This window comes from Cydia amplana, chromosome 7 (assembly GCF_948474715.1).
Source record: "Cydia amplana chromosome 7, ilCydAmpl1.1, whole genome shotgun sequence".
NCBI classification, from domain to species: domain Eukaryota; kingdom Metazoa; phylum Arthropoda; class Insecta; order Lepidoptera; family Tortricidae; genus Cydia; species Cydia amplana.
In genome coordinates, this window is record NC_086075.1 from 387,573 (window position 1) to 459,661 (window position 72,089).

A 72,089-nucleotide genomic window follows, 5' to 3' on the forward strand; every position below is an offset into this window, starting at 1 on the left:
GCAACCCAACTGCAACTAGTAATGGAACTGCACACCGACATTGCAGTTGGCGTGCAGTTCCCATACAAATTGCAGTCTGTCTGTATCAGCTCTTAGTGAAATCACACTTAGCTTTCTAAGAAAAGTGTTTCTTGCATTGGGGAAGACACTTCAAATAATAAAATAAAACAGAACTTTTGCACTGAATTGTCAATATATATAATTTTAATATTCATAAATTCAATATACATTATAATATCAAGTAAAATGAATTACTATAATTTATATAGGTAATATTTTAACACATGTTAATCTATGGGTAAGTTTAACAATCTAGAGTACTTATTATTAACAAATGATCAGCAACCGGCCCGAGCTCTCGCTCCCATACATCCATACAATACAACAAACACAATATGGCAATAGGAATTCACATTGGCTTATCATTACCACTAAACCTATCGTGGACTCACAAAGGAAGAAATACTTTTGTCGCAATAATGATTGCACAAGTAACTAAACATTGCCACAGTACATATGCCATTCCATGTAAAAATAAAATTTCACTTACAATATGTATAAAATTATTTTAAGTCTTAAATATTTTTGGCACAAAACTAAAACTAACTATAAAAACTAAATGTGATGGGATGCTATATGGTACAAGTCCGCATCGAACTAACACATAACTAATCTTTGGTTTCCCTAGCCCACCAGGTGATTTGGAAATCACTTATCCAACGTCAAATTATAATTACATAAAACTAAACTAGAATTAGGCATGATAAAATATGAAATGTTTCAAACGGGCTTCATTCAATTTAACACATTTTGAAGTAGGTACATTGAAAATCAATTAAAACAGGTATATTTTGCTCGAAAAATTCCCAAACTGTAATTGATCTTTGATTATATCATAATTACACTGATAAAATGATAGAAATGTCTTAATCGACATTGTCTGAATTTAAAATACTGCTTTTAATAACAATGTTGTGGCTCCAATGGTTCATGAATTTTGATGGTGTTCAAATACTGTGGTAATTTCTAATGTAGGTAAATACTAAACTTACTAAATGATAAAGTAACTATATACTGTTCGTTATTCATTATTGTAATTCGTTGCTTTGAAACCTTTCAGAAAAATTGATTCTACTTACTATATTAGAACATATAGAAATAATTATTAGGTATTTAAATATCTCTAATTTTAATGTTTTTTGCTTAGGAACTTTCTGTTCTATTATACTGCTGTAGGGTGATCATTTTTAGAATTCGGTTCTTAAAGCACTTAATAAGTGAAATAAAACTTAGTTAAGTACATTTCAAAATGGCGGTTTTTGTTTAATTGTAAATCTCATTAATAGCTACATTAAATTATTATCCAAATATATTTTATCGCAGTATTAAGTGAAATAAAACGGCGCTACGGAGGTAGTGAAGACAGAATCTTGAATTAGTTTACTGAGTAAAATCGTTGTGAAACCTTATCGGATTTTAAGAACTATAGGTAGAGTTTAATTATACATAATATATTTAATCCTATTGGGTTTAATAATCGAAATCGTTTATTATTGTCACCATATTGATTGTGTCAGATGCGGCAGGAGAAGCCACAAACGGACTTTAGAGAGCAAGCGAGCATATGTACAGATAACTCTTACAATATTTACAACACGAATTATTTACACATTACCTACATGCTAATCTTTGGACTAATCGAAAGAGTTTTTTAAACACAGCAGAGATCCCATAGGAGTATTATGGAATGCTTAAGACTTATTTAAGATTGAATCTATCTAAAGTATTACGAGAACCTTAAACTATTATTTATAAAATTTATTTTCGTAACAGGATAGGCTTTTGGCCTATTAGACGCCCAGGCCTTAGTGCCTTCGTCGGCTGTCGGTCAACGGTCTTCGCGACACGTAGGTACTCTGTTGTACGTATATTGTTCAATTATATACATGGTAGTGGTAGATACGAGGAAAATTATTAATATCAGTGTTATAACTCTAGAATATTGTCATCACATGGGCAGCGCGGCGTGGGCCGCGGGCCTGCGTTCGCGTCGCGATCCTACAAATAAACTTTAAACAGAACATCTAGCTTATTACATATTTATATATGGCAATAATAATAAATATAAAGAAGAACAACATTACATTTATCGAGTATTATGCTACAGGTACCGGCCTTTGGTATTTGGCACATAAAACTATAGGTATACTTTTAAAGAGATAAAATGTTAACGCGATAAAATTTTTGGCATTAGCATGGCACATTCCTTTGGTATATTTGGCACTATACAATATAAATAGGGGATTCGTACTCTACCGTATAAAAATATGACGTTGAGCAATATTAATTAACTTCGAAACGAAAATACCGGGCGACGAATACTTGAGTATTATGAGTATTATGCAGTATGGCAGCACGCTCTGAGGTAAATTAAGTAAGCAGCGTGGTTGAGACTCGCGAGACCTAGTCCCGGTAGGGTTTGCAGATGGCGAAGCGGTGGTTCATGTGCTGGGAGTAGGAGCCGGAGTGCGAGAACTTCTTGAGGCACTTGCAGCACTGGAACGGCTTCTCGCCGGTGTGCAGCCGCTTGTGCTCCGTCAGGTGGTGCTTGTGTTTGAAGGCTTTCGGGCACTCCACGCACTTGTACGGCCGCTGACCTGCGCAACAGACAAACATTGATTATTTACAAATGCTGAAGAGCTAATATTGTCTTCGGCTACCGGGATAGTTACTCATGAAATAAAACTATGAAAACGTTGAACGATGTTGTTGGCTGAAGAGCTAGTTCTGAATTCCGTCTACAAATGTTTTATATAGGTAGCTACCTAATTTGAAATAGTGGTGTAATAATTTTATATTATTACTCACATAATAGGAGAAACAGTAAATGATTCGAATAGTTAAAGAGCCTCACCTGAGTGTTCGTACTTGTGCCGCGCTAGCGAGCTCTGTTTAACGAAGGTCTTGTCGCACTGGTCGCATACGAACTGGCCCTCGCCCTCCTTATACTCCATCTTCAGCTTATTCTTCTTAAGTACCGGCCCTTCGTCGTCATAGTCGTTATGGGCAAGCATCTCCTCTCCCCACAGCGGTCGCTCGTACGACGGACTTAGCCCAGGCGCGCGCCCGTCCATATGCATATTAAGGATAGGAGACCGGGTATTCGCTATATCGTTGTATTGTAACAGCTTGTCCATCGGTATTGTAGGGTTCAGTTTCTGAGCTAAAGGCCGTTTCTGGGCTCCTAACTCCCCCGGCGACGGCGACAGGCGGAAGTCTGTGAAGGACGATGAAGAACAATTGGAATGTGGGTACGTGTTCAAGTAGTTGTTGCGGTGGGGCGTCGTGCTGCGCGAGGATTTCTGGCTCAGGTTGACCGCTTCCTCGGAGTCGGAATGTGTGACGGAAATGCTGCAGGGCGACGGCGATGGACTCGAAGTCACTGACGCGCTCTTTTTGGTCGACAGGTCTAAAGGCTGATCGTACACTGCTACGGTCTGTGTCATTCTTCGAACTCTCGCCCTGTTATTTTGGAACCAGACTTGCACTACTCTATTATGAAGACCGATTTCCTGAGCGATCTTTTTGAATTCCTCGCGTTTTGGTTGAGGGTTAATAGCATAGTGCTGTTTCAGAATCGCCTGCTGCTCGTCGGTTAAGTTGGTTCGAACTCTGATTTTCCGGACGTCATCATTAGTGGAGTTTTTCTCGTCGCGGCCTTCTCTCGTGAAATCTTCGTCCTCGCTGGCACTGACTCCGCTTTGGATGGATGCCCGCATCTCGGCTTCTAGTCTATTGAGCGCTACCGTTTCTTCAACCTGTGCCGCCAAGCCCTCGTGCTTTCTAAATGTTAATAAATTTCCACAATACGCCTTCTCGTGGTCTAATAAATCGCTTTTATTTCTGAAAATAGCGTTGCATTTTAAGCATTTGTGTAAATCGTCGGGCTCGTCTTTGATGATGACGTGCGGGGTCGGCGGCGACTCTATGCTCGGGCAGACGCTTCCCGACATAGGAGACATCTTTTCCATATTAGCTCTGAAGAAATGTTTAGTTACTGATGCGCTAACGGATTCTAATATCGTGTTGAAAGGTTGGTTGTTGTCGGCTTCAAGGCCATTATTGTTTAAGGGGACGGTATCTAAGTTACGAGTGGGTGGTCTCAGATCACATTCTCGTTCCTCACGTTCTTTTTTAATAGCGACTGCCTCTTCATCTTCTATGTCCATAACTAGTTCAGCGCTTCCCTCTGAGCGCTTATCGTCTTCTTCAGTCACTTCTTCGATCATGTCCTCAGGATCCGTTGGATGGGGGCTCCGTTTTGGGCTCATAGGGTTTTCTATTTTACTTTGGTAGTATTGCGATGAAGCGAGTTGCTCAAGTAACTGGGTAAGTGGCGCTGGGAAACTGTATGGGGCGATGCCATTCGCTGGGCTCATGGGCATACCGGGAGGTATGTAGAATGGCATTCTGCCGAGCGGCGAGCGATGGAAGCCGTTGTCTTGTGACATGTTGGCAAAGAACGCTGCCTCGTTGTATTTGGGAAGGATTGGAAGGAAGGAGCTTCCATTAGGGGCGATGTTATTGTTTAATTGGCTAGCCATTGCGTTGGCGCGCTTGCGTGAAGGGCTTCGGTCAGGGTTAAGTGCGGGGTTATTAGGTTTTATGCGGCCCATCTTGAGGTTCATAACCAAACACTTCTTGGAAGTCATATGCGAAGAGTAAGAGCCGGAATGCGAGAATTTCTTTCCGCAGTTTGCACATTCAAATGGCTTCTCTCCGGAATGTATGCGGAGGTGCTCTTTCAAATGGTGCTTAAACTTAAAGGCTTTGTCGCAGTCGTTGCATTTGAACTTGCGAAGGTTCGCGCTCTCATCGTGGCTTATCATATGCCGCTGCAGTCGGTATACATTTGCAAAGCTTTTGTGGCAAATCTTGCAGGCCTGTTGACAATACGAGCTTAGTTAGTTTTACAGTAGCATGGTCTAAATTATTTCAAAACAATACAGTCTTTTTTACAGTATAGTCAACTCTCTGTCATCATTGATACTAGGTTAAGTTGTACTAAGATACATATATATTTGAGAGTAACTAGAAGCGAAAAGTTAGTTTATAGGCAATCATATGTTTTGTAGTCGCTAAAATGGACTGCGAAAGACTGCAATATTGAATCTTACATAGCGACTCATAAGAGGCAGTATATACAATGCACTAACATATTTGACAGTATCCACCTGAGTGTTGGGCGAGTGCAGCGTCTCGTGGCGCTCGAGCTGCTCTCTGGTGGGGTAGGCGCCGCGGCACTGGCTGCAGGAGAACGGCCCGCCCGGGCCCAGCGGGGAGCCGCGGTCCTCCTCCTCGTCCGGCGGCTTGCTCTCGCCCGACAGAGGGCGGACTGTAACAAGCGAGATATATATTTAGCATGTATTTCGATTTGAGTTCAGAGAGTCACAAACGCAGTTGCCGCTACTTATTGGAATTTACGCTCTTATTTTCAAACTACACGCTGCTGTATTAACCTAATTATATTAATTCAATAATTTGGTTCTCACTAGGTTTAAGTTTTCGGTCATTAGGTACATGTCACGAAAGCTAGTGACCAGTAAGTTACAGTCGCGTGGAAGTTCCAAAAGGTTCAAAAGTGACAAACCTTCAAATTCCGTGACTGTACATAGGATTAAATTGCTTTAATTAAATAAAAAGCTCTCGTAAAGAATAGTCAAGACAATGGGAGCGATAATCCAATGTCATTGACGCCATATTTGCCGTTAAATTATCGTTAATTACACTGCAAACACGACAGCGGCTGTGCGGCACGATCCCCGTGTAGTACGCATCATAAAAGCCCAATTGGAAACAATACAATCGCGTTGTCGACGATTAAAATTATCGCGGACACCTTTACGGCGGCGTTGTAAAAACAAACACGGCAACAATTCAATTTGGAGTCGGTTATATCGGTAATACGGCCCATTTTCCCGCGTAATAACGTTTTTAAAAGCACCGCTGGCGGGCGCGCGTCGTAAATCAAATATAATAAAGAGCAAAACAACGTTCGGACGTATTAATTAGATCGAGCGTCGCTGTATGCTGCGAGTTACGGTGCAAGCTGGTGGGTAACCATTGCTTTCCATACATAGCCACTGCTCAGGTGAACCAGAATAACTACAAGTTCCATCCATACCAACTACGCGTAATCAAAAAGCGTATTTTACACTAGTTCCGAGCTTTGACCTCTGCTTTTGGAATAACGTAACTGCACGCAAGCTGGCCGTAATCCGCGATCGGACACCGGTATTGAATTTTAGAAAATACGGCCTCGTAAACCGACCGTTCCCCTTTACGGGCGAGGTGATAGTGAATACCTAAATAAAGCTTCGCTAAACATAAATGATAGCGCAATATCCACTGTACATTTGGCTTATTGAATGAACGGTTACTCTTTAACACATGACATGATGTCCGGAATAGTTATGCTGTTTGTAAACTATTCCTAAATTACTAAATTTAAATTGGAAATATGCCTATTATTACAATGAAATTTGCGTTAAACCAGGAAATATAACGATATAAAGTACAAAACTATTTACTAGGTATATCTACTTCTATTCACCTTGTATCATTTGAAAACCTTAATCATAACCTAACTTATTTATTAGGTACCTATACTCCTCTACTTCACTACTACAATACTTAAATTTAAATTGTTGTCCGCATGAGTTTTAAACAGTTACGTACATTTGTAAGAATTTCCGTTTTTCTTTACATTTTCCTCTACTAAAATACAGGTTGGCCCCAGTGAACGGAGTTTGCCTAAATTAGGAGGGTAACGTCGACAAAAAAAAATCTTACACGTCTTTCCATGATTGATTATAATTTATGTAAAACTATAATCTTTCAAGTAAATCTAAAATTTTCTCCATTAGAACACTCCTCTTGCAAACGGTTTGTTAAAATTATCAACAATATGCGAAAATTTGTATAATTGATATTAGTTATAAACGTTAAGTTTAAAATTACTAAACTTTTACACTAATTACAATTACTTAACTGTCTATTTATAAAAGCATGAATTACATCGCAAGATAATTCAGAAACTCTTCGTTGCTCAAACGAAGAGTTTCCGAATTATCTTAGGGGAGGAATAGTTCCGCTACTCGCCAACAGATGGCGCTGACAGTCCCGCCGTGCGTAGCTCTACGGCTGAAATAAAATTCAAACAATATTCGAAGAAGTCGTGTTATTTGCTAATAAAATCAACTCGATTAACAATACATGCTTTGTTTTTAGTTAACTATAAATACGTTTGTAATAAACAATAAATCCGTAAATACGAATGCAGATTATTGAAAGACTTAGGTATTTTTTGAACATTTATTTTATTTCTATAAGTAGGTAGGTACATACCTACTACTAAATGAAATGCGAAAAAAGGTGTCCTTAACTCTACAATGTGTCTGTACCTAATATGTAGTATGAAATCAAATGAGTCAAATTTTTATTTAAAAAAAAACTCAATTAAAACCGTTTACGTTAATAATACCTACTTATAGTATTTATACGATTTATTAAAAGCAAACTTTTGCTTTATTAACGTTGTATGCCAAAGCCAACTGCATAACAGAATTGCTTATAAAACACCGGGCCAATTTTTCCATTCGGCGCCCGCTATAAATCGCATTAGAATTCACATAAAACATGTCAACATGTAGGTAGAACGGATAAAACACCTACGTCGAGTAATCTGCGCACGGGCAAGTGCGTCCGTTAACCGCTGATAAAAAACCTTACGCACACTACGAAGTCTCGCTTCCTATTGCCTGTTAGAGTAAATAACAATTATCACACGCACACAAGCGCGCAGATAAGAGCCCGATTGTTGCACACACGGACGTTGATTGGTCGCACCTGTGTCAGTGAAAAAACTCCGCCCGCCAGACACCATGTTGTAACGTCTCGGGAATTGTAATTGCGCGCTGAGAGAACTATCGAATTGTTTGGACGCGCGCTATTTGTTCAATTGTAGTGCGCTTCTGTTTTATGATCTGCGGTCGGCTTTGTTGTTCTAACCGTAGTATTTTTACACCGAAAGGACGTCCGTGTTAGTAACATTATAGCACATGTTTCGTGCCTTTGTTTTCTCTATAGCCAGCAACTTGTAATTTTGCGGATATAGTTCTGCGCCTGTTTTCTTTTTTGACTCGAAAACGGCTATCATTGGAGATTCAATAACTTTTTTTATTGTTCCTATCTTTTGTAAGTTTTGGCATTGTACATTTTTATTTTGGATTTATGTCTTTATGACTATTTACCTACTTACTCTTATTTAATTGTAATGACAATCCTTATTGGAGCTACAATTTGATTTAATCATTGGCATTGTTAACAATATCTATTACGATTATTATTTTAATTTCAATCAATCAATGAGTTTATTTTATTAATAGTTAGTAGTATAGTTTTTTTTATTTTGATAATCATGATATACCTATATTAGTATATTCTTGACATAAATGCAAACGCATTATGTAACTGTCTATCATGAAAGAACTGATGATGATGAATAGAATAGGTAGAATAGATTTTTTTTATATTAATTTGTACATCGTAAGATTCGATGAACTAGTTTCTACACGAATATTTGGCGCTAATAATGGACAAAGTATGGTTATGATTTCTTGTAGGTAGGTACCTAAAAGTAATTAGGTAGGTGAGTATAACATCCAAAGTGCTTATCTGAAATGTACAGGAAATGCACGGGTTATTTACCTAGTAATGAGGCAGGACGTGTACTTCTACCTACGCCGGGAAATGCCATTGATAACGGTGCCAAAGTCTAAATAACGTACTTACTGCACAATGCCACTGAAATCGTCACAATTAACATAGGCACATTTGGTGAATAATTGTGATGTTTTTGAATAGATATCTATTAATAATTCTAGTATTTAGTTCTTATAACAACACACACTATAATAGTAAATAGGTACACCTTAAAATAATTATGTTTTTAATAATATGAATTTGTAATGTACTTATTGAAGTAGGTACTTATTGTAAATAACGTTTTTGACTCTACCTGGGTATTTATTTTATTATTTATAATATATTGGATGCAAATAGATAAAGCACGTAACGCAAGTATTTTTGTCGTATGTATTTAGGACGCCTGTCTCCAGTGATTAAACATTTAATTATATTTCATGATTGCAAATAGATACCTACTAGAATGTGGTTGTGATATCTGTTACAAAATCACCAAAACCTCTTTTTTTACCTATTTCTCAATAAGTTCCGCTACATAGTTTTAGTTCTAAACTGCACGCATAACATTCTTCGTCTTTTATATCCATAAAACAATTAAGAAATATTTATTATTTTGAAGAAAAACCTCAATTATGAAGATCCTATAAATTCCTTGTATAAATAGATAAATAAAAAGCATTGGTTTCTCACTGTTTACAAAACTGACAGAATAGTGAATGAAGGTAATGGAAAGAAAGTTCATTCAATAAAATGTGAAAAAATACCATAGAATTAAAACAATGTACACAAATGGAAATTAAAGTTGGTACGTTATTTGACCTACAGGAATTAATCTACACAGTTATTTTAAAATGAAAGCATTCCTCTAAAATAAAAGGACAATATCCATCACCAATAACAGTTGGGTAGATACTATCTTCCCTATATTATTTCCAGCATCCGTTACCTATTGGATTCATCCATCAATGAGTCACACGCGTGATCGGTAACGCTGTTTGGCGAGCGATTACCGCGTTTGCTTGTCAACGTTAATTTTGTTTGTGCTTTAAACTCCATAAATAGGCGATTAGCGAAGCACCTATTGACGAAGCTTACATTTACACTGATAACAACACCATTTCTAATGACTTGTTTTTCTGGTAGCTTAAGACATTCACTTTATGCACTGATACTATTAGTTAATGAGTTGGGTGATGTGATAAATTTGATAAAACTTTTAGCTATAAAATCAAAACCACTTTTCATAAAAATAACGTTCAAACGTAACTGATTTTAGGAACGTGGAAATATGTAAGATTTAGGTTAACGTTTAACAGGTTCTATTATCGGTAACCATTTCATATCATTCAAACGTTATAACATGCGCGAACATTTGCACAATTTATGCATGAAGCAAATATTTTGTTCTACATGAATGAACACTTTTTTTCATGTATAATCGCATGTCCAGCGGTCGGTAATGTTATTAAGCGCACAGCCCGGAAGCGGTCGCTCCACGGAAAACGATAAAACGAACTTGCACTAATTTATTCATACGTTCCACGAACTTTCTCATCTCAACGCACTGTACTGTATTAACCGGCCCTATTATTTCTATATCCACTCCAGACAGGCGGCACTCAAAGAAGAAGAAATAAAAAGTAAGAGAAAAAGCAAAATGAATTAAAACAACATAATCATTTACGTTTTAAGACGGTGAAAGCGAGCGGGTTCCCCTCGACAAACGAAACTTTCTTTCAAGTCTGTGTGTACCTGTTCCCGATTCTCAAGTGGATGAATTATATCCCGAGGGACCGAGGGGAGATTACCGAACACGAAGGTTACTTCTAATGAAGATGTGCTCGAGTTTTATTTTTAATGCGGCTGAGGTGATATCATTCTCACCTGATTTTCTAATGGGGGAACTTTGCTGTAAAATTTTTACTTTTTTTTTTAATTTACGCTCGCTTCAACTTGACAAAACACAAGTTATTAAAGAACAATTTTATACTTAAATTTTATTCCATTTTGGGGATTAACACAGTATTTATGATTGTAGACTGCGCACAATTGAATATTTATAATAGAGCAATCGGTCGCGAGTTGCACAATAAAAGAATAACAAGAATAGAACATTGGGTAAAGTCAATAAACAGATAGAAAATGCAAATAAAAACAAAAAGAAAGGAAGCTTACTTAAGGCCGCGAGCCGCCTGGCGGAGGTGGTGGATGTCGGGACTTGCTTACTCCTCATGTCCGCAAGCCAACCGGCCGCCAAGCATTCGTACAAACCGCCAACTCCCATAAGAGGGCTCTGCACTTTCATGGAGCGACACCTCTGTTCACACACTACCCGCGATACGCACTTCGCGTGGACACTGCGTTATCTATCTACTACACGGAGATATCACAGCCTCCGCTGACGTCAGCGGGGTCGAGTCTTGGTTCTGCGGCACCGGCGCGCTACTCACATCGGCAGGCGCCCCACACGTTGGCCAGGCTCCACAGGCGGTACGAGTAGCTGTCACCATAGCACCCGAACATGCTCTCATCGGTTCTCGCGACCATGGCCCGCGCGCGCGGACTGACGTGCGAGCGGCGGCGCGGCGCGCGGCGGAATGAAGCGGCCCGCCTTCGCCCCGCCCTGCCTCCGCGCGTCCCGCGCCGCCCCTTCCCCCCACCTATACTTAATTAGTAGAGCTAGCAAGGCACCGTGCACCGTGCGAGCTATCACCGGACTCGATAATGAGAATGACACACACCGATTATATTATAACACCTCTGCACTCTCCTTTTTTTAAACCGCTAATATACCGCCTATACAATTGTTTATTTACATACCGCTCGACGCTCCACCTTCCCATTGATGCTCTACCTGTCTCTATCTGCCAAAGTATCGCAACTCATACGAGACGAAGACGTGGCTCATTAATTTGGCACCTTTCATTTGTCGTACTCGTCTCTAATGATTATGACAAGTAATTTTAACGCTTTATAAATACAATACAACGTTAAGTAGCGCTTTTATCACTGAGTAATTAAAATTATGATACGACAAAAAAATATTTACACTTAATCAATGAGAATAGTGTTGATGTTTCAATGAAATTACTATCTGGTCGGACGTCGTACCTTCCGTGCGAGGCCGATAAGCGGCCGCGCGTGCAGGGGCGAGCGGAGCAGCCGTTGCACTTTTAGTTCGGCTTTCGGTCACTAGATGGCGCTGGGAGTCTCGCGGCGCGTTAAACGCGGACGGATCTGCGGTCATCGTTATGTAGCCAATGGGACTACGAATGGTTCTGATTTGTTATTGCTACGACTAGGTGTTATAAACGTTTCGCTAATCTTGTTTGCGCAATTATAATTATGTTGTTGGTACATAGTGCAAATTGATTCAGTATTTAATTTATGCTATCGCAGAGACATAATGGAATGTGCCATTTCGTAGGTACGATAAATAAGATTAAATCTACGTCAACGTTAGATAAATTAACGTAATGAAGCTTATGATATGATGTAATATATATGTACTTAAGTGAAGTAACTTACCTAGTGCATCATATATGCTGTAGGCCGAGTATCTATACTGCTCGTTTGCCGTATAACAATAATACGACATCATTTTGTTTGACACACTTATATTCACTAATTTATAATGAACAAAACCTTTTTTAGTTATTTTAATGATAACACCTAAAAAATATTTTTAATATAGTTAATTTCCTTGTATTTATTAATTATAAATAAAGCCTACTTATGTTTTCCGGTATAATGCAACGCGCGAAGCAGGCGACCGTTTCGCGCGATGGTTTGCCTTGAACTGTGAATATGTCAATGGGGACTTGGTTTTCTAATTTTCATCAACCTGAATAGGCATTTTGCCGCGTATTATGCATGACTCAATGTTTACTTACCTACCTAACTATTAGTATATGAATATTTTAGCATTAGTTATCTTTAGTAAGGGAACTTTCAGTAGTATAAATTAACGTTGATAAAAGCTCGTCTGAAAAAAAAAAAGATAGTTTCACTCTTTTTAATATTGACAACACTTTTTATTACATAAACGAAATCATGAAAATGCAGAACATTAGATAAATATGATAGTATGTATTACATTTTGTGAATAATAATATTTTAATATGTATTGTTGTTTAGATGTTGCTATTAATCAATATTGATATAGTTATTATTTCCTTAATTGTAATAGCGAATAAATAAATAAATATTATGCATAATATGAATAATACCTATGTAGGTAGGTACATGTTTTATTTTTATTTTAGACTATTCTATATTTGAACGAATCTTTAAAATTCTATGCTAGGTATAGGTAACCTATCAAGCCGAGGACAGGTTGATGAAGTGTTAGTTCTATTTTAAAGTTGACTGTATAGTTCTGTGATAGCTGTGGATTGGTTGAATATTATTTTGTGCCGAATTGTTAATAATTAAGCATAAAAAAATTGAAGTAAGTTCTGCAAAAACATTAAAACGACGGAACTCATTGTAAATCTCAAGACAAAAGCTATCGAGTGGCGGTAAAGCTATACTACCCTCATAAACTCTACCTCCAACTTAAACAACCATCACATCCTAATTTAAGCTCTATGGCTTTATATTTTAGATAGTTTTTTTTATTGCAGTTTCAGTGTCGGTTGTAAATTGTGTAACCTTTAGAAACAATAGCACCTTGTGCCACGTGTGTTACACGTGCGCGGGACCACCTCGACATTGTAGACGCATTGTCACTCCCGCCTTTGTCTTAGTTGATATACTACGTCTATTTATAATTTATAAAAGTCGACGGTTGATGAAGCTAGGTAGAAACAGATGTGGACTGGCTATTATGAATTTCGTGGGATCGAGGTATGCAAGTTATTTATGTCGTTATGGTAAATTGCGCTTGGACTTGAACAAGTATTGATTTAAATGAAGCATTGTTATGGTCCGAGACTTGTAATGTTATAAGCTCTACTATTAAGATATTCAATGTAGGGAGGCATGTAACTTAACTTTTTTACATAAAAGTACATTTTATAGTGTCGTCTTTAACATTAGGTACTAATTGATCTACCTATCGTACAATTGTTTTATGAAGAACCTATTCTAATTTACTATCAAGATTGTGAGATAACCAACCTTACGATAGTTAGGTACGGCGTAGGATAAAAATAGTACATAGTTTTGACTAATTATATACTCAATGTATAATTATAATCAAGTAACTACCTCTAATAGGTATCAGTTAGGTAGTACACGTTGATATAGTATTTTTTATGTATTTTTAATATGCTCAAGTATCTAATGAAATTTATCAACCTAATGTAGATCTAGGTAGGTATATTATTTACTATTTACAACTAGACGAGAGCCAATGACGCAGGTAGTTATTATAATTCATACACACATAAGGAAAGAAACAAACATATGTACGTATTATTTCAGCTTGTTTATCAAATGAGACAAACTGGTAAAATACTTGTTAGACCTCCCGACCTCTGACACCCAAACCGCGTCATTGCACGTCAACATGCTGTTGACTGTTGATTGCAGCACTCTTAGATCGTAATGAGCAGATAACCTAGCCTAGTCGGTAGTGACCCTGTCTACGAAGCAGGAGTTCCTGGGTTCGAATCCCGGTAAGGATATTTAACTTAATATGTTATTTAAGTATTTATCTTTATCTATCTATTATACCTACAGTTATTGGTATCTACTCATTGCTAGAAAAAAAATGCTCACGGTTTTTCTCACTAAACTGCGCACGTAACAATTTGAAATTTACGAAAAACTAGCGTAGAACTGAAAAAAACGTACGCAATTTTTTTTTCTAGGCATGAGAAGATAGCAAATTATTCAACCTATCTGCCATTTTAATTTGGTAAACGATGTACCAAACACCCTGTGTATATATCGTCGTCTATTTAGGGTGTCATTCTGAATCCCTAACAACGTTTGTCCTAAAGACCACTTGCCCTAACTGGTTTGTCCTAATGGGCACATGCCATAATGATCAATTGTCATAACGATTATTTTCCATAATGTAAGGTTCTGAAAAATGGTTAGGTTTCAGAACTTGCTGCCACAAAAGTGGGTTAGGTTACGGTTCAACTGTGACCCTCGCAAAAAAGAAAATATGCATAATAACATTAGGATAAGTATACAATATTAAGATAACCAAAATTAGGGTTTTTAGTGTTAGGACAACTGATCATTATGACCAACAATATTAGGGAATGCATCGATAGGGGAAAAGACTTTAGGGATTTAGATATAGATCCGTCTATTTAGTACCCACAACACAAGCCTTATTGAGATTACTGTGGGTCTAGGTCGATTTGTGTGTATGTATATTTATTTATTTATTTGGTCTTACGACGCGACGGAGCCACGCTGTTATGGGAGCCACGCTGTTATGTCGTCGCCTAAATAGTCTCTTTTATTTTGTAGTTTCACTGCTTGATGTAAATATATTTTAGAGAGAATCACATAGTAGAATACAACAAATTTAAATAATAACTGACGGAATTAAAATATGCCTTGGTTTTTACTGTAATGTTGTGAAATAAAACTATGTATCGCGTATGAATTAAAATATAGGTATCCCGAAGTTTTGAGACTCTTGCAGCGCTCGTGGAGATGTATTTTGAATTAATTTTACGCGATTACTTTACACTGTTTTATTTTGCAATTTTATTATAGTTTTAATAAAGTTCTGTCCAGATAATTGTGAACACTTCACCCGCTTAGTATATCTGTATCTAATTGTACCTCCTCAACGTTCCCACGCCGTCGTAAACAAACGCCACATCTGGCGTCTGTAAAATTACAGGTAACATTGGTTTATGATCTGTTGATCACTGACAATTACTTTAAAACAAAATAGAAATATGACAAAATAGTCATTTATCTCAGGAAATGCAATATCCCCTCGTCACTTTTTGTCACGGAATCGTATCAACTTCGACGTTATTTTGCTGATAATAATGTTATTGATATACAACATATATAATTTTTGTTTTCAAAGGGGTGCGTTCGGAATAGTAAAATATAATATCAAATTGTTTTCAATATCTTATTGACACGCACGCACTCATTTGCGAGCTAGCGTGTTGCACAGGTAATTAAAACTGAATTCGTGTCATGTTTTTAATGTTTTTCATCTCCCAATTCGGACGCCTGAAAGTCGCACTGTTATTTATTTACGCTGAAACTTAATAACCTCCATGTTATTTGAAATAAAAATATATTAAAATAGTATTCCACTCACTATACTTGTTCAGTTAACCCGTATTCCTTATAACGTCGTTTTTAAAATTGCCGATCTCGTTTCGTACTCAATGCAATCAAGCAAGGTCATTATGTCGAACTTATCGATAACGTTGCGATACCGTTTTCGTGCCCGCATGCCGCCATCACCTATTATTAGGTCTATTGTTGGTCCAACGGATTTTTGCTGTGGGAGTTTTAATGTGTGGGGTCATGTGTTACCGGTGGGCTGTGACCAGATTTATGAAAAAGGGAAGGTATTAATAATATTTTACAAACGTATGTGAATAATGACAATCTTTATGAGTACCGGCAGTTAAACAGCGACTTCTATGAGTAGGTACCCAAGAGATTCCCGAGTTTAAACTACTTTAAACTCTGTCCTTAAACGTTTTTATTATTAGAAGGTACTAATAAATAATAATCTTCAAAATGACCTACGAAATAAAGACTAATTTTCCTCCAAATTTTAGTCGCTTTCATGAAAACGAGTGTTGCAATGCAATCCTTGGCGATTGGACCCTGGACTTCATTAATTGGTCTGGTATATTGGTCGGTTTTATTATAATTAATTTTAACATTAGGTACTTGTATCGTTGTGCGCATTGATTCACCTTGGAGGTGATTGTCCTCCGTCAATGCCGAGCAATATGCGCTTATCAGCATACGCTTGTAGTACCGCCGATACATGATATCAAATATATTTATTTAATAATCTTAAAGTATATATGTTTTAAATTATCAGTAAATACATTTTATCACAGCGCTTACATGTTTACACATCTGTAGTTAAGGCAATTAAAATAAAACCTGTCATTCAGGCTTATCGGAAAGGGCACGTTTATCCATTCAAACCCTATCGAGCATTGGAACAAAAAAGTGAAGTAATCAGCTTACAGCCCTCAGAGGTTATCGGTGGCTCGCCGTCCCGGTGTGGGACTGTGGGGTCTGTGGGACGCTGGCAACTGCCGTGTATTCCCGATGTTTCGACTTTTAGGACGGCAAATGTAAGGCGACCTCGAGATGAACCAGCTATGCATCATTGGAGTGGTCATTTATTGTGGTTCTCCTGAGCCTTTACTCGTACGTTCTCGGAGATTGGAATAACATCTTTGGACAAAAAATTGAAATCACATTAAAATGAACTGGGAGCAATTATCTATTTTAAACGTTATTTATGAGTTGCTTATCTGGTGATGGTACGTAACCTTGTCAACTGTTTATTTTTTAGAATTATAGGTAAAATTGATAATACCTAGTTGCGTTAACACCAAGCGTGAATTATGACCGCTTCCCATCATGTATCAAGCGGATCGTCTAATACGCGTGACATTTAACACATTATATATTTCCTAGTAATCTGTCATTGAACATGGTTTACAGTTGTACCTATCAATCACACATATTGTATAAATATCATAAATATGTAAATTACTTATAAAATAATTATGAAAATAAGAGAACCGGAATTAACGATTCAACATGCATGAACTCTTTTTTAAATATATACCTACATTAAAATCTAATTACACATTTCAAGAACTACTAACCTAAAAAATCTAAATAACTACTATTCGACCTATTGTGCTAACAACTCATGTTAACCTACATAGCGTTATCATACCGTTACCTACATTATAAAAATAATAAAAAAGTTACTTAGCAGCGGCAGCACCTAATCATCCAGCAAGTTTTGTTTGGAGAGGAGATTGCTTTAGATTCACAACTAGGTATACCTTAATATGTAATTCTTAGAATGGAGAAGATATAAGGTATCAATGACGTTTTATATTTATTATTTGTCGTAGCAAATGTCATTTGGTTTGTTTAACAATTTGTCAATAACTGTTTACGTAATCCACAAAAGTTAATCCATTTTGTGTACAGGCAAAACATGATAACTAACGCATCCCATTTTATGGTCGGCCAATATTTTACATTTTCCGAATTTAAAATATCAATTTTACCAATTTAAGGCAATAATAACATCCCAAAATTTCATGTGTAGAACTAAATTAGTAAAAAAGCGTTTCTAAATTCCCATATTTGAGGGTCAAAGTTTCAACTCGTGTTTTCTCGAAACTATGTTTCAGTCAGTTATCATGTTTTAGAAGTATACCGACGATATTTTCATACATTAATGACATTAATGATGACATTGTCATACTTTGTCATTGCAAATGGCATGCGGAGTTTGCTTGGTCCGACTCTAAACCGTTATGTGTTCTATGAAAAGACGTACAAACAAACACATGTTGTGACTGTTGTGAGCTCGCTATCTCTATCGTCCTTTCCTGCCGGCCAATCGCGGAAACACCGACATCCTGGAATTTATTGGACAGGACATGATTGTTACACGGTGAATTATTTATGTTACTTATTATAACACGCATACAAAGTCTGCGACAGATGGAGAAGTTTACCTAACTCAATGGTGCATTGTTGTGAAAAATCTCACGTCTCCAGACGAAGATGCGCGCTGCGATCCGCGACCATGTGGCTCGCAGACCCGTCACGTTCGGGACCTGACAACAGACGCTAATTGTTCTAACTATTGCCTGCTTTGTCCTAAACAATCACCAGTGTAACCTTAGCATCTCACCACCACCTTATAGGTAATGGAATAAAGGCCAAATTAGAATCACCAGGTGAGGCTCAAAGTTAGTCCAGAACAAGCGGGTGCCAGATGGTCTACAGGATGCTTTGTGTTTTGTTATAAGTGTCAAAGTAATAGCTATTATACTTGACTTGTGCTGCGATAATGAGAGGAAACGGACCTAAATGCTTTGTTTGTGCTGATAAGAAAAAACAAGAGACAAAAAATAATGGGCTTTGGTTAAAATCTTGGTGTCGTTTTAATAGTATTATGGGATTTGTGATTAGATATCTGTCAAAACGCAATCTTATCCTATTTGGACCCTCATTCAGTTTAAAGCAAACTGTAACTTTTTTTTTGTATTTTGGAAGGCAAATTGTAATTTGCCCAAATATAATCATATAAGTAAAGAAATGGCATCGATTCTTCAATGTTAGTTTGATATGTTTTATTTGACCGTGTGTATTGCGTGCGTAATTAATGAATAACTTTTTAGATATACATATTTTATATTTGCCTGGTTTGGCATCAGAAATTTAACACCCTAATGTATCTAAGTATCGTGTTCGTGTGTCATGGTTTTGGTTTATTGTTCTACTCGTATAATATTCAAATGGTGGTTATCGACGTATTTAACCACGCAAATACTTTTTTAATTTAATTAATCTGCTGGACTAGTAGGTGAGTTATCATATAAAACAGAAAAAAAACTTTCTATTTAAAACGTCATCGTTCTAATGTTTGGCAATTTCCAAGTAGAGTCGGTAAAGTAAGTAATAGTGTTGTAATTCATTAAAAAGTTATTTGCGTCGCATTAATAATACATAAGGGCGAATTTTAATACAATGCATCTCCTTTGTTCTAAGTACATATAAAAAGTAAGTATTTTTGTTGGATTAATTAATTATACCTAAGTCCCTCGCGATGACGCAGCGCTTACATTGCAGCACTGGGCATAACTGTAGTAGCTGAACTATACCAGCAATAAAACTGACTTTTATTATACCTTATCTCTTTGTAATAAGGTTTATGAATGGTAAGCTAATCGAGTAGGTATATTGCACTCGTTGTATATGGTTGGAAATGGACCGGTTATTTAATTATTGTTGTTTCCTTCAGGTAAATGATACAGTTGCGGTTTGCATACTATAAATGCACACTTCGCCTTTCAACCTACCAGACGAAACAAATACCTACATAAAGATGGATGAATAAATAAATAAATTTATAGCATTATTCTTTATACACAAATCGACCTACTTCCGCGGTAAGCTCAACAAGACTTGTATTGTGCATACTAGACGATTACACTTTTGTACACATTAAATAAAAGATTTTATGGGTAATAATTATAAATAATTAGTTTCAAACCTGCATCGATCTACTGTAGCTTTACCTTTTAATGTAAGTATTTAATTATTTACATAATAAACGAAGACATATTTACATACATTCCGACTCACAGACAATGTTAACGAGTTCACCCAACGAACGGTGGCCCAACTCCCATAAAGATCGGCACAAGAATGTGACAATAACTGCGAAGACTTGCAAATGTGATTATGGCAAGAAACAAGTGTTTTTTCGGCTGGCCGTTACATGAATATTCGTGTTAAGTTGGCTGGCGCGGAGACCACCCACAACGAACTGCAATTTTTTAAGACAATGTAGGCAGGCAATAGGGTTGCGTGGGCGAATTGTTAATTAGTCCACAAGGACCACAAGGTGTACCTATTTTAATATTTCCTGCTTTAGATATGTAAAGTCCTAATTGGATAGGCAACTATATGCACGAGCAAACAGGAAATTAATCGGTTATTATATTACCCATAGGATAAAAATACATAGGTACCTACTTACCTATGGGTTCCGGTTTCCGCTCAAATTCCATAATTATCAGACCATTTTGCGTTGTCATAGGTAATTGATACAACGACGCGATGTCATGGGATTAAACCTAAGAAGTTACAGTTCTATCTATCTTTATCCTTAGTCAATCAGTTCTACCTACATAAGTATATGCATATTATTTATTAGTCACTTACGTAATAAACACACATAAACATTATGCAGAAACTAATATACATAAAAATTAAATTAACACTAACATTAATATGATCAAATTTATTATTAGTAGGTATGTTAAATATTGGAAAAAATGTAACAAAACAAATTTGCACTAAAGAAACTCTATCATAATGTGATTTATGTCAACCGTATCACAAAAGAGTTGATTGACGCCTACCAATACCTCTCGCGTTGAATGATGGTCCGTATACAGTTCTTTCAAGTCTCTTTTGGTTGGGCTTAATTGAAAAGAAATTGTTGAAGAAATATGTTTTTACCGTATTTTTATTTTATTACTTGAATGTTACATTTCTAAATTCAGTTCATTAGCATGGTCCCAACATTACCGTATAGGTACATGCGGACGCGCTTCCTCGCTCGCGGCAAATGTTCTACACATCGCGACACACGCGCGACAAGGCATGAGTTTGGCGTGGTCCAATAAATCCAATAATTGTTACTTTTAATCATTTTATATTACATTGGTGCCTTTGTTCCGCCTTTTTGTGATCGTCAGCATGTTTCATACATTAGCGTGTACGGAACCTGTGTTCCCAGTGCTACAGGGGCGGCGAAGGTGTGGCAGCGCGACAAGGCGCGAGTTTGGCGCGGCGCGCTTCCGGCCGCGGCGCCCGCGCGCCCATCGCGCGGAAAACAATACCGACGCGGGCGCGTAGTCTATTCGTTACGGCCTTTGTGATCTTACGCTTCAAGGCTCATTTATAGAGATGCCCCGAATAGTGGTTTTGGCCGAATACCGAATATTCGGCCAGTCTCTCGTTCGAATACCGAATATTCAGCGACCATATACTCGGCATGAGATGCGAATATTGTGTATGAAAACTTCGCCAACAAAGCACAACGTTTGCTAAGATATATTTTTTGTAAAACAGAACTAATGAATGTAGTTAGAGTCAATCAAATCAGATCCATGATAAAAATAAATCATACCTAATCAACAAATGCTTAAAAAAGGGTCTTCATATTTAACAACTTTCCAATAATACTTTTTAAATATTAAATATAAATATCTAATTTTTGGTATTTTTTGTGTAATTTTTCTTTTTAGGGGCAACAGATATTCGGTATTCGGCCGAATAGTTGGCAACATTCGGCCGTATACCGAATATTCGGCAAAGTGGCCGAATAAGCCGAATACCGAATAGTTGCCGAATATTCGTGGCATCTCTACTCTTTTAGAAGGTGGTGAGAAAATTCGTATGCGAGTTTTGCGGCATTTGATCGGATTGCTGAATTGGATGTAGCCGCAATAGTCCGCAATGGAGGTAACTATACTCAGTGATACGAAGTTACTTTGTGTTGCATTGTGTTTACATTTATATTACCTACTTAGAGTTAGAATTATAGAGTAGAATAGAATAGAATATATTTATTTGTATAAATTCAGTGATATGGTGACGATTGGCAATAGTAACGATGATTCAATCATGCGTTTGGTAAAATGCTTCTATTTGAGTCGTGTAGAGAAACGCAAGATATCACGTCCAGTTACCGACTAAGATCGCTTTTGCAAATTCGAATAGCTGCCTTTATTGCGCCAGGTTTCCGTTCCCGACGCCCCAGTACAATTATTCCTGCAAAAATGTTAATGTAAATTTCAGTAGGTAGGTATCTACGAGGAAATTTGATGCCACTCGTGCCTATCAACCGCAAATTATAATAATATGACTCTTGTTTTTATATGGATATAATAATATTGTAGAAAGGAAAGCGAACAAATGATTTGGGATATCCTTGTTGGATAATTTAATTAGGTACGATAAAGTTCAATGAAAATGATTAAAGTTACCTAAGTGCTATAACCAAAGGAACCAAAGGACTAAAACAATTATTGAGATCTTAAATCGGTGTGTAAACGCTGTTATTTTGTTCAAATTACTGTATTGTTTCATGTCTTGTAGTTCCACTAACATGTTCTTAAGATATTTGCTTAGTTGTACACGTGAAGCAAATATTCATCAGCATAGTGCCGAAGCTGGCAGCGGCCCGCGGTTTATGCCCCATGAATCGTTAATGCAGCCCCCAGTTTCACTACCACGCGCCGACGGAGCCTTTGTAAGTACCATCTACTAAATTATCTGACACATCATAAGCTTTATTGCAAAGGCGTAAGGCCTACCATAGGTGAGTGCAAGGAGGTATTCTTGAGCCGTGTTTATTTTTCGCTTTTCGTTTCCGTTTCTCGTAGAAATTAATGTGTGGAGATTTTGGCGCGACGTGTTGTTTTCGAGTTTCAGTGTTACCTATTGTCTGACTTTTTAATTGTTTGGAGGTTCATTCCAACTGAGATACGAGTCTCAGTTTTTACACAAATAGGTTTAAAAAGGAAGGTTTTAGTGAAGACATATATGAGGAATGCTCTAGTACAGATATTTAAGTATTTATATAATATTCTTAAAATACTCCCCGAATGTGCGAACGCATTTTTTTACAATGCAATAATAATACACATAATGTGAACACGGAAAGACTTATTGTAAAGATAAATACTAAAATACGATAAATCAAATACGCAAAGCGTTTTAGATTCTCTTACCACGCAGGAAATAAATGCAAAAAATATTCGGCATTATTATGTCACCAACTAAACAGATTGCGAACCGCAAACATATAACGTTTAATGTTTGAAAAAGCGGGAGGAATAAAACACGTCGACAGCGCTGGCAGCGCGCCAACTGTGGCAAAGGTGAGCATGGCCTGTTGGTAAACATCAGGGCTGTTGCTGCGCAATTTTTCAGATCGTGTTGGTCTGCCTTACCTATGGTCACGGGGGTCATCACTTTAAGGCCCAAAATAAAATCATGAACATATGCGTGTTTTATTTTCAATGATAAACATAATTCATGGCGCAGACATTTTCCAATCGCACAGACAATTTTGCATGGGGAGGTGGACTGCTACAGTAGGTAGATTACTCTCAGAACAAAGAATGCAGTAACCTTCTACATTTGGTTGGTTACGAGTACCGTAGCTTTGCAAAATTTATTTTCTGGGCTTATTTCCTGAGTGTGATTGATCCGTTGAAAGAACTGTACATTTGCTTGTAGAGCTCTATGCCCCTCTAGAGAATAGAGAGAGACTGCCGTATTCGAACTTCAAGATATTCACAAGAGACGACACGTACTAGATCCATTCTAGATATGTTATAGGTAGTTTAGATTTCAACTAGTTCTCTTTTGCAGCGCAATTCGGGCAACCAATGTCACTTTTACGATAGATCGTGTTAGATATTTATTAGATGTGAATTAGATCTCTAAGTAATATCTTGTGGAAATCGTTCAAGAGTATCTCCAGAATCCGCGATATGTCAAATTTGACAGGTTAGATCTTAAACATATCGTTATCGTATCTTGGCGATGTCTAAAAGATATCTAATAGACGTCTATTACAAAATCCGAATCGGGCCCAGAGACCTTAAATCGTTCCGAGAAAATACCTCTTGCATAGACGATGCGGTTGAGATCTTGTGCTTCCAACTTTCTCTTCAGTAATGATCTACTCGTACATACGTACTACTTTTGATGTCAATATTTTTTCATCCATTCCATTCATCCATCCATTCAACTTACCTACCTTTCGCTAATATTCCCTTTTGAACATATGTAATCACATAATTTTATTTACCTACAACGTAGTGTCGTAACTGAACTTTTAACAACTAAACCGCTACCTACGTCTTACCTTAGGTACTCGTATAAAAATTACCTCCACACGCTACTAAAAGACAAAGGGCAATCAATCAACGATATCAGTGGCATCTTCCTAGAATACGGTGTGGTGGGGCTTGCGTGTGCGATCCTTCACCTCCGCCCCGTTATCGCCCCGATAATACACACAAATAGGCTACCGATTGACGTCAGAGCTCTCGCACCGCGCGGAGGTACCCGCACCGCAGCTTCCGACAACGTCAACCTTATCTCGTTACAATAACAAACATTTCAGATTGTTGCTACAGTAATTAGAGCCGATGTACCTCGCTGACACAACCTCGGCCCAAGCCCGGCCTCATTCTAACAAGGTTCACAAATTAAATTACGACGCAGAATCATTAAAAATATCGAGCTTATGTCGCCTGATTGCGATTTATTACCTACCGACCTGTTATCAATTCGATTAGGTACACGCTGACTGGTCATAAACGCTGGATACAACCTCCACAGTGATACAATTGTAGACCACTATTTAAAATTAAATTTTGAGACCTGTTATTTAAATAATTTTATGTCGAAAATGTTTTTATTGACTTGATTGCACTATTGAACTAGTTTCAACATTGACTTTAAAGTGGGAGTAGATAGAGCCATACATCGATTTTAAAACAAAAACACTCCTATTAATAATAATTAACAGCTTGTGTGCATATATCTATGATATTTAATAACTTTCTTTATCACTTAATAATAATTTATCGGTTAATACAAAAGGAGTACCCCTATTTTTGGTAAAAAAAACAACGGGTTGCACTCCGGGAGTGCCGAGAGAAGTGAAAACTCAATGACTAGTCCAAAATGTCTGCAGCACTATGTATAATTGACCCATCCTCCTTTTTATTGAAAAAAATTAGTTCCGAAATTGCTGGTCAGTGAGCTTGTTTAAAATTCGAAATTCAAATTTGTAGCGTTAATTGTTTTTTCTACTCCCGTACTTTTATTTGTCATTTAAAGGGTCGTGCACACACCTTTAAACCCCTCTCTTATAGTTGTCAAGACAAGTCTTTAGTCTATTCCCCAAAAAAGTATTTGTGCATACACGCAGTATCTTTTTGGCACTTTTACGATACTTCGTGTAATCACCACTTAAAAAATATTGTATGGAATACATTGTTGCCAACCTAATTTTAATTGTCATTTCTGATAGATGAGTGAACCATAGACATGTTTTGGTTAATCATCATCATCATCTTCAGTTTTTATCTTTATAGGGCTGTATCTCCTAAACCGTGCGTCGTAGCGCAAAAATAATCAAATTTTCGTTCCTCTTTGAAACCCGTAAATAATATTTAAAAAACACAAAAATGTAAAAAAAGAAAGAAAATGTTTATGGGCTCCTAAACCGTGCGACGTAGCGCAAAAATAATAAAATGTTCATTCCTCTGTAAGAAACCCCTAATTAATATTAAAAAAAAAACAAAAAAATAATAAAAAACAAAAAAAAACTTTATAATGCTGTATCTCCTAAACCGTGCGTCGTAGCGCAAAAATAATCAAATTTTCGTTCCCCTTTGAATTCCGTAAGTAATATTTAAAAAACACGAAAAACAAAAAAAATAAAAAAAAATAAAGAAAAATGTTTATGGGTTGTATCTCCTAAACCGTGCGTCGTAGAGCAAAAACAATAAAATGTTCATTCCTCTGTAAGAAACCCCTAATTAATATAAAAAAAAAAAAAAAAATATTTATAGGGCTGTATCTCCTAAACCGTGCGTCGTAGCGCAAAAATAATAAAATTTTCGTTCCCCTTAAGAATCCCACGCACTGAACAACCTATCATATTAGGAAATTAAACAATCGTCATCATTCATTTTTATTATTATTTCATTGCATTTCAAAGTAAGTGCTTGGTCGTAGAAAAAGTATTGTATGCAACGTTGTTTAACTGAGTCAAAAAATACTCGTGGCGTCTTTATTAACAATTTTCGGCTTCGCCTCAAATTGTTACTCACGCCACTCGCCTTTTTTGACCCCTCTTAAACAACGGTTGCATAAAATACTATAAAATTCGAATAGAAATTGTAAAGTTACCTTGCAAACCTCGCATCTAAATATATTTGGTCATGATATTTTGAGTTTTATTCACCAGTAAGTACTAGAGTTCACTTTTATTAGCGATTTCATCAAGATGTAGCTTTATTGAATTATATTTGAGTGATATAAAGTTAGAATGTAACTGTGAGATCCTCGTATTTCAGCCCGTACAAGATTAGAACCTTTTTCATGTAATGTAATTGAGTTTTTCTTTATTGATTTAAATGCCATATAAATGAGTGGCCATCTAAGCCTTATGGTCACGTGATCGCCTTACGCTGTCTCGAGTTTATCATTTTTTCCCGATCTCAAAAATATTGGGGATACATGAGAGAACAGATGATCTCAGCGCAGCGCAAGAATTAAATTACTTTAATAGTTTTGCACTTGCAGTGAACTGCATAGGAAGGAAGGCACTTAGTTATTATTTACTCGTATGTTGGTCTACAGACCGCAAAGGTACTTATACGGTTGATTCAATAATTATATTTACATTTGCAGGAATTACCTTAGTTTGTGGCATGCAATTAAAATAAATGTAGGTATTATATTATAGGCACGCTATTTTCCTGTTGCAGGTATTATGTAGGTATGCCTAATGGCTTGTTATTTATAATGAAGTAAATAAATGGGTTATTCGTTATCAATATGTGGAAGTAGGTATTTTAGGAGATACAGATGTAACTGCGTCGAAATTATGTATTGGGAGCTCGAAAACAATACAAAAGGTAATCATGGTTCATATCCCGGTTGATATACCTAAGTCTAGTGAAACTAACCGTGAATCATTCAAAACTGTCATGAATACATTTACCTATATTTATTCATCACGTCAAAGGAAAATTTAGTTTCAATTAATAAATTTTACCTTTACTAGGGAGCGCTAATAGATCATACCTATAACATCTCTATAAATGTATCATTATCAATACAATACTATAAGGATTTTCAGAATGTCAAAAAGGCAATTAAGGTGACATAATATATACCTATTTACAGTCAGTACAATAATAAGTCTCATCTTATTGCTTACAGAGGCTAATTCAAACTTACATTGTGACATCAAAATGATGTCATGCGTGCGTGCATTATGCTCGTCCTTGTCCGTACTTACTATGTATACGTAGCGCGAGCGAGACGCACGGGCGAGTGACATTTAGGTATCATTTTGATGTCACAATGTAAGTTTGAATTGGACTCGCAGTACCATAATGGCGACTCGACACGCTCTCATTATTTGGCGACGCGTATTCGCAATAATTCTGCTAGACGAATGCGTCCACCGGCGCACGCGCAGTTGTTTCACTTGGCAGGTAAAGTTAGGAGACAGGTGGTTAGTTATTTAAATGGGCATATTGCTATTTGTAGCAATAATATGGGACGATGTGGTAACAGTGAGTGTTATATTTAGCTTGTAGTCTAGAAACTCGGTACACGAGTAAATGGTTATTTATCCTGTAAAGGTAGGAAATTCAATACACAATTGTCCGTCATAGACACAAAAGAAAATGAATACAAAATTATTAACTTACATTAAAATCCGGAGGTCGCGGGTTCAAATCCTGGCTCGTACCAATGAGTTTTCGGAACTTATGTACGAAATATCATTTGATATTTACCACTAGCTTTTCGGTGAAGGAAAACATCGTGAGGAAACCTGAATACATCTGCGAAGAAATTCAAAGGTGTATGTGAAGTCTCCAATCCGCATTGGGCTATGCAGTGGGACGTATATTGGCTGAAATTATTATTATTATTTTTACATTAAAATTATTTATTATTATCATAGCTATATTGTGGAAAACCGTTTAGCTAGATGGCTTTCCTGCTAATAATGAATTCCTAAACTCAATTCTTGCTCATAATATAATCATAGGTACCTACTGTAACGAAAACTGTAGTTATATGAAACTAGCTAAATCTCATAAACTTATTTTGTGGATTTTTGTTCTAAGATATTTTATTTAAACCTTATTAGTGCTTCCATACCAATCAACACAATTAAAACTTAATTACTTATGTAGGCACATAATTAAGTTTTAATTGTGTTAACTCTTAAGTAAAGTGTCCTATACTTATAGAGTCTAAAATATGTCAATACCTAGAATTATTTATTTCATGCAATGAATTTACCATACTTTACAATTTATCAACTTTATTATTTATAACATGAGATATTATCCATTATCAAAAACAACTACATAAATGCTTTCTCCTTTACATAACGGTCTCCTAGCCAAGTCGGAAATAACCATGCCTACTAATCTGGAGGTCCCGGGTCGTACCCCGGTAAGGGTACTTATTTGTGTGTTTATCACAAATATTTTTTATGAGTTAGGTATGTATATTTTCTATGTATTTTAAGTATTTATTTATTTATTTTAGTATGTATTTAGACGCCTAGTAGCTAATACAAGCCTTGCTTAGTTTTAGCCAAGTTGATTCGTGTAAGATTGTCTCCGAATATTTATTTTTGATGAAACTCGAGTACAAGGTAGATTCTAAATGTAAATTATCAACAATAATATCTTCGGTCGTTGTAAGTGTTATCGGCCAATAATCATTCATATTCCGTCCGTGTGTGCGTGTGTCAGTGTGTGTAACACATACACGTGTAAGTTTGTGTTTTTATCGACAATATGGCCGATGCCATTCATGCTTAGTGATGGGTAGGACATCAATTTAAAATGAGTTTGTATGAGTACCTCATTTTCTAAAATGAGGTGTTACAATGTCTTACTTCAAATGAGGTGAGGTACTACCATACTTTCAGCGTCAACTATTCCATTAATTCCAACAGCGACAATTTTTTTAAGATGTATGAAAGCTTGCAGCGCTTACGCTTGTTGTCTTTCGTGTTTAATTGTCAACGTATTTTCGGTGGTGACGCGAAGCGATATTGAAGTACGTCGCGTGTCGGTCTCACTCCCTCTTTGGGTATTTCTAATTCATTGTTTCATTTTGAAAGGATTTTTGAGGGGTTCATGTCACAGAGAGGCGGTGAGTGGACCTTTTGTCGTTGCAATAAGGTTTGTAGTTCGGCAGTTGACAGTGTGGATCATTACTCGTTTCTTCATTTGAGACATTTGAGTTTTTAGTGTCGGCGAGCAGCCGAGCACCTAGCGCCTCGCGCGATCCAGGGACTCTGTTGCGAGTTGTGAGGAGTGTATGAGTTTTGAGGGTCGCGAGACTCGCGAGTAAATTTGAACGGATAAGAGTTTTTTGAAATTTGAAGTGTGTGAATGATTTGTGTGGCAAGAGGTGTTTGTGATGCGCGCGAGTAAATGAGTAAAATGAATAGAGGAGTGAAGTAAGACATTTTTGCAGTACGAAGTACTGCGACAAATTAACAAAATGAGTGGTACAAATGAGGTGCCTCACGAGTGAGCGACTCAACACTATTCATGCTTCGTATCAAATCTTTAGAAATACGTTGGTAGGTATTTAACGTTGGAGTAGATCTAATTAGTAGTTATTTCTTATTAGATAAAAATATCTGGGTGACCGAGCTTCGCTCGGAAAACATATAAAAACTCGAAAATGCGCGTTTTCCTAGAGATCGATTTTTCGCCCCCGAAAACCCCCGTATAGCAAATTTCATCAAAATCGTTAGAGCCGTTTCCGAGTTCCCCGAAATATATATATATATATGTCGGCGACGGATGGTCCCGATGGCGGTGGGCGCGTGGGGGTAGTACCTAGATGTATTACTTCACAGCCAAAATAGTAGGTATGCTACCAACGCATGAAATAAACATTCAGACTTGTTAACCATACTAGTGCCTACTATATTTCAGTACTAAATAATCAAAACGACCAATCACTATTCCAAAATGATTTGTTTTAAAATAAAAAGATCACTTGAAATCGTTCAAATTTTTATTTTACAAAAGTAAGCTTCTAATGGCACATAAGAAATCAAAATAACACTTGGAAATAAACACTTAGCTAAACTGTTAAATAACGTCAGAATCTATAAGCTTTCAGAATAATCCTTCAGGTGTAAGCCTTCAGGAACGTAGCGAATTAGGCACGAGCTTGGCTAACGTCCGATCTCTAGCGCGGTCCGATCAAGAAGAAGGAAGCCAGTTCCAGCGGCGGAGCCAACCGCTCCCGCCTCCAATTCAAGTTGGTAAACCTGCCTGACCAGTCTACCAACATAACGACAAAAATGCCTGCTCGTGCCTACGTTCACTCAAGATACTACGTCATCTTGACGTTCCAAAGCCTTCTACCTGTCATTTTAGTTCAACAATACGCCAAACATTGCTAATCGATTTTATACAGGCGTCCAACTATGAACTGTAATGCTGCAATACGTCTTTCTGGTGTCTCGCTCCGACACGGCCGTCCTGCGCTACACACGTCCTCGTGTGTGGGTGTATGCATTTGATACTGAAACAAAACATACAGCACAGTATCTCATCGCTCGGTCATTCCTGACCAACAATTTGGGTCTCACTCAAATTACTATTGAAATCAAACTTTGTTATCAATCAAACCAGAAAAAATAATTGTTCAAAATTACTTTAACAATCCTCAATTCTCTAGTCAAAAATAGTCCATCGAGCAACGACTAAATAAAAATAATCATCAGTAATCATCGCCGCTATCTAACGGATACACTCCAATAATCATCGCCTCTATCTGGGGGATACTCTCAAATTTATGTGAAAACAGAACAATCGCAAACATCAAAAACACAAATCACAACAGCTCTAATTCATTGCTCGACAGTATCACTACTATTGTCGTCAATATCAATTTACAGGGAAATTATCTGGCATTAAAAAAAAAATTGGTCATATGTGATTAAAATGTTTGCAAGACATCTTAAAATAAATAGTATTCTGAATTGATAGTTCCAATTTTACTCATATGAACACAGTACATAAACGGGAAATCATTTTTAACAAAACACCAGTTCTTCGGTGCATTGCCAGTCCTTCGGCAGATACCAGACCCTCGTCAGAAGTAACCATCTCAGCTGCGTAAGTGCTACTCCTCGCAAAGAGCATTCTGCACATAAAAAGCAGACCACGTGCACCTCTTACATGCTCCGGCACTTCTGATGCGATCACTAAACAATACCCAGTCCATCGGGCATACTTTCAGTCCATCGAAAGCAAAACAGTATTGCCCAGTCCATCGGGTGTGCCTTCAGTCCATCGAAAGCATGACAGTATTGCCCAGTCCATCGGGCGTGCCTTCAGTCTATCGAAAGCAAAACAGTAGTTTTGCTTTCGATAAAAAAATTGCTTTACTGTGTAATTAAGTTAGTTAGCTGTAGCCTTAGCATAGTTGTAGTTTTCGCTCCAATATGTTTTCATGATGTGCATACATGCTTTGGATGGCATTCCCAACCAAAACCTGTACTGAAAATAATTATTTCATGTAACAAATGTTATCTGTTTTGTGTGCCTAATAAATAAAATAAAATAAAATAAAAGTAGTGCCCAGTCCATCGGGCGTAATTTCAGTCCTACGAAAGTACAAGCTTTCAGTCCGTCGAAAGCAAAACAATGTTAACTGTGAATTCCAAAAAAAAAAGAAAATAAAAACAGGTCTTTAAACTATGTTACTCAGAACCATTGGTACTATCAGCGTCAACTGATCAACTGAAACTGAACATTACTGATCAAAATCACTAAAAATAGCTTTATTCTTTAGCTTTAACAACAGAAACTCGCTCAAGACTTCTATGCAGAAGTAAAACATCTCAAAATAATCCCAACGAAATGGGAACTGCTCACCAGCTTAACAAAGTATGATGCACGCGACCAAGTCAAAGGTGGTGGTGGTGAGGTCCAACCCAAGCACGGAGGCTGATCCTTTCCGCTTGCCGTTGCCGTTGCTGCGGCAGATTGCGAGGGACACGATGTGGTTCAACATAGCTGGCCGTTTCTGAAATCATCATTTGCACGGTATCAGGTTTATCATGTATGCAGGCTAAACTCAACAAAAGGTTTATGAAATGCAAGGTGGCAGACACAAAAAACATGTTTCCAATGTATACGGGACTTCAAAAATCTCAGAATTAAATTTAAACTTTAATGAGTGCGTTTTAATTCATTCTATGAACAAACAAACACGTGTTCCAAAAATAAGTAACAAGGTAAAATGGGCCAATACGAAAAGTGACAGCTTATTAGTTACGTTCGACTGTTATGCTTCGCCATTACACTCAAAATAAAATTCACTAATAAACAATTAGAACGAAACCTGTCCTTTTATTTCCAAATCTCCAGCACAGAAGATACTGCACAGCTGCTTCTGTGCCACGGGCGTAATGGTATGATGTCTGCAAGTTCGCTCGGCTCTGGCTGCAGGACACTGTAACATTAATTTTCATATGCGTAGCTCATGTTTCCATAGTATGCACGTATTTGTGATCTATCACGGCATTACGAGCAATAATTTGTCGCAATTTTATTAATTGCTAAACGTTACAGGGTAAAGATTACATAATCCTATGCATTGGCAAATCAGCAGGATCAATTTCTAACGGTGCATTGTATTTTCATGAAAAAAATATTTTTTGAGGGTAGATGCACAAGTGAGCGATGAAATAATATCACGTCGCGACAGCCAACTGGTGTCTCGCTCCGACATATATATAAATAAATAAATAAATAAACAAGAATTGCTCGTTTAAAGGTATTAGATAGATCTTGTTTTTTTTCGATGTAGGTAGGTTGACACTGTCAGATCATTATCCAAAACAAATTCATAACCTGTTATTACATTCTGAATATACCTTTCCTACCTGAATGTGACATAAGTAGAATAGTAGTCCATTACTGTCTAAAGATAAACAGAACAGAGATAAAAGCTCGTAACTAAAATGAAAATTTGGATAAGAAAACTTATTTTTGCTATAACATTTCAATTTCAATTTCAATTCAATTTCAATTTCTTTATTCATAACGTAAGTTACATGTCAATTTTATTATACATATTTACATCCTAATTTTATATTAACAATAATAAGTATCTCATTTCAATAATCACATATAACATTGTTTGGATTCATAAATTCATCGAATGAGTAGAACGCCTTATCTATTAAATATTCCTTTAGCTTTCTAATAAACATATTGTCTGATAATTCTGCTGACGTCAAATTATTTGGCAAACGATTATAAATTCTAGGACCTATGTACCACACACATTGTTCAGACTTTTTTAGCCTGTGCCGGTTAGGGAGGAGATTATTTCCATTTCGGAAGTTAGGACCACGCGTTCTAAATTCATTAAGAGTTTTTCGAACTACCTTTGCCACTTCAAATATGTACAGACCTGGAACAGTCATGATCCTTAACTTCCGAAATAGGCTACGGGCAGGGGTGTCCCAGGGTACCCCAGCCATACTCCTAATTACCCTCTTTTGCATTATAAACACCCTTTGTCTGTCCGCTGCTTGTCCCCACATATCAATTCCGTACGTTACAATTGACTGAAAGTAAGCAAAGTATGCATTTCTGACACATTGCTCATCAAGCATTTTTGTCAGTCTTGAAATTGCAAAACATGCCTTGCCTAACCTCTTACAAAGCTCGTCTATATGAGAATCCCACTTTAATCCAGAGTCTAAGGTGAAGCCTAGATATTTTGCTTTGTTTACTAAAGGTACTTCGATATTGCCCAGCACGATATTCAATGTTCGGGGTGGCAAACCCCTAAGGTTAATCTGGACTACATTGGTTTTTTCCAAGTTAAGCTTCATACCATTGATAGTGAACCAGTTCTTTACATCCCGCAGCAGGTAATTTACTTTAGATTGCAGTTCTGTGAAACTAGTGCCCCAAACAACAAAAGCACTATCATCCGCGTATGCGATCAGTTGACCATGCGGCGTACACGCTGACAAGTCATTAACTAATGTAATAAATAAATAATTACCTATTACTGAACCTTGAGGAACAGAAATGGAATCAAGCGATTGATAGTTGGATCTTCCCTTATAGCCATTAACATCTACTTCACATAATTGTTGCCTGTTCTTTAGAAAGGCTTCGAATACTTTCAGAAATGTTCCCCGGATGCCGTAATGGTCTAACTTCTTAATAATAAGCTTATGGTCTACGAGATCGAATGCTTTCGACAAATTTTATATATATACGAGGGGTATTCAAAATATTCTCGGTATGAGAATGAAAACAAACAAGTACGAAAAGTTTGATATTTTTATTTTTCAATATACTCCCCCCCTATGTTCATACACTTAAAAGATCGATCAATTATTTTTTTTAATCCTGCATAAAAATATTTTTTATCTTTGGTGTAAAAATGCTCCTCCACTGCCGCCTTCAATGCTTCATCATCGGAAAATTTATTTCCACGCAGATCCTTTTTAAGATTGGGGAACAAAAAGAAGTCGCTGGGGGCTAAGTCCGGACTATACGGTGGGTGAGTAACAGTTTCAAACCCACATTCAACAATAGCTGCCTTGGCAATATGAGCAGTATGGACGGGGGCGTTGTCATGCAGAAGCATAACACCTTTGGTTAACTTTCCTCGCCTCTTTTCTTTGATTGCATCCTTTAATTGACGTAGAATGTTAGCGTAGTACTGTCCTGTGATATTTACACCTTTTTCTTTATAATCGATCAGTAATACTCCTTCACAATCCCAAAATATCGTGGCCATGACCTTGCCAGCTGAAGGGATGACCTTGAACTTCTTGGGATGAGCTGAACCCTTAAGGCCTGTGCACACCGGCTTGCGTGTGCGTGACGTGCGCGTGCGTGTGCGCTAAAATGTTGGAGCCGCACACGCACACGTCACGCAAGCGGTGTGCCGTCTCTCAGAAGGATCTGTATACTACAACGCTGCACGCGCACGTGCACGTCACGCACACGCACCCGGTGTGCACAGGCCTTTAATGTGCCACTGCATGGACTCTTGTTTACTCTCTGGGTCATAATGATGAACCCAGGTTTCATCTCCAGTAACTATTCTTTGCAGCACCTCATCAGGATTTTCACCGCACAGGTCAATAAAATCGGAACAACAAGCTACACGCATGTCTTTTTGAAGCCGAGTCAGCATTCGCGGAACCCATCTTGCACTTACTTTTGACATATTAAGATGGTCATGGATAATATCATGTACGGTACCAATAGAGAGATTGGTTACTTGTGCTATAGATTTTACCTTCACTCGACCATCTTCCAATATAAGTTTTTCCACTTTATCAATATTTTCTTGTGAAGTAGCTACTACAGGCCGGCCAGGTCTAGGGTCGTCTTCAACACTCTCCCTTCCACGTTTAAACTCGCTTGACCACTTTTGAATGGTAGATAAAGAAGGAGCAGACTCACGGTAAACACAATCCATTTCCTCTTTTATGGTTTTTTGATTTTTACCCTGTTTTGTCAAGAATTTTATCACGCATCGATGTTCTAATTTAGTTAACATTGTCAATTCCCACATGATGTTCATGTTTGTTCAGCAATTGCAGAAAAACAAAAGAACATCTCGGTTCGAATTATACTTTTTTTTAATGTCAATGAATAAACCTTAGCGGCCAGTAACGAAAGAAATTTTAGAAGAGGTTGTAAGATATCAATACCGAGAATATTTTGAACGCCCCTCGTACCTACCCGTGAAATTCAAACATTACCTATTTACTTTAAACGAAATTTTACCTAAACGGGTCACTCGCATATTATTAAGACGTATAATACACGCTCGACATGTTGCGATCCGTTTTTTGATCTTTGACTGAAGCACCGACTCTCTACTAATCGAGCGCGCGACTTGTACAAACTTATAAAAATTCGGTAAATAACCATTCAAATATACCTTACTTACCTTTTAACCGAATGCCCATACACTCTGCAAGAGTTTATGGACAATTAATTAGTTTAATTTCCCTTATATACCTATATATAATATTATTATGTTGCCACGCCCTTGTAGGGTCCATGCTGTACCTAATCTAAGTTAACACCTGTAATACCATGGATTGCGATTAAATGATTATGATTATGATTATGATTATGATTATGATTATACACCTACCACCTACATAATAACATCTCCGTTTCTGCTGCTCTTATCTCCACTTTTAAGACGAAACAGGAGCTGAGATTTAAATATTTTAGGTAAATATACCCGTATCGCTAACGGAAGTGGCTCCTAAAACTAGGGAGATAAATCCTGCGTAAAAATCTCAAAAATCGAGGTTTCGTACTCGACTGTTTCCTCCTCCAAAACTTAACCAATCGTAACAAAATTTGGAAATCTAAATGATTATGAAATTATCTGTGTCTTTTTGGCTAATTGATATCAGTTTTGAATACCACGCCTCACGCCTCTCATTGCGGCATAGTCAATAGGCTATTTAGGCCATTTTTGAAGGGCTCTAGCGCCTTAAAAAACAAAAATATCAAAAAAAGCAAAACGGTCCGACAGATATTGACAATATTAATCTGTGTTGAAAAAATCATTGCTCTAGCTTCAAAACCCACGGAGGAAACAGTCGAGTACGTTTGTATAGAGAAATGACCACTCCTGTTGCCTCTTAATTAGCTTTTATTGCTCTACCTATTTCTCCGACCTTCGACCCCGTTTCCTTTGTTTATCGTAGCTAAGTCATCACTGACGCAGATCCGAAGTACACGTGTCGTGACATGGCGGTGCTCCTGCGCAGTGATATCGGCCCCCTCCCCTCCTTTCCTTTCCCCGTTATTTCCCACTTCTGAGATAACGGTTAATAAATAAATATAAAACGGTAATTTAGGTTTTCTGTTTAATTTAATCGATGCAAATTATTAATTTACATGTACATTCAAATAAGTTGAATGTTGACGTTTTAACATTTTGGAAAAAAAACTTTAAATGTTTTTTTTTTATCTAGGAAAATGGTTACATATGTATGTAATAGGGTAGGTACAGTCAGCGGCAGAAGTTGCTAAGCGGGCGAGGTGTTCAAAATTACTTTGCACGCTCTTATTCTCTTAACAATAAAGTCGCGTCAAGATCATTTAGAACACCTCAGTCACCTCACCCGCTTAGCAACTTTTACTGCTGACTGTATGTACTACGCAGCGTTCTATTTTTCCTAAAACATAGATTATTTATTATTTCATCGCTCTAAATATAAGTACCTAGTACCATAATTAAAATTTTGGCAATTTCATCAAAGCGGTTAGTTTCCTTGTTTTTTCCTGTTGCATCTAACTCCAATTAGCGTCGAGTCCGCGATAACGTTGTTTTCTCGAACCCTTGATAACGTAACGGACGTCAGTTGTACAGTCGAGTTCACAAACATGATGTTGGTCAAACATCATTACAAGCCAAGTTTCCAAAAAAATATTCACACGACCATTTATTGTCAGTGCCTGAGAGGCGTGTAAATTATTATTATTATTATTTATTTTTATAAGACACGTTACATAACAGTTTGATGGCAGTTAGTTTAGCTCTCAATATACATATTTGTGTCAATTAAATATTTAATAAACATGCTGTATTATTTAAACTTAATAACTAAGCATGCAAAAGTTAATTCTAATTATTCTAAATATATTTTGTTAACGGAATGGTGGCCGCTTTCAGACGAACGTCCTGGCGTCCGTTGGCTCGTTGGGTGGATGACATTTCGAAGATTGCGGGTCACTTCTGGGTGAGATTAGTTCAGGGCCGGGACAAGTGGCGTACCTATAAATAAATAAATAATATATGTCGGAGCGAGACACCAGAAAGACGTATTGCAGCATTACAGTTCATAGTTAGACGCCTGTATAAAATCGATTAGCAATGTTTGGCGTATTGTTGAACTAAAATGACAGGTAGAAGGCTTTGGAACGTCAAGATGTGTACCTATCTTGAGTGAACGTAGGCACGAGCAGGCATTTTTAGGCAGGTTTACCAACTTGAATTGGAGGCGGGAGCGGTTGGCTCCGCCGCTGGAACTGGCTTCTTTCTTCTTGATCGGACCGCGCTAGAGATCGGACGTTAGCCAAGCTCGTGCCTAATTCGCTACGTTCCTGAAGGCTTATACCTGAAGGATTATTCTGAAAGTTTATAGATTCTCACGTTCTTTAACCGTTTATCTAAGTGTTTTATTCCAAGTGTTATTTTGATTTCTTATGTGCCATTAGAAGCTTACTTTTGTAAAATAAAGATTTGAACGATTTCAAGTGATCTTTTTATTTTAAATAAAATCATTTTAGAATAGTGATTGGTCGTTTTGATAATTTGGTACTGAACTATAGTAGGCACTAGTATGGTTAACAAGTCTGAATGTTTATTTCATGCGTTTGTAGCATACCTACTATTTTGGCTGTGAAGTAATACATCTAGGTACTACCCCCACGCGCCCACCGCCATCGGGACCATCCTTCGCCGACATCAGCAAGTGGGATAGATGCGTAGTTTCATGTATTGCTTACACAGCCACCTGGGAGCGTGGTGTATTTCTGGTGACCTACATTCCTTAATCTGGACACGTGGTAAGGTAGCCTCACGTGTTTAACCTTCATTTAAAGGTGAGTGCAGTTCATTATGTTATTTGGTGTGAATCATTGTGAATTATGATTTGGGGCTGTCGAACAGAGTGGTCGTGACGTGATGTCATCTCTGGTATCGCCCCGTTTCTTTATAATTAATTTTTGTAATCCATTTAAATCGAAGCGATCTTGAGTTATTTTGATTTGAAATCCATACTGTTAATTAAAACCAAGTATTAGCTATCACGACGTGATATTATTTCATCGCTCACTTGTGAATCTACCCTGAATAATTGATTTTTCATGAAAATACAATTAATTTTTAAAATCCATTTAAATCTAAGTGATCTTAATTTATTTTGATGTGAAATCCATATTGTTAATTAAAATCAAATATTGGCTGTCGCGACGTGATATTATTTCATCGCTCACTTGTGAATCTACCCTCAATAATTGATTTGAACATACAATTAATTTTTAAAATCCATTAAAATCTAAGTGATCTTAAGTTATTTTGGTATGAAATCCATATTGTTAATTAAAATCAAATATTGGCTGTCGCGACGTGATATTATTTCATCGCTCACTTGTGCATCTACCCTCAAAAAATATTTTTTTTCATGAAAATACAATGCACCCTTAGAAATTGATCCTGCTGATTTGCCAATGCAAGGATTATGTAATCTTTACCCTGTAACGTTTAGTAATTAATAAAATTGCGACAAATTATTGCTCGTAATGCCGTGATAGATCACAAATCGTGCATACTATGGAAATATGAGCTACGCATATGAAAATTAATGTTACAGTGTCCTGCAGCCAGAGCCGAGCGAACTTGCAGACACCATTACGCCCGTGACACAGAAGCAGCTGTGCATTATCTTCTGTGCTGGAGATTTGGAAATAAAAGGACAGGTTTCGTTCCAATTGTTTATTAGTGAATTTTATTTTGAGTGTAATGGCGAAGCATAAGTCGAACGTAACTAATAAGCTGTCACTTTTCGTATTGGCCCATTTTACCGTGTTACTTATTTTTGGAACACGTGTTTGTTTGTTCATAGATTGAAATGCGCACTCATTGAAGTTTAAATTTTATTCTGAGATTTTTGAAGTCCCGTATACATTCGGAACATGTTTTTTTGTGTCTGCTACCTTGCATTTCATAAACCTTTCGAGTTTAGCTTGCATACATGATAAACCTGATACCGTGCAAATGATGATTTCAGTAACAGCCAGCTATGTTGAACCACATCGTGTCTCTCGCAATCTGCCGCAGCAACGGCAACGGCAAGCGGAAAGGATCAGCATCCGTGCTTGGGTTGGACCTCACCACCACCACCTTTGAGTTGGTCGCGTGCATCATACTTTATTAAGCTGGTGAGCAGTTCCCATTTCGTTGGGAGTATTTTGAGATGTTTTACTTCTGCATAGAAGTCTTGAGCGAGTTTCCGTTGTTAAAGCTAAAGAAGAAAGCTATCTTTAGTGATTTTGATCAGTAATGTTCAGTTTCAGTTGATTAGTTGACGCTGATAGTACCAATGGTTCTGAGTAACATGATTTAAAGACCTGTTTTATTTTCTTTTTTTGGAATTCACTGTTAATATTGTTTTGCTTTCGACGGACTGAAAGCTTGTACTTTCGTAGGACTGAAATTACGCCCGATGGACTGGGCACTATTGTTTTGCTTTCGATGGACTGAAGGCACGCCCGATGGACTGGGCAATACTGTCATGCTTTCGATGGACTGAAGGCACGCCCGATGGACTGGGCAATGCTGTTTTGCTTTCGATGGACTGAAAGTATGCCCGATGGACTGGGTATTGTTTAGTGATCGCATCAGAAGTGCCGGAGCATGTAAGAGGTGCACGTGGTCTGCTTTTTATGTGCAGAATGCTCTTTGCGAGGAGTAGCACTTACGCGGCTGAGATGGTTACTTCTGACGAGGGTCTGGTATCTGCCGAAGGACTGGCAATGCACCGAAGGACTGGTGTTGTTTTGTTAAAAATTCATTCCCGTTTATGTACTGTGTTATGAGTAAAATTGGAACCATCAATTCAGAATGTTATTTATTTTAAGATGTCTTACAAAAATTTAGATCACATATGACTATTTTTTTTTAATGCCAGATAATTTCCCCGTGAATTGATATTGACGACAATAGTAGTGATACTGTCGAGCAATGAATTAGAGCTGTTGTGATTTGTGTTCTTGATGTTTGGGATTGTTCTGTTTTCACATAAATTTGAGAGTATCCGCCAGATGGAGGCCATGATTATTGGAGTGTATCCGTTAGATAGCGGCGATGATTACTGATGCTTATTTTTATTTAGTCGTTGCTCGATGGACTATTTTTGACTAGAGAATTGAGGATTGTTAAAGTAATTTTGAACAATTTTTTTTTCTGGTTTGATTGATAACAAAGTTTGATTTTAATAGTAATTTGAGTGAGACCCAAATTGTTGGTCAGGAATGACCGAGCGATGAGATACTGTGCTGTATGTTTTGTTTCAGTATCAAATGCATACACCCACACACGAGGACGTGTGTAGCGCAGGACGGCCGTGTCGGAGCGAGACACCAGAAAGACGTATTGCAGCATTACAGTTCATAGTTAGACGCCTGTATAAAATCGATTAGCAATGTTTGGCGTATTGTTGAACTAAAATGACAGGTAGAAGGCTTTGGAACGTCAAGATGTGTACAGGTATCTTGAGTGAACGTAGGCACGAGCAGGCATTTTTGTCGTTATGTTGGTAGACTGGTCAGGCAGGTTTACCAACTTGAATTGGAGGCGGGAGCGGTTGGCTCCGCCGCTGGAACTGGCTTCTTTCTTCTTGATCGGACCGCGCTAGAGATCGGACGTTAGCCAAGCTCGTGCCTAATTCGCTACGTTCCTGAAGGCTTATACCTGAAGGATTATTCTGAAAGTTTATAGATTCTCACGTTCTTTAACCGTTTATCTAAGTGTTTTATTCCAAGTGTTATTTTGATTTCTTATGTGCCATTAGAAGCTTACTTTTGTAAAATAAAGATTTGAACGATTTCAAGTGATCTTTTTATTTTAAATAAAATCATTTTAGAATAGTGATTGGTCGTTTTGATAATTTGGTACTGAACTATAGTAGGCACTAGTATGGTTAACAAGTCTGAATGTTTATTTCATGCGTTTGTAGCATACCTACTATTTTGGCTGTGAAGTAATACATCTAGGTACTACCCCCACGCGCCCACCGCCATCGGGACCATCCTTCGCCGACATATAAATAAATATTATAGGACATTCTTACACAAATTGACTAAGTCCCACAGTAAGCTCAAGAAGGCTTGTGTTGTGGGTACTCAGACAACGATATATATAATATACAAATACATAAATACATAGAAAATACCCAAGACTCAGGAACAAATCTGTGTTAATCACACAAATAAATGCCCTTATTAGGATTCGAACCCAGGACCGCGGCTTAACAGGCAGGATCACTACCCACTAGGCCAGACCAGTCACCTATATACTTGAAGACAGGCCTTCGCTCAGCAGCGGGCGATACAAGGCTGATTATGGTAATGGTGATGATGATAATGATGAAATATATTTTTGGAACGTTGGCTTGCAAAATGTTTGTGAACTAGACCGGTACACTAGCCATATCTATGTAGGTATCTAGTCGGGCCCCGGTCGTGATAACGTTGTGACGTCACTGATTAAAGAAAATCACTTCGCTCGTAAGTTACAAGACTATTTTCGCGTGTCAAGTGCGTGGGTTCACACGGGGCGATTTTAGTCACTTTAAAATATTCAAAAAACTCAAAAGAATTTGTATGCGTAATCTACATATATGTACATATTTTCTGGTACTTATTAGTTATCCCGGTTTGCAATCTTATTAGAGTGGGCATGTACTTAATTATACCTTAAACGTTTTGAACAATAACTGCTTTCAGATAAGATTAACAATTTTATTGTTCGAAGTTAAAATGCTAAGGTTTTATAATCTCATCGAAATAGTTTTATTGTTTCGCCTGAACTGCCTGTTATAAAAGTACGTTGTTTGCGATAGATCCTGGTAATAACATTGGTATGATATAATTTTGGTTTATTCTATGGCAGATACAAATTCATATACATACATACATAGGTAGATACATTTTTAAAACCGCAACATACCACTTAATTGGGAGTTACGAGTACAATATTGTAATGCTTGTTGGATTAAAAAAGTGGTCAAGTGCGAGTCGGACTCGCCCATGAAGGGTTCCGTATTTAGGGGATTTATGACGTATTTAAAACTACTTACTAGATCTTGTTCAAACCAATTTTCGGTGGAAGTTTGCATGGAACTGTACATCATATATTTTTTTTAGTTTTATCATTCTCTTGTTTTAGAAGTTACAGGGGGGGGGGGGACACACACACATTTTACCACTTTGGAAGTGTCTCTCGCGCAAACTATTCAGTTTAGAACAAAATTATATTAGAAACCTCAATATCATTTTTGAAGACCTATCCATAGATACCCCACACGTATGGGTTTGGTGAAAAACATTTTTTTGAGTTTCAGTTCTAAGACTTCTAAGTATGGGGAACCCCAAAAAAAAATTTTTTTTCTATTTTTGTATTTTTGTATTTCGTTTTTTGTTATGCGGTTCACAGAATACATCTACTTACCAAGTTTCAACAGTATAGTTTTTCTAGTTTCGGAAAAAAGTGGCTGTGACATACGGATGGACAGACGGACAGACAGACAGACATGACGAATCTATAAGGGTTCCGTTTTTTGCCATTTGGCTACGGAACCCTAAAAACAACGGGTTGCACTCAGGGAGTGCCCGCAGAAGTGAAAACTCAATGACTAGTGCAAAATGCACTATGTATAATTGAGATTAACGCCATCTAGCGTTATTTCGTCGCATTACTTGAAACCCCTAAGCACATCACTGTTAGTATTCGAGTTATATTAATACCAGTTAGAGCGAAACTCACTAGATGGCATTTAAATCACTAAAGAAAAACTCAATGACATTACATGTAACAGATTTTCGATCAGGTTACGTGTCCGTCTTACGGTCACGTGACCGTCTTACGGTCACGTGATGGTGCACGACACGGGAAAAGTGCACAGCGCCGCTAATGAAGTTTTCACTTCAAAAAAATTACCTACGTTGTTTTGTTACTAATTTCGCTATCACGAATTTTCCAATATCTTGTCACACAAACACTCCAACAAACGCGTGCTCTCGTTGAAAAAGCTATGGGGCGAAATATGTCGAGCAATGCGACTTATAACGTAATACGTTAGTGACCCGTTTAAATTTATTTAATATTGAAAAACCACTTCGTGTGCCCCGCTTGGATTCTTCCAATCTGTACGGCGTCTGGTGATTCGCGTTCCACTTATTACCGTGCCGCGGCCATTTGCATAAGAATAACAAGGAGGATTATTGATGTCCCCCCGCGCCCCCGCGGTGGGGCGCAAGCCACGAGGGCGCAGGGAAATTGCTACATGACAGGGAACAGTAATAATTGAAATACATTTTGAAGTCTTAATAATTTTAGAAATTGCTAGGTCTAAAAGGGGTGTTTTGTGTCTTGTATCATTAAAGTTAATATCATCAATAGCATTGCGAGAGGCCTTTGTCGATAAATAAGTAATTGTGATCTTGGCCAACTTACGCACGGCTGATAATGGAACCGCTTAACGTAACTATTTACAAAATTGTTTATTGCAAATTGAATTGACAATTATCAGTCATCGAGAAAAGAACTTGGTTGATTTTATGTGAAACAACTGAAATAGGTAATTTACTACCAGTTCTTGTTCTGTATATACGTCGATTTAAAAGTTAGGCTAATTCGGCTAGTCGATTTCCAATTGGAAACCTGAGAAATTTGCAATTTTGATCTTATAAGATCTTATTGAGGCATTGGAAAGAATGATCCCTTACAGCGAAGGTGCGGATTCGCCGTCGCCCATAACTTGACCGCGCTCGTAATGCTTAATTTTGTTCTCTTTTCATGTTTGCTCTGTATACATTTCGTCTAAAATGGAATGGAATAATTTGATGTAACGCCGCATCGACGTGGGCCGGATTGGATGCTTCACTTTTATGTCGGCAGCTCTATTGGCATTGTATGCTAATGCGCTCCCAATGTTCCTAGTTATTGTAATAAATTATGGATTATTTGTACGTGCTTAGCGATCGTTCTCTATAAAATCAAGCCTGGAATGAAAATGAAGAGATTATGTCGATGTCGGGAAAGACTACAAAAGTTTATTAAGTTTTTTGCTGATGGATATTGCGCGTAACTTCGGCTTAAGACGAGGGAAAATGTGAAAACACATGCATAATTTTATTTGGGTCGTGTTTCTTTGTTATTACACTATCAGTGAATTGAGCGAAGGAGATGAATTTTGATAAGGGCAACCCTCTGATGTCGGAAGTTGGTAAAGTCCCGTAAAACGGTAGCAAGTTGAGCACCTTTCACGATTCAATTAACAGCCTTCGTAGCACGTGACACCGTAGCGCTACGAGCTACGTGGCTACGCGCTACGTGACTGCTACGACACCGGTAAGGATATTATTTCTAAGTACCTTTAACTTCCGTGAGAGTATTTGTTGACAGTAGGTATTGTATATAAATTAAATCTCGTTCGTTATTACTTAACTATATTTTCAAAGTGTTGTCGTTGTCGGCCAATCAGTCCTGTTACATTTAAGGACCATAATACTGTATGAAGACATTGCTGTAGGACTGATGGGCGAGATAGAAAATTGAGAATAACATTTCACATTTTCCCCATAGTAAATGTTTGGAAAAAGTTTTTATTAATTTGTGGCTTTTTAGTACATTACCGTAAGTTGACCCCTAAGAAACTATTGATACGGGATAGGAATGGAATCGATTGGCATACAAAAACAGCATGTGAAAAATAAGTTTTCATTTTCATACAAATTGTATGGGAAAAGTTTTCCTCGATTTGTGGCTTTTCTAGCCGGAATTTTTTTGGTTCCATACAAGCTTTTGATCCTTAATAGGAATGGGATCGATTGGCATAAAAAACAAAGTTTGTCAAAAATGACCTTTTTCTCGCACCCTGTATGTTTTTTCCAAAATCTGTAAAAGCCAATCTTCATTAATTTGAAATCGAGGGAAGGTCTTCTTAGACCGTTTTCTCGTAGCAGCACGGGATCTGGTAGCTGCCCTCACTGACCCAAAAAGAAAATCCACCCTGTATATAGTAGGTACCTATTAATAGATACACTTAAATGCAAAGAAAACATCCATAACTCTGGAACATACTGAACATATATCTGTGATAACACACACATAAAATGCCCGTACCAGGATTCGAACCCGGGATCTCCTGCTTCGCAAGCAGGGTCACTATCGACTAAGCTAGGAGGCCGTTAAAAATACACCACTATTACTTACTTATCTATTTTACAATAGACAAAAAGCCGATAGTGCTCTACCTAAATGTCGTTACGATTTGTTGACAATAGACCAAAAACTAATCAAACCACTCGTTTCCATTACCGAAAGTTAAATCCAACTACCGTAAAGGTTAACCCCAATCGAACAGATCACAAACTAAAGCTGACCGCCGGAATCAACTCGAAATGAACCTTAAATAAACTCTGTTCGGAAGCAGCGGACCATTCCCACGATTAAAATTCCAAGTTCCCTTTTTGGCGTGTCCTCCACGGGGCTCCACGGGCACCTCGGGCCCTAAATCACGGTGCAATTCGCTTAATTCTATCATGATAACTGCGGGCCAGACGCAAGAAATAAATTGACCAATGACCGCTGAAGCCTTCAGGGCTAGCAACAGTCAATGTAAAAGTTCGGTCAATATATTTTTATACAATATAGGACCAATTCATGGATCCATATAACTATAATTATGAGTAAATTATGTTACACCACTACCACATTACCTACGTATTCATTAGATACGTTGTGTGATGTTTGTGTTCTATTTACTTATGTAAGATTTATTTTTACACCAATGAGTCGCCTACAACCACACCTTCAAAAATCATGGTCAACCATAATAACTTCCGATTAACTTTTTTGTGTCAGACACTAAAGACGTCCCTACTGAATTGAAAAATGATAGGAAAAGAATCCCAAATAGTGGGGAAAACCCATGAATATTGAAAGGCTAGTGGCAACCCTAATTTGAAAGAAAGGGCAATAGTACCTGGCAGGCTATTCACCGGCGACCTTGCAGCGCAGATAACAATTGGGCCCCGCCGCAAATTCAATATCCCGAGGTGTCGCCACCCCCACCCCACCGTGTTTAGTGTCCACTCCGTCCGCTGTAGGGGATATAACCACTTAACGCGAACTGAAGTCTGGCTTGAATTGAATTCCAAAACTGTCGCCCGCGATCTAACTACTCGTGCAACTGAATACATTACAAACCGGCTTAGTCGTTGCAGGCTACTTAACGAGCTAACCATATGTGCATGTGATTAAATTAGTAATTTTGTAGATTTTTTAATCTAGGAAAAGATTTGCTGCTATTCACGACCGGCCCACGTTGGGCGCCAACATTAGAACTCGCGTATAAATTACGCGAAGAGGAAAAATTGAGAAAACAGGGTGTTTCCGGATCACGTAGGTTGGTTTATCCTCACACTGAGTCGCGTGGAGCGCGGGCGGGGGCATATTAAACGCCGATTAACCCACCGGCCGGCCGGTCCACTCTGATTTATGTGAACTATTAAAATCTACGAAGGCACAGAATTAATTGCACTACTTCAGTGTTGGCTGCTTTATTAATTGGGACCGAGTCGCCTGTTGTTTATGGACATTTCCCTTTCCTTGGCCCTTATCGCGACCCGGCCGCTCCAATTTGTCCACTCACGTTTCTGTTCAGTTTCAATGGCTATTAAGGGCCCTACCTCCGCTTCCGACAACATAAACTACGTTACAGACCTATCCGAGGTTTCTCGTTCCAATCAGGGCGACTCCAATTTCGTCGTTACGGATTCATGGAGCGACAGAACACTTATAAAATTCAGGTTTGATCTCAAATTCAAATCGCAGCGGGGACAGCGGTAATTTATAAGTTGTGCGAGCAAATTATGTGCGTAGGTAGCTGACGACCCGAGGAAAGTTTGTGCATTTACATTTAAATGCGGGCGTGTTAAACACCTTGCGTCCGCGCCGAACAAATTATCAACAACAATTAGCGAGGGCTGGACACCGGAGACACTTACATGTGTTTTACATTATCGCGACAAAGTGACTTGCTAACATGTCTCACCGAGCTGGAATAAGGTTAATTTTAGTTACACACGCCGACAGAAATTTGTCGTTATCCTATGCTCGACGAAAAAAAACTGATACAGCAGTACCATTCAATTGCCACACAAGATAATTGCTTACGCATGAGCTTCCCATTCCAATTATTCCTTTGTGCGGGGTGCAAATGGTACCTTAACCCTAATTTTATTATTAGGAAAGTGGCAATTAGACCGGGCTGACCGCGCGCCCGCGGCACCTGCGCACCTTCCCGACGTGTGGCATTTATCTTGTCCTCGCAAGAACCATTTGGTTATTATCTCCCGTGAATTTATCACTCAAAGTGTGGGTAGCAACTGCACGTTCTCTTTTTATTAATCCCCCTGACGCCTGTCCGATCCCTCTGCGGCGGGGCACTTGCAAATTTGTTACTATTTCTGACTTTGAATGATCATATTTGCAAATTGCGCATTTGTTATATCTATAATTTGCGTCGCAGGATGCTTTCTCGTTTGTAAAATGTTATAGGTACGCCCTAATTGGGATCAGCTGCATTATTCATGAAACTTACTTACCTTAATGTTTTTTTGCAGCAGGTAGGTATGTAAATCAAATTAATATTGGTTTTCTATACTTCAAACTTTCCATTTATTATCAATAAGCGACGAAAACTAACATAAAATCAAATTACGCGTGAAAACAAGATAGACATCTCAATCGTTTTCGATCACTGCGAAATCGAATTTATATTTTTAAACTGTACGAAATTTTTCCCTAGATTTTTTTATTATACAGTCCCCAAACTTGAGATCCATAGAATGACATGTGTTTGATATCGGCAAGGTAAATCTCAGTCTCAATAAACGGCGTCCCTTAGGTGTCCGGCAGGAGCACACCGTCATAAAACGGAATCCGCCAATTTAGATCATCTTCGAGCCTATGTCTTGCCTTTAAATTTTCACCACATTTTTCTGCGGCCGGTTTAATCAAACTTCCAACCTATGTCTTTAGTTTTAAGAGTGGTGATATAAAGGATTGAATGCTGGTTGGTTTTGTATCAGCAAGGTAAGACAAAAACGCGATAAGTTTTATTCGCGCCGCAGGGAGGTGCGTCGGACATAAAGACCGATACGGAGGGATGCGGGAAGGTCGCGTTACGTTACGATGTAGCAGTATCGGAATGAAAGAAAATCACGTGAACGATTGCTAGAGACGGATTACCGTAGCATCCTGAGCTGATGGGTAGCGCAATTTAGATTTTTTTGTACCAATGTTTGATATGATTTTGTTCGTAAAGCCAAAGTATTAAATAGAAGACACACTCCTCAATAACAGTCAGAATTTCGTTGAGGATGATTCCATGATTATTTGTCAGTTGGTTTGTCTACTTGATGATTCATCGGTTTATACCTAGCACATCAGGCTGGTTATCTCTGATTGTCTTATTAATAGCTCCGTGTTAAGTTATTAGCCATTATTTAGGCGAAAGTGCATCCCAGACGAACGCATTAGCACGACACTGATCGAAGAGCTAGATGGATTGATTACTTCATAAACTCCTAAGATAATGTAAGTTTTATGTGCTGTTTAGTAACTACATAAGTATAAAACAAAGTCGCTTCCGGCCGTCTGTCTGTCCCTATGTAGGTGCTTAGATCTTTAAAACTACGCAACGGATTTTGATGCGGTTTTTGAAGTGAAATCTTCTTTAGCGGCGCTGGGCACTTTTTGAAGTGGGGAAAAAATGATAAACTCGAGACAGCGTAAGGCGATCACGTGACCATAAGATTTAGATGGCATTTAAATCGAGAAAGAAAAACTCAATGACATTACATGAAAAAGGTTCTAATCTTGACGGGCTGAAATACTAGGATCTCACAGTTACATTCTAACTTTATATCACTCAAATATAATTAAATAAAGCTACATCTTGGTGAAATCGCTAATTGTCTGGCGTTAAATTAAACACAAGTCGTCTCCTTCACGATTTTCGTAGACATCTCTTCTAAATACCTAAAACTGGTATGGATGTGTTCCTCGTGGTCTCTAGAATACGAATTGACCGGTTTTAGTTTATGGAGAGGGGGACGTGTCGATAAAAAGGGGGGGAATGTGGGCGGCCGACCAGCATTGATATTTGTTCACATCTTGAGTCCTATGGGACCGATCGGTTCGTTTCAGGTGTCGTTTGAAAGAGTATTAAACGTGCTATTATTGCTTCATAATAACTGTAGTCATAACTGTAGTCGTTTAGAAAATATTTTAAAATATATGATTTTTTACCGTGCATGGATGGCATAAGTACTGACAAAACATGCGTCTAACTCAATAAATTATAACTTTACCGCAATTAATGTTATTACAAAATATACGAGAAATTTCATTAGCTTTCTAAAAACATAAGGTTTATTGGTGTATGGTATTATATAACCATGTAATGATGAATTTTGTTCAGCATGGGTCACTACGCACCGTCACGTAAATGGCGGGCGACCGACCACAACTGTTCATTGTTTCTCGGGTTCTATTTTACTGATCAATTGGTGATGGATACCATTAGAAAGAATGTTAAATGTACAATAATTGGTTTCTAATAACCGTAGTCATAACTGTAGTCATTTACAAAATAATTGAAAATATATGATTTTTACCGTGCATGGACATAAGTACTGGTAAAACATGCTTCTAACTCAATAGATTATAACATTACCGCAATAAATATTTTCAAAATATACGGGAAATTTTATGAGCTATCCAAAAATATAAGTTTTATTGCTTTATAATGTTGTATAACTAAGTAATCATGAATTTTGTTCAGCATGGGTACTGTGCACCGTCACGTAAATGGAGCCCGGCCATCGTTGAGTTTTCATTATATTTCAGGTTCTATTTTTCTGATACATGGTGGATACCATTTGCAAGCATATTAAATTTTCTGTGAATACTCGATTGTTTGAAATCTGAGGCCCAAAATAACCATTTTAAAAATAGTAAAGAAAATGTTTAATTTTTACCTTAGAGGTTTGCTTAGTGACTGAAATAATTTGAGAAAGAGATAATATAGTAAATATAGCGTGAAATTTTTAGAGTAAAATCAGCAAACTATTTATTAACTTTCCAAAAATATTGTTTAGTTACCGTACAACTATAAACATATATGTAGGTATGCCAGGACCAATTTCGCCAAGCAAGCAAACACACGGCGCGGCGAGCGCCTGGTAGACCAGCAGCATTCTATTATTGTTTGACAGTACATTTTATAATGTAGGTATCCAAAATGATAAAATATCGATATAAATGATGGTTTGTTTGTTTTGTTTTTTTATCACAGGAAACTTAAGTATAGTTTGACTCTTTTGACAAAAGCCCAGTTCTAGGTTCATAACATCGTTAAGTTCGTAGCTTTCATGATTGCAAAACCACTGCATATGAAGTACTTAATATCTGTGTTGTTATTTGACTCACGCGTCTACACGTAAAACGTTTTCAAACCCACTCCGTAGTTAATAATTTAAAATCACCTTTTTAGTGAGATCTGAGGCTTGTGGCGTTAAAGAGATATTTGTCGCCGCACGCTCCAGGATGCAAAATAAGTGACTATACTATTTGAGTAGCAGCGTATGTCCACATAATAACTATCCGTGAAGTCCGGTTTTAAGTATAGTAATAGTAAGATAAGGTCAATATTGAGTAAACTATCTATATTATATTTATTTACTATTTTATTTTACGGTCTAATTTATAGTTTTTGCTTACCTATTGATTCATTGGCGTTTGGCATTGTAGTTTTAGCTTGTAAGTATGACTCTATTGTCAGTTATAAGATGTACTACGGTATTTAAATAACGCTCGTCTGTAACTACATGATCTTAGATCTATAATAGCGACTCATAACTTCTCTGTTCGACTGTAAGTCATACAAGAGAGTTAAGTAGCGATTGCGATATAAAAAGCTATAAGTAGAAGGCTTTATCACACGTTTAGAACCTTAAGTGCAAATTGCAGATTATTACTCATATAGATGTTAAGGTTGTTCAATTCACTTTGAGCTATAAGCTATAATACTAGCAGCTTAACATGCAATATAGCGCCCAAAACAGCTACTGTAGATCTTAAATCTTTAGATGAACCTTTTAAACACTTTTATCTCACCAGAGCCTGTAAACTGTAAACTAAGACTATAGATGTAGCTATTCTAGAGCCAGGCTGTCTTTAGGTAAGAAAATAGGTGCTAAGTGTCGCCTAATTGTTTGTTGGGATTTATATGACGGTGCGCAGTGACCCATGCTGAACAAAATTCATTATTACTTGGTTATATAATATCTTACACCAATAAATCTTATGTTTTTGGAAAGATAATGAAATGTCTCGTATATTTTGTAAATACATTAATTGCGATAAAGTTATAATTTATTAAATTAGAACCATGTTTTAGCAGTACTTATGTGCATGCACGGTAAAAAATCATGTTTTCAATTATTTTGAAAATGACTAAAGTTATGACTACAGTTATTGAAAACCAATTATAGTACGTTTAATATTCTTTCAAATGGTATCTATCACGAACTGATCAATAAAATAAAACCCGAGAAATAATGAAAAGTTGACACCGATCTCCTGCCATTTACGTGACGGCGCTTAGTGACCCATGTTGAACAAAATTCGTAATTACTTGGTTATATAATATCATACACCAATAAAACTTATATTTTTGGAAAGCTAATGAAATTTCACGTACATTTTGTAAGAATATTATTGGAGTAAAGTTATAATTTATTGAGTTAGACGCATATTTTATCAGTACTTATGCCATCCATGCACGGTAAAAAAATCAAATATTTTAAAATATTTTGTAAATGGAAGACGACCCCCGCTCAGGGCGGCCAATATCGGTAGTGACCGAAGAAAACGTAGCCAAAGTCAAAAAGTTGGTATTGGAAGATAGAAGAATTAAGGTTTGGCAAATAGCTGAGGTCCTAGGTATAAGTAAAGAACGAGTCGGAGAAATTTTACACGAACATTTGCACATGAGTAAAGTTAGTGCTCGTTGGGTGCCGAAAATGCTTACTGCCTTCGATAAAGAACGTCGTGTTGAAACTTCCCAGGCGTTTTTAGACTTGTGCGAAGATAATATAGACGAAGTTTGTTCCCGAATAGTAACTGTCGATGAAACATGGATCAGACAGTATGACCCGGAGTGTAAGTCCGAATCAATGCAGTGGATTGAGAAGGGGGAACGGCCGCCGAAGAAATTTAAAGTGCAAAAGTCGGCCTCTAAGTTAATGGCTACGGTGTTTTGGGACTGTGATGGTATTCTTTTAATCGATTATTTAGAAAAGGGTTCCACAATAAATGCACTTTATTATGCAGATCTTGTAAGACAGGTACGACAAGCAATAGTTGAAAAAAGGAGAGGTAAACTAAGGAAAGGAATTTTGTTTTTGCAAGACAACGCACCCGTCCACACCGCTCATGTTGCGAGGCGTGCTTTGAAGGAAGTTGGCTTTGACGAAATCGACCACCCACCGTACAGCCCCGACCTAGCCCCTAGCGACTATTTTCTATTCAATAATTTGAAGAAAGAGTTGAGGGGAAAGCGATTTACTAGTGACGAAGAGATGAAGGCGGCCGTAGAGGAGCATTTTGAAGGGCAAAATAAAGAATATTTTTTTAATGGGCTAAAAGCACTATATAAAAAATGTAAAAAGTGCATTGATTTGGGAGGAGATTATATCGAAAAATAAACAGTGATTTACCTTTGAAAATTGTGTTTTTGTATCTTAGGCTTAGAAGTTTTCAGACGTCCCTCGTATATTCAAAATTAAGTGAGATACTATAGGATAAAGTACACTTAACGAAAAGCAACGTAGGTAATAGATAATTCAGAGTCTGATTCAACGCAATATTACATTAATTAGCACACTTCTCCCTGCGTCACAGTCAACAATTTAATCTAGGGCTAGCTTTTCTCCACTAATTACGTACAAATATTAACTGTCAATTCAAACCTTATTTCAACAACATAAAGCCCACCCACATAAATTTAGTGTTGCTGTTAACACGTCAATGATCACTTTGCAACAAGATAACCTCAAAGCAATATTACTAACTTGCGTCAATTAAAATTAACTATTTATTTACTCACCTCGTAGTAAAGGTTCGCAGTTAGTTGCCAATTAGGAGTATGAGCGGGATACCCGTTGATGGCTGGAGATAACCTTAGGCTAGTGCATTAAGTGCGCATGCACTTGGCTATCGCATTGTCAATATTGTGCTTGTATTACACAACTATAAATGTGTTTCTTAGTAGTGTATTTTTATTTGCATACACATAAACCTAAGAAATGTTTAGCCAATTCACATTTTGAAATGAAGGTAGTGCATAGGTATACAGTAATCATAATCATAATTATTTATTTATTGCCAACCATGGCATTACACAATAATACAAATGTTATGAAAATGAAATAAGTACAGTCATGGATCCTACTAGGGCGTGGCAAATATACCCTTTGTTGCACGATATTGGACTATGATATAACACGCATAATTACGAAAATGAGATAAATTCACAATACACGGTACATACATAATCATAAAAAAATACAACAAGTTTATTATGCACTGAATTTTCTGAATAACTCCCTCAAAAAGCCCTGGGCAGCATGTCGACTACCGTAGGCTCAAAGGGCGTAAGGGACAAAATGACGAAATGAGTTATGAATGCAGTTATACTCGGTATTTTTTTCTCTATTGATTGATATATTTAACGTCTCCATAACTTGAAAAAAAATGTCCGTTAAGCCCTATGAAAAATCAATGCGTGAACACAATTTTCGTATCGTATTTGCGTATCTGCCAATTCAAATAAATGTTGTGAGACATTTTGGCGTAACTCCCAACTTTTTGTACGATACGCCCTTTTGCATCGGAAATTTTATTAAATTTGTGCTAATTTATTGACAGTTACGCCTATTTGCAGTAGATTTTTGAGTGCTAAATGTACGTTACGCCCACAACTAGTGGATATTTATTCGAGTGTTAGAGAATTCAATGTAAGAGATACGCCAACATACTATGTACAATTTCGAGTTTATTAAGTGGGATGACCTAGTACTTTCCTTGTCATCTTTTTATTAAGTATGTACTTGCAGTACCTGCTCATATGCTCATTAATGCTTTATTTATAGGGTTGCTAAAATTTGACAATTTAAACTGAACTAGTGAGTACTTTTTTTCATCAGTTTTATGAAAATAAAAAAACACGACTATTTTCAATGATAATTATGGCGGGCCATTTGCAATTTCGATTAGACGTAATATTAATACTTTTTTGTTTAAACTTTAAACCCTAATTTATAGGATTAACCTTATGAAAGTTAATGTCTATAAACGTTTTCATAGAAGTACGTAGGCCTGGCCATTTGTCTTTTTTGCTACCTACTCTGATGTTATATCATAAATAATCACACATTCATTAAGTTTTACTGAACAGACATACGAGATGTCACAACTACTATTGTACCTAATAGTATTATGGTATGTAAAGGTAAAATTTATGATCAAATTGAAATTACAAACAGAAATAACGCAAACATACTTTCTTTAGTAAAAGTAATTGTTATAAATTGTTTTGATATACATAAATAGATACAGATGGTACGATAGAAGTGATTCAGTTAAAGTAATATAAACAATTTAAATAAAAAAGAAAACATTGATTTGTGGCTAAAAAAACTACCTTTTTCACGTTAAGGTATACAAAATAACAAAAATGGTAGGACAGCAGTGATTCTGTTGAAGTAATATAAACAAATAATAAAGAAAACATTGATTTTGTGGCTAAAAAAACGACCCTTTCCACGTTTAAGTATCCAAAATAACAAAAATGTGAAAAAAATTAAACTACTTATAAATACTTACTCTATAAGTTTTTGAAAAAAAATTGTAAAAAATAGTACTTAGAAGTATAGTGTTCCTTAAATGCAAGTTGCCATATTGCAACGAAATTATTGGATTTACGCCAAATGGTACTGGAATACTATTTTTTTGTACATTACGCCCTTTTTCGAATAAGATAATCCATAAGAGGCGTAAGAGACGCCCTTCTTAAAAACAGTCGTGTTTTTTGGCGTAACGGACATGCTATTTTCGTAACTAAGCATTGTATTAAAAGTTCAAGCAATCAGTTTAAAAGAGCTCAAAAAGTTAACTTTAAGAATAAGAATAAGCCACATACAGGCATCAGTTTATGAAAACAAACAAAAAAGTTATGATTTTTTTTCTCAAAAAAAAAAAATGTTTTTTGGCTCTCCTGAAAAATCGCGGTTTGTCCGTTAAGCCCTTTGAGCCTACGGTAGTCGATGTGTTTTGATCTTGTTTTTACATTATTTTTAGTGGATTGTATTAGAACCACTGGCTTTGTTCGTCGTTCAATCTTAGTAAATATTCGGGATTGATTCTACTAATAAAGAAATTAAGTACCTCTTAAACTTCCAAGCTTCCTGATTAAGGACAAATTATCTATGCCCTTCTGTATCCCAACTTGTCTTTCGCATACATCTCCAGAACATGTACGTGACGTCCGATAAGCATGGGTCAGTTCCCGATAGCTAATGACCAATAGGGAAACTTGGGGCATACATCACGGCAGATAATAATCCATTGGAGATATTTGCCCTCAAATTATAGATAACGCTTCTTGAGTGTCTAATTTATGGTCACCCTTTGGGCATATGGTTTTCTTGAAGTTTGGAAGGGATGTTGTTTTGTAGGTCCATACAGTCATCCCTATCAACTATAAGTACGTCTTCTATCTACCTACTTGTGTAAGTTGGGGCAGTACCTGTACATTCGATATGTTTTAATTCACATTATTTAGCTTTTTATTGGATATACTTAATGCTATTGCAAGTCATATAGTGAGCCTTACTTACTGAGCTTTCTGTGGGACAAAGGTTGAGTTGTAGAACATGGTTCTATATAAAATTTTCATTCATTTATTTTAAATATTGCATTGACTTTCGTTGATATGATTTAAGCGGAAGCTATGCCATCTATAACAAAATGAAAGGTGAAGCCGCTTTTCGTATATCAAGCTTAAAAAAAAACTAGTTTTTACAATGGAGTAAACTTTAGTATTTCAACTCAATAAGATATCGAAGTCATTTTTTTACTATAAAAACTTGATTGAGATCGGTTTTTGAAGTCCATCAAAAACGGGTGGGTACCAATATTAAAGTGCATGAAAAACGCTATGTCATTGACTCTTTATGATAGCAAAATGGCGACGTCTGATATAGCTTTACGGCCAGTTAGATCGAGATCAAGTGGGGCAATTTGGAAAAACCGGTGTCGGCGAAATTTTCAGATCTCATAGCCCGCGGCGGACATCTCGCGCGGCGCGACACCAGAACTCAATCTCGAGCCAGCAGGTTGCCAGTTCACACTAGACGACCAGACAGACAGTTCACAGTACCGTCCAATAATATATCTATGTAGGAATAAACGTTGTTAAAGAATAGAAAAAAAACTGTGGTACAGTCAAGTGTAAAAATATGGGTACATATTATGTCTTAATTAGCTATATGTGTTTCCCATAGTCAGCGCCGGCCCGAGTACTCGATCAGGGTAGATCGAGATTAAGTTTTGGGGCTCCATGCTCAGTATTACGTTCCGTAGTTACCCGTCCGTTTTTTCAAGATGTTTGTTTTCACAGTTTTTGCCATTTTGGCGACCCCCTACCATTTGGCGCCTAGAGCGGCCGCTCCACTCGCTCTACCCTAGATCTGGCACTGCTCATAGTTCTTAATTCGCTGCCATAATATTATCAGAGGAGATAGAACACATGAGTTCAATGCTAATTACTAATTTGTATTAATTTGTAGTAATTTAAACTCACTACTTTTCCTGTTAAAAATAAGTCGGCTTGTTTGTCTAAGATACAAAATTGTCTTATTATCAAAACAAACAGGCTCATACGACAATAGATGCCATGATAGGTGCCCGCGGCGACGATCGTCGATAGGGGACCGATCCTCGCGGCTGATGCTGTCGTAAAGCGGTATGATACCTCTGAAAGATCTTTCCTGTTTATATGCTTCAATCCTAAAGTGGCTTTACATCGTTACTTCAGCTACCGGGTATGCATGCTCTGAGGTTACTTAATGTCATAATTATGCATTGTCATTTTTAGGGTTCCGTAGCCAAATGGCAAAAAACGGAACCCTTATAGATTCGTCATGTCTGTCTGTCTGTCCGTCTGTCTGTCCGTCGGTCTGTCCGTCCGTATGTCACAGCCACTTTTCTCCGAAACTATAAGAACTATACTGTTGAAACTTGGTAAGTAGATGTATTCTGTAAACCGCATTAAGATTTTCACACAAAAATAGAAAAAAAACAATAAATTTTTGGGGTTCCCCATACTTCGAACTGAAACTCAAAAATTTTTTTTTCATCAAACCCATACGTGTGGGGTATCTATGGATAGGTCTTCAAAAATGATATTGAGGTTTCTAATATCATTTTTTTCTAAACTGAATAGTTTGCGCGAGAGACACTTCCAAAGTGGTAAAATGTGTGTCCCCCCCCCTGTAACTTCTAAAATAAGAGAATGATAAAACTAAAAAAAATATATGATGTACATTACCATGTAAACTTCCACCGAAAATTGGTTTGAACGAGATCTAGTAAGTAGTTTTTTTTTATACGTCATAAATCGCCTAAATACGGAACCCTTCATGGGCGAGTCCGACTCGCACTTGGCCGCTTTTTTATAGGCTTCTTTAAGTACAATACAATACAAATAACGTTTATTGCACACTAATAAAAAAAGTACACACAAATTAAGCATAAACATATAACATAACTATGGTAGACAACATCCTGGTGGGGCTGGTGGTAAGTACGATAGTTACGGGTTATCAAAAATATGTAAATACTTTTACTAGTTACCTAATGTCATTCTTAATGCATTTTCGACCACTGAAGCAGAATACAGGAGCTCATAAATTACATACCAATATTTGAATATCATAAAGGTGACCGCCACTAAATGTGTAGCTTAAAAATCATTATTAGACTAATAATAGTGTATAAGTCTGCGGGACTCTTGTTTCGCAAGTTGTCAAACGAGAACTCCGATAAGAACTGATTGAATCGAGATCTGCACTAATCTAATTACGTGGGCTTTGTGCGCTCGCTGCTTATTTCGCTGATATACTTTTTTAATATTTTTTCGCGCACTCCCCGCTCAAAGGCGGAGAGTTGTGAAATTGTTCAAGCGTTAATTGTAGACGTCCAGTCGCGAATATTAAAGTGGCTCGTGTGCGTCGAGCCTTACATAACTAGTTAGCGGCGGGCATGACCGCAGTGCTAATACCGCAACTTTTCGATCAACACAAAGAAAAAACGTATATTTAATTTGTAAAGTTAAGCCGGTATCGGGGGAGTGATCTGCTGTACCTAACGAATTTATTTTGCGACAAACTCGAGTGCCTTAATGAGCTGTTTTTTGTGCCTCAGCTGTTTGTATTTTCTGTAGTTATAATTGTTGACTTTTCGGAGTATATCTGCACATAGAATGTTTGTTTACAGAGATGTAGTGCAGGATGCGAATTAGCTCATTCAATAATGACCAAATTAATGCTAGCTAATAACTTGTTTTTTGTGCTAATAGTAGGTACTTATCGAGTTATTGTTTTTTTGCCTTCAATTGTTTTTACCGGCATCAACTACTTAACACTGTAATGCTGACTGCCGTCCTGCCCGCTGTGGTATGTCTCTGATAATCATAGGAATACCGAAGCATAAATTAATGTAGAATTAAGTAGCGTCAGACCGAGATAAGTCTGCAACGATTTTGATAGCACACGTAAGTATTTAAGTGATTTAACCCGACTGCTGAAGAACGGTTATTACTGCTATTACCACATTACTTACGGCCAATTATAATTCCAAGCAGCAAACATCTTCTTGAGATTTCGCTTGTCACTATAGATATTTCCTGTATACATAGACGAAGTAACTCGCAGCACCAGCTCCAGAAAATCAGGCTGAATTCATGCGAAATGCGTTTAACACTTAACAGACACTTCGTTAGCCTTATTACACATACAAAGTCCACCAAAGGTAACTGAAGTGTGACCCTCCTACACACGTACACGTCATCATCGTACTTTCTCAACATTTTCCATGTTCGTGGAAATCTGTTGACCTCTTCACCTGCTGGCCGCTAACGACGTTTCTCGCGCCATTACCCTGCCGATAAAAAACAAAGCGCGCCTAATGACTTCGCCGATTACCAATCACTGGAAAAAATCGTCTTGGCTCAGAGCTGTGACGTCAGTGGGAGCGAGGAAGGGCAGATGCGGCAGTTGTCTTGGCATTGGAAAAGTACAGGAGAGGTTTTTAAGATTTATAAATTGAATAATAAATACATGTAGTCAAATTGAGACCAAATCTAATTTCCGGAGCATAAATTGTGCCGTCTGGTTATCTCTAGTCATGTCAAATCTCTTAACCTTTTCACCTGATGGCTACAATTCTCGGCCGCTATGTTCTCTTGAGCGCTAGTAGACTCCCAAACCAGGAATTTTGTACTCCATCTTGTGATTTTTGGCATTTAAATACGAAATATGGTCTATATTTTCGATACACAGTGCTCACGTCAGCACTCGTGGCTTGTAGGTAGGTAATTGTCTGAATTGCCCTACCCAACCCCATATTCGCAGCTCCTCACCGCTGTCAGGTCGCATCTCGCTGCGGGCGGCGCTTTATCAGCTTTTTACCAACCTGTCGCCTCCCACCCGACCTCATCATATTTAACGACCAAATCCACGTCGCGTCATTTCAATATCGGAAAATAAAGTTACCTATTGGATTTTTAAATGTCACATCACTCAAACCCATTTCATAATAAAGAAAGTGAAGTGAAGTGATGACAGGTACATTGTGATGTCTTACTCTTAACATAACTACCTATACCTGTATATGTTTCTCGTTCCCTCACTGCTGGGAATAAGGACCACATGTAATGTGTCCCCACTTTGTGCGGTCATAAGAGTCATAAGCCATGATGTGGACTGGACGGTGCAGACTACCGCCAGCCGACCTCTTCTTTAGTGTTTGACCATTTCATACATGCCAGGTTTAAGCTTAAGAAAACAGAAAAGTTTCATGTGGTATATAAATGTAGCAGTAGATTACTCCGCTTGAGAATTTAGTTCTCACCAGCCTACGCTACGTTCCAAATTTAGAATTTCAAACGTCTGTAATGTCTTTAATGTAGGTCACAAATGCTATTAAATTTTAAGGTTTAGCAGTTAGCGAAATTTTAGCAATAGCTAATAAGTTAGTTACTAAGAATCGTTGATAGTCATAAAACGCGGCTGCGTGAGCGCCGCCCGGACTGGCGCGAATTAAAACCTCATTAGACGCCGCGATTTTTGAACATTAAAAGAGGGTGGAATTAATTAGAGGAGAGCAATGATTCCAGTTCGGCGGGTAATGCCGGCCGATATAAATCACTGTGCAAGCCAGAGGCGGTGGCGAGACAAATTTAGTTGTGTATATAAATGCTGAGGAAGTCTTGTAAAGATAAGGACCAAGAGAACGAAGATGAAAACGAAAGAGCCTGCCTGTGAGTACAAGGCCTAAGGTCAATACTACCTACCTACGCAACCTAGGTAACAACCTACGCAATCCTTTGGCCTTTTTGTGATGTAAATATTTAATTGAGTTCAAAATGGGGTACCGTGGGGTAGAACCGATACGTCAAGTGAAAAGTTTAATAAATACCATAGTTTTATTAATCGTTAATATTCGATGGCATCCTACCTAAGTTTAAGAAAGTACTTTTTGCCAGTTAAAAGGTAAGTTTGTTCCACTAAAAATCCGCAACATGGCGAAGGTCAAATAGAATCATGTCAGACTTAATTCACCTGTAAAATGATATATAAGAGGGCAATTATATTTTGGAATATACTGTGACAAGAGAATTAAAAAAGCTATCACATATTATTTCTGAATTCAATACTTTCTCTGATTCTTGACACCATTCGGATTTTAGTCGCAGTTATAATATTGGACAGGCATTGGAGAGGCAATCTTGTACATCCGCATTCTTGCATTCCGCTTCTTGCTCGTCGCAAAGACTCCTTCATCTATGAAGGCCTGCGCCTCCAGAGCCCCATCGGATGAGTTATTCCGTTTGTCCGAGTTTTTGAACGCTCTTTACACTAATTGTTTGACTGCGGCCACCGGGGCTCACCGGGGATTGAAGAGCTTTATAAGATTTGCCGAATTAAAAATGATAATTATAAATCTTTTGAATCGGTTTGGGGGAAATAAGGAAAAGCGGTGTAGTGTAACGGTAACTGATGTTTTTATAGACTTGAGGAAAATTTGGTAGGTGGTCAATTATGGTCCTTGCTCCTTGCAAAACCTCAGTCAAATTTTGTTGCTGCTGCCGCTGAACATTATTAACAAACTAATATGTATACTAATTTTAGCAGTGTAGGTACAGGTAGTAGATATCTAACCTATATAGTGAGAACCTAGTTAATAAAAATCAACTTACTTTATTTTAAATCGATTTCTTGTTTTTGTAGCAAAATTGTTTTGGTCGCCACTTTGGTTGAACGTATTCCTTATACTTCTATACGAACAGAGTAATAAGTTTTGAACTGCGTTAGTTACTACAGAGCCACTGAAATTTAAAGTAGTTAAGTGTTCATAAATTGCCCTAGTTCCTCATTTCTAGTCTAAAAGGACATATAAGTAATACAAGCGTATACGCACTTGAGTCCTTTTGGAACGCGACGGCCGAGTGGCCATATTGGAACGCCGTAAATCCCAATACCCGCTCAACAATTAACTCCACTTTCATTAATTTCCCGAAATGAAATCAACTTTCCTTCAGTATTATCGGCCCCTTTTCCATAAACACCTTAATTCTCATTAAAGGCCGGTCATTTCGAGGAAAACAAATTAACTGGAGACGGAGGCTTCCGGCCGCCATTTGTGTAATGGCGGCGTTTCCGGAAGTTTGACAGGTCGGATGAAATGTCGCGCGATTTTTACTAATTAAGGGGGTCCAACCCTTTCGATTATGAGGCAATTCCGCAGCGATCGCCGACGAGTGCTTAGGGACTTCCTAAGTTTTTGAACTTTCAATGACAATTACTTTCGTCTGCTTAAATTAGCTAACTGCAGGAACAAATCATTCTTTATAATAATATGTTATTTTGACAACAGCGTAATGGAAACGTGTCACGGTATGGCATTGCTTTTCACTGAATCATTAGTTAGCATAAGCTAATCGAATTTAAACTGTTGTGAGACATACTAACATTGAATAATTTTACGCGCTCGCACTGTCGTGAACGCTGTTCGCACTGTTAGTGCTTGAGAAAGGAGACCTAGGCTCTCCGAAACGTGTCGCACGAGTGACTTAAAACAAGTGAGTCTAAACCGTAAAATTATTCAAAGTTAGCATAAGCTATTCAAGAAGTACCTAAATGAAGCCATTGCCAAATTAAGTTCACGACGAAATAAACATTAACGACTCTGGTACATACCTCTACTCGTATAGGTTTTTCTTATTTGGGTCTCAAGTATGTACTAAAAAAATATGTACAAAAAAAAACTGCGATGTCTACAGGAAAGACGCGAACGAGTTATGCAATATTATGCATACTATAAAATGTGTATGACTATTATATCCAACGTTTGTTCCATGTCCGTTGTGTTGTCTAGTCCAACAAAGATTATACCTATATTGAGTGGAGCTAGAAAAGCTTGTCTGTTTATCTCCGAGTGCTATTTCTTCCGTCTTTCTTCCCTGACCAACCCTTTGCCGGTGATTGCGCCCCTCTGCGCACAATCAAACTGCGCCACTCTCCGCAAATTAGTTTTGATATTTAAATTAATCTCGCCGACGGCGTCCGCGGGGCTATTTACACCTCTGGATTTACTAGCACATGCATCTTAAAACGAATTGGACGTAATAAAGAAGGATTATGTAAAGTTATTTTCACATTAAAAAGTAGGTAGGTACCTGCGTCAAAGAATACACGCAAAATAGGCACAGTGGATGTCGATTTGCCGAAAATGCCTCGCAAAACTAAAACTAACTGCGTCAAAGAAGGTCCGGTTCCTAAGGGTTAAAATGTTGCGTCCATGCTCGCTAGTAAGTAGGTACCGAATACAAAACTGTAAGTTCATTTTAAACATATTTTGTACCAATCAGATACACCTGCGGGCAATATAAAAAAAAATTGTAAGAAAATTGAAAAATTACCACTTTTTTAATTGAAATTGTCTGCCACTGGAACCTACATTCAGCTTTTTGAAGACTTGGAGGAAAGTCGATTTCACATTCAAAGAGGATAGATGTAAGACAGTTGCTTTACACTCAGTCAAGATAAAAGAGTTTATTCAAGTAGGCATATGACAATGCGCTTATGAACGTCAAATAAAGCTACACCGGCTCCAACCCTACACCTCTGCCTTGAGAAGATATGAATCTGACTGATTGTTATGAAATGTCTACGTAAAATATTTGACGTGCTTTCTTACCTGAGCTGTGTCACCTATAACTCTACACATAATACAATGCTTTTAATTGCTACTTGTTCTTATTACAGTTTCAGGTCAAGCAGTGAGATAGTCGTGTCGTGGCGTATAACGTGGCCTCCGTCCGGCAGGTTCTGCTCAAAGATTGATTCCTTTCCACCACTACCCTCTGCCCCGGCCCTTTGATGGCTCGCAGATAATTCCGTTAATTGCCAGTACAGCAGGTTGCTCATTCCGTCCCGATTATTGATCTTGCCAACTTTTTGTATGTCTTCCGGCCCTTGTTAAACGGGTTTTGTTAACAATTCCGAGCGCTACAACTTTGCACAAAGACGAAAGCCTGTCATTGTTGGGTGATAAGTTTTGTAACGATAGCTATCGGAAGGATTAAAAATTAATTACTTACAGCATGATCTTTGTTTTCCGATCTTTTCTACCTCCACAAAACAAAACAAAAATTGTAGTGCTTAGTCTCTTGCTAGTTAAAGCTCGAATAACGACAGCCACAAACACAAAGGAGAGGTGCGCAAGTTGCGCAACCAACAACTAAGTATATCTTCGTATTGTTTCACGTTTAAGTTACGTCAACGGCAGACTATCTACGTTTAGGCCTGCCGCGTCCGCGCCCTTTTGGCATCTATACATAGTTTATTGAATTATCATACCTTCAGGTCCATAATGCAGGCTTCGACATCTAACAGAAAGCTCTTCCACCGTAGGTTTTGTCACTTCTTTTGACACACTTGCGTAACTGGACACATTCTTTCAGAACTAATATAAAAAGACGATTTTTATTTGCGACGCTTTTAAAAAGGTGATTCTTGAAGTAGGCTTAAAATTAATTGCAAGAAACAAAGAGTCTTATCTCCCGATAAGGCCATTCAGTGGCAAGCTTACCGCGCTATTGTCGCAGATTCTTTCCAAATGCTAATGTTGCAGCCATTGTGTCTTCTATTGAACAATCGGGATTATCGCGCCGTGTCCTGATTACTCCACTCCTAATGCAATTAAATGTTACCCCTTTTTAAGAATAATAAAGGGTGAGGAAAGAAAGTTATTCAATCAGTTATTTGATTAACGCGATTTTAAGGCTTCGGGCGATAAAAAAGTTGGTTTTTGAAATCAAATAAATCGTTTGGGCCGCTTGTGGCCAGGAAGGTCTTCAGAAAGCAATTTTTTAATATTTCCGGTTTTTTCTTTCCATAATAAAACAGGTCTGGTATCATAGATGAAAAGAGGAAGAGAGGGAAGCCAAGAAGGGCATACATGTATCAAGTGAAGGAGAAAGTTACCGTCACGTCGTATCAGGCTGTCAAGGAAATGGCTATGGAAAGAAATACTTGGAGATTGCTCTACCGACAAGAGCTTGAAGAGCGCAGCTCTTAAGTATATGATGATGATGATGATGACCATTTATTTGCAATATTATAAAATGCCCTGTGTTTTTGCAATAGAACTTTTTCATATAACTATACTTATAATAAAATGTTTATGGATGACAAACTTTCCGTGACACACAGACATATTAAATATATTAAAAACAGGTCACTCACGTATTTTAAGTCGAAAACGCTCAACATGTTTCACTCCGTACCGAGGAAACTCCTCATGCTGCTTCTCGGTGCAGAGTGAAACATGTCGAGCGTTTTCGACTTAAAATACGTGAGTGACCCGTTTTTAATATATTTGATATGTTTATGGATGATTTAAAAAAATAAAACAATTAAATTCATTTATTTCAAAGCTACAAGGCTCATACGATCAGTTGTAAAAAGTAAAAGCATAATTATAGTATCTAGTAGTGTTGTACTCAAAACAAAATTTATGATTTTATTAAAGGTATTTTTTGTGAAAATGCTAAGAACGTGGTTTCTTTTGTCTTAGGTGACCGGAAAGCGCGATGGGGCCAGTATCTTCATCTGATTTATTCATGGCTAAAACAAGCTTTAACGCGAAATTTCACAGATTATTTAATTAAAACGCCAACTAATCCGCGTCATCTAACCGCTTTGTATTGACTGAAAATTGAAAAACTTTTCTCGTTTTCAACTGATTATATCACGAAAATCTTCGGCAAATGTTTATGGAGCAGGGCGCAGGCGCGGCGCTTGTTTTTAATTAATTAATTTTATTATTTTTCGAGCGCCGTCTTGCCTTTATTGGCGGAAGTTCCGAGTAATGAGTGTTTTATTATTATATAATATCAGAAGGGTTGAGGTGGGCCAGATGGTCGAGGTAATAACGGTGTTTACGGCTTCTTTCCATTACTCGCCGCCATTTTAAATGGCCGAAGTGGTGGGGACATTTAAAAACTAATTACCAATTAACTTAACGGCCCTAGGCCTGTTAATTAGGTAACAAATGAATTAAATTAATCAAATATTCTTATAATTTTTATTTTAATACTGAATAAGTTATAAATATTTAACATAACTGATGACATGATCCTTTTTAGGATTCCGTAGCCAAATGGCAAAAAACGGAACCCTTATGGATTCGTCATGTCTGTCTGTCTGTCTGTCTGTCCGTCTGTCCGTCTGTCCGTCTGTCTGTCCGTTAGAGTTCCGTAGCCAAATGGCAAAAAACGGAACCCTTATGGATTCGTCATGTCTGTCTGTCTGTCCGTCTGTCCGTCTGTCCGTCTGTCTGTCCGTCCGTATGTCACAGCCACTTTTTTCCGAAACTATAAGAACTATACTCTTGAAACTTGGTAAGTAGATGTATTCTGTGAACTGCATTAAGATTCTCATACAAAAATAGAAAAAAAACAATAAATTTTGGGGGTTCCCCGTACTTAGAACTGAAACTCAATTTTTTTTTTATTAAACTCATACGTGTGGGATATCTATGGATAGGTCTTCAAAAATGATATTGAGGTTGCTAATATAATTTTTTTCTAAACTGAATAGTTTGCGCGAGAGACACTTCCAAAGTGGTAAAATGTGTGTCCCCCCCCTGTAACTTCTAAAATAAGAGAATGATAAAACTAAAAAAAAATATATGATGTACATTACCATGCAAACTTCCACCGGAAATTGGTTTGAACGAAATCTAGTAAGTAGTTTTTTTTAATACGTCAAAATCCCCTAAATACGGAACCCATCATGGGCGAGTCCGACTCGCACTTGGCCGTTTTTTACATTTTTTTTCATAATCATTAGGTACTTGAACTAACGACTTTTATAATCTATATAATATAATATAAGCGCGATTTCACCGTAGGTATGTCCTAAATAATCTTCCTCTGAGTTACGAAAACGTATGGTATTTTCGTAACTTAACGGAAAATTAGGTACATTTTTTTCAGGACAAGGCTGGAGATTTCATATTTATTCCTCCCAGAATGAGGACCTCTTCAAACTAGCCACCGTAATTGTATCCAAATGTGACGAAAACAAAAATTTAACAACACAAAAATTTGCCCATTTAATTAGTGTGAAAGTTGTCACGGCGGGGCTCGGAGGCCTCACCTTCACGCGTCCATTAGGCGATTGCTCATTAGCCCTAATCTGATTAGTTTTTGTTTGTTTTGTTGCCAGTTGTTTAGTTGTGAGGTTGTTGTGTACCTACACTTACCTATGAAGATTAGGTAAGTACATACAATGTAAATAGATAAGGAAGAATGTAGGATTGTAGAGAAGTATATACATATAAAAAAATTGTGAGTGATACTTAGTGTTTACACAAATACGAACAAATACAATTATAATCATAAATACACACAAATACAAAAAAGATATATTTAAATTACTAAATTACCTAACACTATAAATAAAATTATACATCTCTGTTATTATTTATTTTTTGTAGAATTATTTATTTTAAGGTTATTATTGTAATGTTATTTTACGAGTAACCCGGGTATTGGCAGTTGCTGTGTATTTTTTCATGACAGTCAATCAGCGTTAAAGCCTTGATTTCACATTTGTATGAAGTTCATAGACTTCGTATGAACGGAAAATGTATGGAAACTTTGGCCATACGTTTTTTGTCCCGTTAGGATCAGAAGAGCTCGTTATTCCCAGTACAAATAACATTAAATATCCCAGTAATGAAATAAAATGTAGTGTAAATGGCCAACATACCGAGAGATTCACCTAGGTACTATCCAGTAACAATTTCAAACAAACCGGCAAGTTTTCTTAAAGGTAACATATTTCTAAAGAGCGAATAGAAAACTCCTTCACGTTTACCTGGGTGGGCGTGTCCACGCAGGTGCACGCCCCGCCACGCCTCACCTGTGAGTACCGGTGCCGGTGTCAGTCGCACCTTGCGCCGGCCCGTGCGCGCACCTGTGCCTTACCTGTCACGGAGTTACCGTCGCGTACCTGGGCTATAACCGCGAAATAGATGTTCGTAAATTGCGGGCTTCTTTCTCTGTCACTCTAATTACGCATTCATTGGAGTAAAAGAGAAACATCCTCGCGAATTTCGGTTTTCGCGGTAGCCCCCCTGACTACGGGAAAGCGTCGTGCTTTACTCGGCTATGTGATATTTGTAACATTTTAACTCGTATCTGAACGTGTACCTGGCGTACGATTCAGATTTGGCGACTTGTCAGGGGTTTCAAAAATATTTTGATACGAACTTGAATTGAAGATCGCCCAGACTTATTGGTGCATGCGAAAGGAAGTGAAAATCTCGTGAGAGACGCATGCCAAACACCAAGACAATTTTCACAAACGGGTGCGAATATTCATCAAAGCTAACTAAAGGAGGATATTCTGAAGATAATTGTTTTTTTTAATGCAAAATTCAAAATTAATAAGAGAAAAAATCTTCGTTAACATATTTTTATATAAAAAATGCCACAAGCCTTTACTGAACCTATTTCAAAATCTTCTACCACCGCACCACTAAAACAGCTCTGCCTACCGTAACCATCATTGAATAGTTTACTTTATTCTCTCGCAACCAAATCCAAATGTTGACTGCCTTTCAAATGACTAACTTGGTCTGACTTTCCAATTTCCAACTATCCCCTCAAAAACCCTCGGACACAAAGGAAAACAAAACAAAAACAAGTGGCACCTTAGTACATAAATTTTTTGGGCACTTAGCGCTACACGGAAGAGGAGGGCCGTCTTGTGCGCAAGGGTTGACCCGCGTGGGGTCGTGCGCCGCTCGACCCTGCCAATGGGTAAACGAAAATCAGAAGAAGATTATGAAAAATGATTTATTTATTTTAAGTATTCCTGCATCTGACTAGGTACCAGTGGCGGGGCGTCTATAGAACTCGATTCCCACCAGCTTGCCTAGTTTTCAGATAGAGCATTTTTCTTACATATCTCAACAAGAAGGCCAAATTATCTCCGGCTTACCTTCGTTTATTTTTGACGCGCCACCACTGCCATTTCATACTATTAACTGTCATTTCAGTCTACCGAATAAAAAAATAGACTTTAGGTACCTACATACGTCGAGTTGAACAGTATGATCATTTGGCAAGTGTAACAAATATAGGTATGTTCAAATAACTTAATTTTTAATTAGAGCTTTTTTGTGGCATTTGCAATATTTAAACAGTAAAATATGCTCTTACTTCCGGAAATTTCCACACTCCTTTTACAATGGCCCCATTAAAAGATAAGATAAATATAAAAGATAGTTTATTCAAGTAGGCATAATTACAATGCGCTTATGAACGTCTCAAATAACAGGATAGTGCCTGTTGTATATATGGTTTCGAGCGGGTGATGGGAGTAGAAGTTAAACACCTTATGTGTGATAGTATAAGAACATTCTGAACCTTTATTCTCTAAATGCCTATTGTTTTATACACGTTAGGTTGCGCTGACACAAGCAATATGCGTTTATGTCGCAGTAAACCAAAGCGTTACTGCTAAACACTAAAATTGGACATTCACCACATTACACCTCCCCCGAAAGTTCCTCTCACCGCCGGGGTGGCAGAAGAAAAAATTTAAACGCATGTTACTTGTTTACAATTTTTTCTGAAATTAATAAAAAAAATATGTTAATAAATTGTATAGGTAGGTATAATAAAACAGTCTTTATTCAGCTTGGTACTTATGTGTCGTATTAATGTCGTAGTCATTGTAAAAAAATATCGTTAATAAGAAAATATTATCTTCACTTAAAATGTTATTATCTCTCAAACGTTAAAATATTAATTTACTTCCTTTTCTCATAAAATATAAATCTCCTTCTTTAAAACATTTACCTACTCTTCATCTTTAAAACATTTACTATTCAACTTTAAAACATTTAGAAACAATTGGTATTCAACTTTAAAATATTCACTCTCGCTGTTTATAGTTACGGTATCTCCCATAATTCTGATAATAAAATAAACTAATGCCGTATTAAATGTTAAGCCTTTCACGGACACCTATGAGGTCGACTATGATCAAGGACATAACTGGGTTGCGCCTCTGTGCGCATCCTTCACCTATCAATGCTATCCATAGCAATTCTTCAATAAACACCTAGGGCATGGTCACCCTTTATCAACTCTATAAAATGGCATATCAGGCCAGGCTGTACGGCTCTGCCTGTACCTAGAGACACAAATGCATTAAGACAATAAGTCTCCTACAACTTTCACGGAGGATACTGTATATCACACTATGATCAAGTACGAAGGACTAGTGCTCTAGCTATAAGGTCACATTTTATAAATAAATGTGCCTAAACTCCTTAAAACTTTCAAACTTGTACCGTACTGTAAGCATTCTATAAAAGAAACATTATTATTTAACTTCCAAAATTCCAAAAAAAAAAATGATGTAATAAATCAAACTTTCGCTGTATATCAGGTGATCAGTCCGACACGTAGCTAAAGTATCAATCATTACTAAGAAACAATTAAATAATTTTATTGAATTGAGTTGTTAATTATTTAATCGTTATGCGATGTATCAAATTTCATTCATCGCTTATTAAAATATTCTAACTCGCGGCAAAGTCTCGCGGCCTAGTTAAGTTTTCTGTCGACGTGCGCACAACGCGTGGCACGCGCTGCAAATTGCAACATACATGATTGAGGACACTATTCGACACTTTTATATTTAATATTATATTATGACTTCTTATGAAAAATTTTTATGCTCGAAACGAAATTGAGTTTAGCGACAACCTTTAATAATTATGAACGATTTAAATATGACTGCTACTGAATTGGAAAAAAATGCTGGCTTTTAGAGAAAATTAATTAAAATCATAAATTACATGTAGGATTTACATCCTATTGCTGCGTGGCTGGCCGTCCTCGGCTTCGTCTTCGTCCGGGCCGGTGCGAGTTCGCGTACGGCATTCTTGCTGCTGCTGGCGTGGCCTGGCGAGCTGGCATTTCCATATGGCACTCGCTTGACGCTTCATATGGCTGGCTGGCTCTG

General features: G+C 37.5%; 1 protein-coding gene across 5 annotated transcripts; it reads right to left on the reverse strand.

Moving 5' to 3' along the window:
- Window positions 1-897: 897 nt before the first annotated feature.
- LOC134649336 (zinc finger protein 1) lies at window positions 898-12,365 on the reverse strand. 5 transcript variants are annotated; one of them, XM_063504047.1, is made up of 4 exons: window positions 12,295-12,365; window positions 5,217-5,395; window positions 2,915-4,943; window positions 898-2,657 (listed from the first exon to the last, which is right to left on the reverse strand). In XM_063504047.1, the coding sequence occupies exons 1-4, from the start codon at window positions 12,362-12,364 to the stop codon at window positions 2,464-2,466; spliced, it is 2,472 nt and encodes an 823-aa protein (XP_063360117.1). In that variant the 5' UTR covers window position 12,365; the 3' UTR covers window positions 898-2,463. The 5 variants fall into 5 exon arrangements, with proteins under 5 accessions (XP_063360117.1, XP_063360113.1, XP_063360115.1 ...); XM_063504043.1 differs by lacking the exon at window positions 12,295-12,365 and adding an exon at window positions 11,878-12,042; XM_063504045.1 differs by lacking the exon at window positions 12,295-12,365 and adding an exon at window positions 11,878-12,041 and having other exon boundaries at window positions 5,235-5,395.
- Window positions 12,366-72,089: the final 59,724 nt, after the last annotated feature.

Bases quoted from the DNA above. Each gene is read 5' to 3' on its own strand.
- LOC134649336 (XM_063504043.1), bottom strand. From the start codon at position 12,013: ATGACCGCAGATCCGTCCGCGTTTAACGCGCCGCGAGACTCCCAGCGC. The intron at 4,944-5,216 runs GTTAGTGCATTG...TATTGTCAACAG, and splicing joins AGGTGGATACTGTCAAATAT to GCCTGCAAGATTTGCCACAA. The intron at 2,658-2,914 runs GTGAGGCTCTTT...TCTGTTGCGCAG, and splicing joins GCACAAGTACGAACACTCAG to GTCAGCGGCCGTACAAGTGC.